Source organism: Telmatherina bonti (genome assembly GCF_933228915.1).
Source record: "Telmatherina bonti genome assembly, chromosome: 16".
NCBI classification, from domain to species: Eukaryota; Metazoa; Chordata; class Actinopteri; order Atheriniformes; family Telmatherinidae; genus Telmatherina; species Telmatherina bonti.
In genome coordinates, this window is record NC_136614.1 from 27,969,175 (window position 1) to 28,041,263 (window position 72,089).

At 39.2% G+C, this 72,089-nt stretch overlaps 4 protein-coding genes across 4 annotated transcripts in view; 2 read left to right on the plus strand and 2 right to left on the minus strand.

Annotated features, from left to right (window-relative positions):
- Positions 1 to 8,912: 8,912 nt before the first annotated feature.
- LOC306767222 (hormonally up-regulated neu tumor-associated kinase) lies at positions 8,913 to 25,294 on the plus strand (the record flags this gene model as incomplete). Its single annotated transcript, XM_079255146.1, has 11 exons — positions 8,913 to 9,173; positions 13,813 to 13,935; positions 14,396 to 14,565; positions 18,110 to 18,165; positions 18,274 to 18,412; positions 18,534 to 18,661; positions 22,136 to 22,271; positions 22,792 to 22,969; positions 23,098 to 23,181; positions 24,157 to 24,433; positions 24,528 to 25,294. The coding sequence occupies 11 exons, from the start codon at positions 8,913 to 8,915 to the stop codon at positions 25,292 to 25,294; spliced, it is 2,319 nt and encodes a 772-aa protein (XP_079111272.1).
- An 11,658-nt stretch (positions 25,295 to 36,952) lies between these two features.
- selenoi (selenoprotein I) lies at positions 36,953 to 50,319 on the minus strand. Its single transcript, XM_079255578.1, has 10 exons — positions 50,230 to 50,319; positions 46,693 to 46,761; positions 46,239 to 46,347; positions 44,863 to 44,937; positions 41,557 to 41,819; positions 41,225 to 41,333; positions 41,097 to 41,145; positions 40,831 to 41,011; positions 40,547 to 40,726; positions 36,953 to 38,421 (listed from the first exon to the last, which is right to left on the minus strand). Exons 1-10 carry the CDS (start codon positions 50,284 to 50,286, stop codon positions 38,314 to 38,316), a joined length of 1,200 nt encoding a protein of 399 aa, XP_079111704.1. The 5' UTR covers positions 50,287 to 50,319; the 3' UTR covers positions 36,953 to 38,313.
- A 1,425-nt stretch (positions 50,320 to 51,744) lies between these two features.
- On the plus strand, positions 51,745 to 53,894 carry ost4 (oligosaccharyltransferase complex subunit 4 (non-catalytic)). The gene is made up of 3 exons (XM_079255664.1): positions 51,745 to 51,811; positions 52,916 to 53,053; positions 53,768 to 53,894. The coding sequence occupies exon 2, from the start codon at positions 52,917 to 52,919 to the stop codon at positions 53,028 to 53,030; it is 114 nt and encodes a 37-aa protein (XP_079111790.1). The 5' UTR covers positions 51,745 to 51,811; position 52,916; the 3' UTR covers positions 53,031 to 53,053; positions 53,768 to 53,894.
- A 1,786-nt stretch (positions 53,895 to 55,680) lies between these two features.
- Positions 55,681 to 72,089, minus strand: part of agbl5 (AGBL carboxypeptidase 5) — a gene marked incomplete at its 3' end in the record, with an annotated part of 16,703 nt that continues 294 nt past the window's right edge. Inside the window, exons 2-17 of the mRNA XM_079255147.1 lie at positions 69,181 to 69,470; positions 68,908 to 69,079; positions 68,606 to 68,772; positions 67,054 to 67,231; positions 66,779 to 66,957; positions 64,187 to 64,715; positions 63,835 to 64,004; positions 63,387 to 63,522; positions 63,029 to 63,240; positions 62,596 to 62,798; positions 59,998 to 60,177; positions 57,155 to 57,294; positions 56,988 to 57,040; positions 56,647 to 56,819; positions 55,832 to 55,965; positions 55,681 to 55,758 (exon numbers count right to left, since the gene is read on the minus strand). Of these exons, the coding sequence (XP_079111273.1) occupies positions 55,681 to 55,758; positions 55,832 to 55,965; positions 56,647 to 56,819; positions 56,988 to 57,040; positions 57,155 to 57,294; positions 59,998 to 60,177; positions 62,596 to 62,798; positions 63,029 to 63,240; positions 63,387 to 63,522; positions 63,835 to 64,004; positions 64,187 to 64,715; positions 66,779 to 66,957; positions 67,054 to 67,231; positions 68,606 to 68,772; positions 68,908 to 69,079; positions 69,181 to 69,392 (2,916 nt within the window). The 5' untranslated portion in view covers positions 69,393 to 69,470. The remainder of the gene's footprint in view (positions 55,759 to 55,831; positions 55,966 to 56,646; positions 56,820 to 56,987; positions 57,041 to 57,154; positions 57,295 to 59,997; positions 60,178 to 62,595; positions 62,799 to 63,028; positions 63,241 to 63,386; positions 63,523 to 63,834; positions 64,005 to 64,186; positions 64,716 to 66,778; positions 66,958 to 67,053; positions 67,232 to 68,605; positions 68,773 to 68,907; positions 69,080 to 69,180; positions 69,471 to 72,089) is intronic.

Consider the following 72,089-nt stretch of genomic DNA (forward strand, 5'->3'; position numbering starts at 1 on the left):
CTGCGGATGAAGGAGTTATGTGTAAAGATGGTTTTTAATGGGCATTGCGACTTTTAGTCAGGAAGACCTGCTGACAGAGAAGAAATATAAGTATATGACGATATTACTGTCATAAATCAATAAGGAAAATAAAGAGTGCAGAACAGAAAAGGGAAAGGAAGTGCACAGTGTCATACTGTGTGGGATAATTATGTCTAAATTTAAAGTTGTTTAACCTGGTAGAATACCAACGCTACGGCATGTTATAGCCAAAAAGTCAGAGACTGACATCAATACATAAACATTATGTTCCACAAATACCATCTCCTGGCCATTGTTTAACACCATAACTCGGGACTGTGAGAATGTCATGGTCATAAATGCCCACATGTTGTGACTGTGTGGCCTATTTTCTAGGTTGTCGGGTGGTGTGGGTGTGTTTATAATACATCTTCTGTTTTAAGTGTTGCTTTTTACTGGCACATCAATATTTAACTTTATCTTCTGCCAAGGCTGCAACTTCTTAGCATTACTGGACAAACATAAATACACTTTACACCTTCTATTAAAGTCTTAACGTGCTAAATTTAACAGGTTTTTGAGATATTTAACCAGAGGTATAGCAGTGTTTAAACCTGACTAATGTCAGGACAGCTGTCTCCTCCCCCTCAGCTAATGTAATTGATTCCTGGCTCCAGAACTGTAATTTATACGCAGACATGACAGTGAATACAGCATTATTCTAATATAAATTGGGTCACTGTTTTTACTGTCTTTGCAGTTAAAGAAAATTGCATATTGGCTTAAAAAGATCTGTATCACCCTGTTTTATTTCCTCATCCAGTTCTTCCTGACAAAAACCTTATTGAATTGGCTGAGGGATCACTGAAAAAGGATTTGATTGTACTTCTCAGTTATTATCCATGAATCATGCCTATATGAGAACAGAGACGTTGGAAATATTAAGACATCAGACAGTATGAAGTCGAATATTTTCTTTGTTTTTCTAGGCGCCAGGGCTTGCTCCAAGAGGAAGTGGCAGCCACTGTGGTCAGTGGCCGAGTACAGTATGGAATAGACCCAGTGTGTTTGTGTGTGTGTCTGTGGTCATTGGAGGTGTGGCATCGGTCTGTCATGCTTCTCCCGATCTTCTTTCCCTTTCTGCCGCTCTGTGGTCTGAAAAAAAAAAAACTCCAATTAAACTAATAAACCTCACATTGCATCCATCCTAAAAACACACAAACGCTCACTCATTTCCCTGGCAAAAACAAATAACGCACGCATTTTTGTGTGCTCAGGTAAGCACACGTGCACAAAAACACCCCCTCGCTCAGTTCCTGCCCACCCCCACCTCTCCGCCTCCCTCCAGCCCTCCTGGTTAAATATCCTGGTTATTAAGCAGCAATGTGCCGCAGATTTCTGAGGCTCTGTGTGCGACACATCTGGCCTGAGCCTTCAGGAAATGACTGGTTCACTTCACTCTTGTCATCACCTTCCAACACGTTTCTTTCACATTTCAATTTGGGAGAGGCACAGCAGGCAACTACAGCACATAAACACTCATCTACACACACACACACACACATACACACATAAGGGTGCACATCTGGGCATGTGTACTCAGGCACAGACACACACGGTCCACATTAGCGACAGTGGGAGTGCACTTTTGGCTGTTACAGCCTCTCAGCTCAGAGGGGTTGACTTGTTCTCATCCATTTCTCTCTGTCTCCCTCTCTTCCCTGTTAGTGTTTTGTTGACAGTAGAAAACCTCCAAACCACCCGTGACACAAACTATAGTTTGGTTTGTATTGTGTGGGATTAGCAGAGTGATGGACGGGGTATCTGGGAGAGATATTTTTAATGGATGCATAATAAATGTATGTTTGATCCACAAAGTCTTAACGATCAGTGAACATGAGAACTAAAGTAAATTTTGTTGTAAAAGGATTGACACTGCTTTTATTCTACATTTAGATTCTTCTCAGTTTAATCTTCAGTCAATTCTTTTCATTTTATTCCAATACAGACAAAACAATAAATTAATAGTGTAATGATATAATTTTCTGTTCTTTTAAAGGGTAAATGACATTTGGAAAAACTGTCTTGAGATGTGTAAAATGGATAATTCATGGCTGGATGGGAGGGGGCATCAAACAAAAGACAGAAAATAGAAAATAGAAATGTTTGCCAACTAATGTTGCAAACAACGTTGTCTCATAATCCACTTGGCTTTTTGTCTTTGTCTTGATTATAGTCAAGTATTAGTCTACCAGCAGTCCTGTGGCAAACTATAATTAAACTTTAATTTGCCATTTTCTTTTCAGTTTTTTGGAATATGACGCTTTCATAAGACACACATCTCCAAACCATTTAGCACACCATTTCTGGTTGATTTCAGCACTGAAGCAACCCGATCTCCCTGAAAGGTTTCTGTGGGAAGCCTTGCTTTGGTCTGTCGTCTGCTAACTCAGTGTATGATGTGGGAGACAAACAGCTTAATCTCTCAGAGAGCAGCTCCCTGTTTGTCTGTTTAAAAACCCAAAAGAACTATTTCTAATCAGCAGGGCTGCGGCCAAGACCACAAAACATGAGAGATCTAAACCACAGCAGGGTGCAGGCACTGACTGATGACGCGCTCAGACAGCTACGCTGAACGCTCGTGTCAAAGTCATGACACACTATCACTGATGAAGTCATAGGGGAACGACAGCCAGCCACATCCACACTAAATGACAAAATGGGGTCTGTAGTAAGTTAGAAGAGGCTGATGTTATCGTTAAGCTTGGAAAGAAAAACATTTATCAGAAAGACTCTTCTGTCTTGCAGCTTTGACCCTTGTAAGTCCCATCCTTTTGCATATCAATCTTTGCATCCTCTTAACTCTAGAATACTAACATAACATGAGTTGCTGGTAAAAATCAGTGTAGCAGGGGTGAAAATCCCCCAACCTTCATGTTAGGGTTAATATTTAAAGCCAAAATCAGCCAATGATGTGAATTTTGGACCTGATTAATGAAATATGCATTGTTGATTTCAGTAACTTATTTCCAGCACTTCTCTAAATCCTTTACACTGTCAGTGTCAACATGTTGCACATTTGTTCCATTTGGCTGTGCGTGGTTTGTAAAAAAAAAAAAAAAAAAAAAAAAAAGAATAAAGGATGCTTGACAGCTATCTTCACGTTCATTTTATGAGGCTTGTCCTCAGTATTTTGCAAACTTATTTTCTTTTGTCTTTCTGGCCAAGAAATCTGTCAGAATGACAAAAAAGGGTGTGATAAGGAAAACAGACAAACAATCTTTTTTTTGTTTTAAGTCATCTGCTTGTTAATTCTTTCCCTCTGTTGAGTTTTTATGAGCACTGAAGCGGCATTAAAGCAGGATGCCCACTAGAGGGCAGGCAGGGACAGCAGTTCTGGAAAAAGTAAAGAGTTTGGACATTAGAAACTTGGCAACCTTTCCTGAAGAGTTATTTATGGAAACAAGACACCACATCTAAAGTACACTGATACTTAGACTTAGTTTTATCTCCTTTGTAATTGCCTGCAAAAAAATCCTAAACACACTCAATGAAAACACAGAAAAAACACAAGAAGATCAATGTCTGAACTCAAAGCATTTGTAGAATTACCAACAACTGTAATACCTGCAATGATTGCTGGATACTTTATGTTTTAACCAGAAGATTTAAACAATCTTAATGAGAGCAACAGTTACACCGACACAAAGGGTAGTTTATGTATTACTATTTGGTAGACATGTACAAATCCACTCTTTTTACACACAAACATGAACAATTCAGTGACCATTGATGAGTCCCAACAATAAAATCACTGTCAAGTAGCCTATTTGTTCAGTAACATCCTTAGGATCCTACATCAGCATCCTACAGAGGATGTTACCTGCAGCAGCAGCAGGGCAGCAATGAGCCACACAAAACTGCAGACAAAGCAGTTGAATGAGTTAACCAAGTCTTTAAAAAAACCTGATGACTTCTGTGTAGGATTGTAGACACTTCTAAACTTTCTCTGATGTGCTGCATTCACAGATCAGGTGGCATGAAGAAGACCTTCATACCAGTTTGCAGTACCAGTTTGACTTTTATGTCAAGATACACTGCAATCGTGCAGATTTACAGTTCTTAATATTAGAATATCAATCTATTTCTTGCTTTTCTTTCATCTTTCTTTTCATCTGCTGGTCTAACTGGTTTCTTAGAATCACTTAAATGGTTTTGGAACTCTGTGTTTTCTGTGTCTGCTCTACAACATTTGAAGAAGGCAACTTAAAAAAAGATTATTTTAAAAACAGCAATCAAGAAGTTTAAGTTTTCTAAAAACACTTTAGTGGTCTGACTGTGAAGTGCATCAAGCTGTGCCAGCAAAAGGATCTTATTTTAACTTGTAGCCCCTTTTCTTCTCTTTGCACTAAAGTGACAGGGTAGCAGAAGAAATGAGAGTGTGAGAGATGTGAGAGAGCGGGGGTCGACCATGTCTGTTCTAGTGTGGTTTTGGGGAGTTATTTGGTGTTAAAATATGCCTTAATGGTTGCTGGGGATCCATTTATTACAGGCAGGAAGCAGAAGGGGGTTTCTCTTCTCATTTAATGTGACCACCGAGAAGCTCGCCAAGTCCTACAGGCAAACCAGCATTCCTCTGCACCCATGCTGCACATACACTTGCACAGACGCAGCAATATGTGTGCACTCGTAATTATACTTTAAGGCATGTAAATGAAGTTTATGCATGCATGTGTGTCAATGGAAAAACATCATCTCAACAGCATACACACTTTGCAGAAGGTTTAGGAAACAGCTTGCAAATATGCGTGCGCTCAAAGCTCGCTCGCAAATAGACTGCGGTCTCTGGCAGTGAGGATGACCTTTTCTGAACCATGGAAACACACACAGTAACACACACACACATATGCATGGAATAGCCCCTACAAAACACTGAAGCGAGGCAGAGTTGAGGTTATATAAAAAAATCTCTTGAGGGCTTATTAATTCACATTTGTTTTGCAGTTGTGAAGCTTGGTTTCTCTCCTTCTCACTCATCGTGTCCGTCGTGCGACTAGAGCTGTTGCTTTTGACTTGCTTTCCTTCCTTCATCTTTCACTTTCTCAGGCATAGATGCAACAAAAAAAAACTTCTGCCCAGTCCCACTCCCCCCTTTCTCTCTTTATTTCTGTCCTCCTCTGTGTCTGGCCTGTTCAGAGCCAGATAAAGCTTGACACCCTTCCCCGGCATAAGGAAGGGCGTGTTAACACCTTCTCCTGTGTACACGCCAGGGCCTCAAGACCTGTTTATTAAGCCTAGAGCTCCTGGTGTGAGCATATGTACACACATGAAGAAAGAAAAAGCGATTGAAATGGAAGATTTGACTTGTGTTGCAGAATTAATGACTTTCTTGAGGAGGTTTTGGTTGGTCTTTTCACAGCATTTTGAACTCTACTTATGTGAAACCAAAAATGGCAGGATACTCCTGCGCTTTGCAGCTCATTGTAAAATGTTCTGGAAAAACTGTTGACATCTGTGCCCGCTGTATTTTTGTCTTTTCTCTTTTTCATTACAGCACTGACAGCTTGGACCTCAGTTGCATCCGAAAGAGTCTGAAATGTTTTGATTGTAACTTTTACTGAGGTTTACTTGGCTTTTGCAGTTGTGTGTTTGGTCTGAATGCCAAAGGAAATTATACAGAGTGATTGTGTTTAAGGCAAGTTAACAGGAGGTCTCACTTTGTTACTGCAGTCGCTTCAGCTAAAGGTTGTGTAAGGTTGAAAGTGTGTGTGTGTGTGTGTTTTTTTGAGGAAAGCGTTTGTGTATTGGGTTACATAGCGGATGTACGGCTCCATCCCTCATTTCATCAGCTGAGTGAGGAAAAATCAAGCAGCATTACAGTGCAATCTGAAACTGAGGAGCACAAACTGTGCTTCATACTAATTCAACTTATTCAACTTTATTTGTATAGCGCCACTTCACAATTGAATACTAATACAAGCAGAAGAAAAAACAAAAAAGATGTACTTGAATGCTGACCATTGCTCAGCTCGAAATCTCTCCTGCTACCGCCAGCAGTGCCAGTAGAGGGAACAGGAGTGCAACAAATATTGATTACTCATTTTGTATTTGTGGAACTTTCTGGTTTTCTTTTCCTCTTTCTCTTCTTTGTGCAGGTTTAGAAGGTCATCAGATATGAAATGATAACAATTAAACCTCTTTTTACCCTGAAGAATCAACAACCTCCATTGATCACATCATCCTAGCGAGCTTTGTCTCCCAAAACTTTCCTCCCTACTTCTTGTTTCAGTTTTTTTTATGCTGTATGTGTTTCCCCTTGAGAGGCAATGAGGTTATAGGAGGTAGAGTGCTGTTCTCTAATTGGTCCCTCTGGACTATTAATCTGAAGAGTGTCATTTGTTCGAAATATTAAATAACATTGGAAAAATGTATTTTTTTGGGGATTGTACTTAAAATAGTCCAAAATAGAAAAGAAAAAAAAGTGGTGTATTCATGTTTGCTCCTATACACAGAACACTTTGCATTCCTTATTTATCACAGTATGTCCTCATGTATTGCTGTCAATCCCCTAAACAATGTAAAGTGCCACTAATTATATTTATAAGATACAGTTTGCTCAATAAGGTCTGCCTGTGTGCAGTCTATGTGTTACACGATATCAGAATATACTGTATACACCTGTTTTGAAAGGTCCCATAGCATGCATGGCTAATCAAGAGGCACCAACAATTGAGTGACGCCATGAATATCAAAGAATTCTCCAAACAGGCTTGGGACAAAGTTGTGGAGAAGTACATTTTAGGGTTGGGTTAAAAAAAAAAAAAATCTAAACTTGGAAAATCTCATGGAGCACCATGACATCTATCACAAAATTTAAATAAAACAACAACAAACCAGCCACATTAGGCAAGGGGGGCATTAATAAGAAAGGCAACAAAATGGCACATTCCACACACTGATAAAACACTCCATAACAGAGGTTGTTTATGGGCTCTATACTGGAGGGGACCTTTATGTCAGAAAAAGAAAAGACAGATGGAAGACCCCGCAAAGAATCTCCTCTGGTCAGATGAGACTAAACTTACTGGCCATCAGGTAAAATGCTATGTCCAAACACCATACAATACTCCAAGAAATCCATCCCACACTGCAACAAAGTGCTGACAGCATCATATATCTAAGGAAACTGGTCAAAGTGGTCAGAAATAATAGATAGAGCTAAAAACAGGGAAACTTTTGACAGAAAATCTGCTGTAGTCTTCATCAGATTTGAGACTGCGATGACGGTTGCAGCAGGACAATGACCCTCAGCATAAAGCTAAAGCTACATTTTAAAGGTTTAAGAGGAAACATCTGAATTTGTCAGGAAAATTCTGGCTGAAACTGTCCGAGTGGAATCAGTATATAACGCATTTTGTCATGGAAGTAAAATACAACTGAGAATTTGTTTGGAAATCAGACGTAGCAGCATTCATCCAACCTGAAGGAGCTGCAGCAGTTTCGCTCTGAAGAATGGCTAAAAATCCCAATCACTCGATGTGTTAAGCTCATATAGAGATATGGTCTTGTTTGTTTTTGTTTTGTTTTTTTTTAGCTCGTTTATTTTTTATGTTGCGCTTTTTCCTTATTTTCACTTCATTCAGTGTTTTTGTGCCATTTAATCGCCTCACATCTGCATTTGCCCCTGAAAAAAAACAAGATACTACAAATCAGAAAGAACAAGCTCTTTACTGTCCCACTAAGGCAGAAAATGTGTCTTTGGTCATTTGGGGCCAGAAAACACGGTACAGGTTTGCCGTCACTCAGTCAGGTTTGACCCATCAAACATCTCCTTTTATTAAAAGATACTTGTATTAAAAAAATTCAAATGAAAGATGTTAAATCTCTCAGGAGATTTTTGTTGAAAACTCTGACAACCTGAAAACAATTAAGACTTATAATGATGAGGATAGTTGGAACCCCTCATAGTCCTTTAAAATCCTTTAAAATTATTATACTGTCACATAAAAACTGTGAGAAAGCAGGTTAATGGCCAATCTATTAAAATACATCATTTAAAGAATCAGTCTGATGATTCATGAGCTGAAGAGCTTGTACACTGCATGCAAAGAGTTTATAGAGAATATCGAAATCTTCATTGCATCTGCTCATTTAAGAAACCAACCTTCACTGAGTCTGAAGCCTGATGACTGAAACCAGGAATAAATATTTGGCTCCAGGCTCTGACTGACCTCAGAAGTCCAGTAAATAGTACGTTATTTGCTAAATGCATGTGTATGTCTTAGAAATAAGTCCTCGTTCTTTAGGTAAGAATGATAAACGACATATAAAGAAAGGCGTCAAGCAAACAAAAAATACATCTTTGCATCAAATATCAGACCAAACAGAACAAACACACAATGTGATATTCTAAATGTAGCTCAAGGAAGTCAAGTAAGACCATTACAAATGGTTACTGTGTAACTGTGAGTGTCTTTGTACACCGTAGTGGAGAGGAGGGGGGTGATCTTGGTGTAGAGTGTCCTCCTCACTGCTGGAGCTGACCTAAGAACACAACGGTTAATCATCCACTAACCGGCAGAGAGACACAGTGAGGAAAAAAAAGAGCTGAGTATCTGAAAGACACCTGACTGGAATGCTGTTTGTTTGAAGGTAAAACTAACAAAGAGGAAAAGACGAGAGGTTGGACATGCCTACCTGAGAGGATAAAGACTGCACCTCCTCCTAAAAAGGATTTGGGTTCTGACTCAGTTAATCTCACCTATCAGAATCTGCAACATAAAGTAAACCTCTATATGTCTGTAAATGAGCAACTGGAAGTGTTAGAATGAGTCTTCTGCGAGCATTTTCCTGTTTTTGGATTCAGTCGTGAGTGTGAGAGGCAGCCTCATGGGGCCCAGGCCTCATCCGGGATGCCAGCTGCAGAAGTGAAGCCCTCCCTGGAGGACATGGTTGCAGAGGGAGAGGGCGTCGGAGAGCGTGGGGTGTCCCAGTGGGAAGCCTCGGGGCTTGGCCAGGAGCGGCTGCCTCTGCCCTCCCTGAAAGTCCCACGGGAACTGCTGCGGAGCTTCCCCCACTCCAAGCGGGTAGGATCCTACCTGGTGGGGAAGATGATCAACAAGGGCTCCTTTGCCAGAGTGATGGAGGGGCTCCACATCAGCACGGGGGAGAAGGTGGGTGCTTTCTGTCTGGTTTTAAAATCAGAAAGAGCAGACAGGAGAGTAAGCAAAGATGCAGAGGAAAAAACACACATTCCAGTGTAATGACTAATACCTTGAACGATATCACACACCTGAAATTAGAGAAGGTGATTCACTGGTTAGGCTCCAGCTTCCCTGCAACCAGTGGTATAGAAAATTAATGAATAAAATATATATTGTTTTTATTGTTCTATGTACAGAAACAGTCATTTCCTTATTTCATATCTACAAATAGGCTCTTATTGGTCTGTTATATAAGAAAACATTTGTTGAGCAGACCAGGAACAGTATGAGGTGAACAAATCAAATCAAATCAAACTTTATTTATAAAGCACTTTTTCTACAATAAAATGCAACACAAAGTGCTTTACATGAAATAAAAACACAACAAAGAAAATTCATCAGCCCCTCCCTTCTCACATTCAGGCGCATACACACTCATACACACACCCAAACAACATCAATTTCAACAGTACTCTTAAACATTACGCATACACCTACCTAGTTATATATTTATGAACAAAGCTGCTGTTTATTCAAAGAAACGCGCTACAATCTGTTAACCTTTCTAATTTATACTACAGAGAATATTATTATTATATTATTATACAAACAAATATGTTGCTAAAAAATGAGGCACACTTCAGCTTGAAATCATTGTGTTTACTGTGCAGCAGAGCGGTGGACGTACATACACGTGTGCATAAATGCTTACAAGTGTCACCGAGTCACTGACCCTTGCTATGTGCCTAACCTGGTTGCCATTAGCAACGGCCAAACTCATCTGAGGGGTGTTTGTTCCTATTAACTCTTGTTACCCTCCTCTGGCACAGGATATGTGTATGCCCTCGGCAAACACTCCCTGCTTTGAGGACTTGGGGTTCATTACATTTTGGTAATGATATTGAAAGTGACACAACTAGTATTAAATATGTTTAGAAACTGAACCTTTATCATTTGACCATTGATTTACATGTTATTTACAAGAAACTTTTTACTTTATTAGCATTCTTAGTGATTGGAAGCTGCAAACTAAAATAATGAGTGAATTAGAAATGGGGTCTTTTTTAATGATGAGGGTCAGATGACCAGTCACTCTTTCCTAGTTGCTTTTATGATTGTTTTTCCACCAATAAATAAATGAATAAATAAGAGATTTGCAAAATCCAGTATTTTCATGCCTTATAAGATGTTTCCTTTTCATTTATTTAAATGACAGTAATGGTCAAACATGTTTAACTAATGAGCAAGAAAAATAAAACAATTACGAAACAACTTTAACATAATCACAAAAAAGAAAAAACAGAACAAAATCTTAATTGATAAAGTTATTTCTATTATATGTACACCGCAAACACAATGATATGCAAAGTGCAACCTCCAGATGTCTTTTTAAGCATACAAATCTCATTAAAGTAAAAGAACAAATCTATGTGCATATTCAAACAGTATGCTGTTAAAGTATGCACTTCTCAACTGAAGGACAATCAGCGATCAAAGAATGAAATGAGGCTGGATTTAACTGATCATTCATTTTTAATGCAGAGTTTTAATGGTCCAAACACACTTCCTGTCTTAAAGACTAATGCTTTGACAAATGTTTGTTTGTAGCACTAAAAACTTCAAAATCTTCATCTCTTTAATTTTTGGCAGCCCATTTAACTTTTAAAAACAGTAAATTATTAGACTTCTAATTATTAGGGCTGAATAGGTAACCTGTTGTTCAATTTGGTCTACATCTTTAACACTATTGTTTGTTCAGATCTGGATATTCTGCTACTACATATCTGTATTTTGGTTACAGTGGCAATAATTTCCCAAAATGGATGCCATGAATGACTGAAATAGCACATTTTAGCCACCTGTTGCTGCCATTACATGATTTATGGATCAGACAATGACATTAGCATAAAGAACAGAAGAAAATATTCATTATTGCAACAAACGATAATAAACGATAATAAGAAGAAAATGTAGATGATGTGGCATAGTTATGGTTGAATTATATCCTAACAACTGCTGTTGATTCCAGTTTGCTTTGATCGGAGTATCGTAGGATATGCATGTGAGGGCTTTGAAGATGCAGATGTTGAGCCTGTTGGATAATCCGGGCCTTGCAGCAGAAATATTTTAGACATTGTCAGTAAGTCACCAGCACCACAATTAAACATTTTAGAATAAACTAAAATACCACCTTGAGTGTTCTGTGTTCTGGAACAAAACAAACATCCCTCCTTTCCCTGTACATGAGGCAGCATGAGGTCTGTGCAGTACAAAAGATGTTTGCACACACCAGGAAGCTACGATCCTAACATTCAGAATACCAAAATGACGGGTAGAAACTCAGCTGAAAGACTCTACAAACTATTGGCATCCAAACCAAACACAGTTCAAACCAAAAATAATTAGATGGGAATGTAACAAAAATATGAGAAGACCACTGTCCACTTCAGAGCGTCTGCTAATTTCTCCACTTCAAGCAAACACACAATGTGTCGTAAGAAAGCAGAGACTCTGCTGATTACAAAGATGTCTGTCTCATCATTGTGGGGCAAAGTATGTGAGCTAGCAGCCAAAATCCTGAATCTGGTTTTTTATTGTTTTGTGGTGAGAAGTTTTATTCCAGCTCTAAAATCTCTGCTAATGTGCTCTTCTCAGACAATGTCAGTGTCTGAAATGAGTCATGAAGGTTCTGGCAGCTATCAGTACGAGGAAGATAGTTTTGTATTAACTATTCACTCTTTATATCATATCATATCTTGGGGTTTACTTCCTTTTTGAAACCTCACATTATCTCTAAAGGCAGTGTTTGTTGATCCTCCTTACTCTGACCACTGACAGAGGTGTCCATTGTCAACATCTACTGATGGGTTCCTCAGATATTTACCTGCACAACAGTTCTATTAAATCATCTGTAAAAATGCTCAGGTTCACATTTTGTCAGTGTCTCTGATGCACAGCTACTCATCAGATATTACTAATATCTGGATAATTTGGACTACTGTCGTCTGGTTTTTGCTGACAGTGATGCGGTTTTCCTCTGGGAGGAAATGACCATTTACAATTCCAGGTGAATTTACAGGTGACAGTAATACATCTTGATTCTGACATTTCTGTTGTAATCTAACATGTCTGAGACCAAGATCATACATACAACCCTTGTAGTGAAGATGCCATTTCTTTGGGTACGTCATCTTATATAAGAAGCTATGGAAAAACAAGCCTTAAGTTCAACAGGTACAAGTAGGAAATCAAACAATGAGACATGTAAGGCCATAAATGTCACAGCTGGTGGAGGTGAGGTGTGGACCCAAATGCAGACGCAGACAGCAATACAGAGTCAAGGCTGGTTTATTTCTTGAGCTGCAGAAACAAAGGACACTTGGCATACAGGGGAGTGACTAATACAATGAATCCACAACATAGAACTGAAACCGAGGGTATAAATACACTGAACACAACAAGACACAGGTGAAACAAATCTACTAAATGAACCCAGGTGAACTAAATAACAGGAACAAAAGCTAAACAAGACATAAGGGAGCTAAACAGGAAAAACTACAAAAAGTCCAAACCACGACAATATAACCATGTTTGGGTAACTTCCTTGTCTACAAACTGTGTCTAATAATTAAACTAAAGATTATATATATATATATATATATATATATATATATATATATATATATATATATATATATATATATATATATATAGTACATTTGTAACTTATACAGTAGATCACTGTTATCAGTGTCTAGATCATGAGTCTCCAACTTCGGTCCTGAAGAGCTACAACCCTGCAGGGTTTAGTGTTTTCCTGGTACAACACTTGATTCACATGAAAAGGCTGTCCAACAACTTTTTGTCCTCTCTTGCACCTGTCTGGTAATGAGCCAATGATTAGGTGTGTTGCAGCAGGGAAACAATAAAACCCGCAGGTTGGTAGCTCTGGAGTTGGAGACCCCTGGTATAGATCATCTTTTAATTGAATGTAAATATGACACAATATGGTAATTACACAACTTCTTTCTATTCAAAGTTTAGGAGGAAAATTAAGCTTGACAGTCACTGATACAGAGTAGATTCTGGAGAAAGAATGCACAAAAACATTTTTGCTGTTTAAGAAGCACTTTCTCAGCCCATTCATGTCACTTTTCAATATGCAAAGGACATGAGTAGATTTGCTCCCATCATAAACCCGGTTTTATAATCAACATTTTTTTTTTTTTTTACTGCATTCATTTATTTCTAACCACTTCAAAGCGACGGCCTTTTGAATTCTTGACATAAAAATGTAACATTTTCTTTAAAAAAAAAAAAAAAAGACCCCAAAAAACAGAAAACCTGATGCCTCAAGAGTTAATCCCTCAAACGTTAAAACAGGAAAAAATACCGCCTTGGTTTCATTACTGTCAATTTTCCTCAAATGTTTTATGATGGTGTGCTAAAACTTGCACCTTGGAGGTGGCTGAGGAGGACTCACAAGTCCAAACCTCTGAGACGAGGAACTGAATCCTGGTGAAAAGTGGTTGCAGAAAATGTTAGAAGACTTGATTTCCACCCATGAAAGATGTTTGTCATAAGTGTATATGTGTTTGTGTGTGTTTAGGTAGCCATTAAGGTGATAGACAAGAAGAAAGCACGCCAGGACTCCTATGTGCTGAAAAATATGAAGCGGGAACCTCGAATTCATCAGATGGTCCGACATCCTCATATTGTAGTTCTCCTAGAGGTAAACATTAAATTAATTTTTTTTTTTAAGTTTTACTGGCATGTAGCTCTGTCAGAATGAAAGTTAGTAATTTTCTAATTTAGACAATAATAATAATAATAATAATAATAATAATAATAATAATAATAATAATCTCTGCAATCATTGCTGATGTCTTTCCTCCTTAGCATTGCTTATACACATACCTGGATTACCGCTGTAATATACCATGTGCTGTTGTTCAAGTGAAGTTGTAATTACCTGATTTTATGATTTCTTAAACAATCTTGACATTTTAAACCTTAGAACTGACAGTGAGTGAGATTCTTTATCTTATTGCACTCAGTATGCTGAAGTAATGGTGGAGTAGTACGACACTACACAAATTAAATTCCAATAACAGAGGTCTGTGATATTGCAGATCTGCTGCTGTAAAATAATGATTTTCCATCAGCCCCATTTGAATGATGTTGCTTGTCAGACTCTGGAAACGGAGAACAGCTACTACATGGCCATGGAGCTCTGTGCAGGAGGAGACCTGATGGACCGGATCTGTGAGAGGAAGAGGCTGGAGGAGAGGGAGGTGCGACGCTACACCCGACAGATCCTCTCTGCAGTGGAACACCTGCACAAACAAGGCGTTGTACACAGGTTACTATATACACACAACACGCACGTTAAAAGTCATTCATCGAGTTAAAATTAATGAGCTGCAATTTTTAAAACTTGACTAAAGGTAGAGATTCAGTTATTACCACAATGCATTTATTTAAAATATTTGCACTTTGTCCTGTGGTCCTGGGAAAATGACCTGTTTTAATGTTTCATAATCATGTTGAACAGCAGGTGTCATTTGCAACCGGTGTTGTGACAAACGAACTGTGAAAATATTGATATATTATTGATATATTATTTTTTTTTGTATGTTTAATGTTATGTTAATGGGGAAAAAACTCTAGTTAAATAGTGTCATTTATTCCTTTAGTTCTGTTTTGTCATGTTAAAGCAACAAAACTTGGATAAGCTTAGTCACAAAAGATAACCAGTTATTTAGGAGAGGTTTGAGGTTTGTGTTAAATACTGCCTTTAATGATTTTTCATGCAGTGGAAAAGAAAAAGTATTACAGTCTGGGGGGGTCTGCCCTGGGGTCTCCACCTATATGTGTTTGGAAAACCTCTAACAGGAGGCCTCTTAATCAGACGTCTAAACCACCTCAGTTTGCTCCTTTCAATACAGAGGAGATCGATTCAAATCCCCATCCAAGCTTGTTTCAGTCTCTTGAGTGTTCAGCCTTATCCTCTCAGTCACTACCCAACTCTTGTAACCATAAACCGTATACATTAGTAAACTAAAAGCTTTCCCTTCCAGCTCAGCTCTCCACCAAAGAAATCTGGTGCAGTGCCCTTACTTCTGCTGCAATCCACCAATCCATCTGTCTATCACTCTTGAACAAGATCCCAAGATATTTAAACTCCTCCGCTTAAGACAATGACTCATTCACAGTCCAAAGGAACCATTACACCATTTTCCAGTTGAGAACCATGGCTTCAGAGGGACTGACTTTCGTCCTGATCACTTTATACTCAGCTACAAATCACAGCAACATATACTGAAGATCTTGGCCAAACCAGACACCTTTCTCACCCTGACTGGCACCACAAACCGGACTGGAGACTGCACTTGGAATATATTTGGAAATGCAAACACAATTCTTGCTTTGGGTATATTAGACACAATTGCCCAAAACAGTAACTCAATAGGTTATACAAGTGTTGTCTGCTGCTGAGTATTAATCAATTTCTTAAAAAAAAAAAAAAAGATTCCATTTTATTCATTCATTCGCCAAACCACTTAATCCAATGAGGGTCAGGAGCTGGAGCCTAACCCACCAGTTTTTGGGCGAAAGGCAGGGTACACCCTGGACAGCTCTCCAGTCCATTGTAAGGCCACTCACACTCACTCCTATGGGCAAGTTAGAGTAATCAATTAACCTAACATGCATGTCTTTGGACAGTGGGAGGAAGCCGGAGTCCCGGAGAGAACCCACACACACACAGGAAGAACATGCAAACTCCACACAGAAAGGCCTAACCTCGCCCCAGGCAAGGATCAAACCAGCAACCTTCTTGCTGTGTAGCCACAGTGCTAACCACTATGCCACCATGCAGCCCAAGATCCCATTTTATAGAGTAAAATTTCACCCATTACCACTTTGTGACGAATATTTGGCCAAAAAAAAGAAAAAGAGATAAATGAAGGGATGAGATATTCAGACATTCTGTTACTCCTGGCATGACAAACTACCAAAATCCACTGACAATTTATATTCTCACACACACACACACTCTCAAAAATAGAGGTACAAGATAAGGACATTTCTGTACCTATAGGTACATTTTAAAGAAATGTTCTCTCAAAAGTACAATACTGGTCTTTAAGAGACCAGAAGCACACCTTCAGAGTACGAAAAAGGGTTCAAAGTGACATAAAGTACAAATTTGTACCATTTTGACCGTAAGGGTACCTGCAGCATTGAAAAATGTAATGTTAATGGCTGTAATGTTACAAACTGAAGCAGAGTTGAGTGATGACAGTAGCACTACTTAACAGTCATTTACTACACCAGACAATGAAGGTCAGATGCTGCAAACTAAGTGTATGACTGGTCAGTACTTTGGTTTTTGATTAGATTAAAGATAAGATAATATTGCTAAGTGGAATGGACCAGGCCTAATGCTGTGGTAAACATAAAAAACATAACTTGAAAAGGTGAGGTTGAACTTGATAAGGTACAAAAATAGACCAGAACTGAAGGGTACAGAAACGTCTCTCAAAAGAGTACACCCCCAGCGACAAGCATTTGTACCTTTTTAGGTACAAGCTGCTACCTCTATTTTTGAGTGTGCAGTATTCACACAGCATTAACATTGTACAAATGAGGCCATCCTGTAGAAAAAAAAGTAATTTCTGGCACACTGTCAAAGAAGATGAGAGTAATTTTAGTACGTGTAGGTGTCATATAACATAAACACACATGCATGCACACACACACAAATATCCACACTTACATACGCTGCAGCCATACACAACATTCACAGTGCTTGGCTTTGGTTTAAGACCTTGGCTTCTCTGAAGGTGGGAATGTGATTACCAGGCAATGACCTCATCATCCTGCGCCGGCGCCATGATTCGCACATCATCACAACATCATGGACTTCCTCTCTAATGAAGTCCCTTAACGACGCCGCTCTCAACTCTTCAGCGGCACCTCTCTCTGTCAAACACACCCACGCACTCACACACATGCATGCACACACTCTCCACCACAGTCCCACACAGAGATCATTTAACTGGAAATAAATGGAAAATTTGCACTTAAACGCACCTCCTGCCACCCACATTCAATAGGTTTACCGCATACATTTTCTCCTTTATGACAAATTCTGCTCTTGCTCTTTCTTGCTGCTTTTCCCGTCTTTCTTCCTCTGTCTCTCTTTGAACTTCCCTCGGGTTGTGTGAGAGGGGTCCTCTGGATTTTTGAGTGTCTGTTGGTTAGATGAAGGCAGATGAAAGCAACATGGCAGATTCCCAGGCTCCACTTTATGGGGGCTCGCTCTCTCCTAACCACAGATTTTCATTTAGTTTGTAGTTTTAGAGTGGAAGTACGATGGTGTTGAGGCAGGGTTCCTTCTAGAAAGCAGAAGCAGCTTTTTCAGGTGAAGGCAGAGGTTTTGCTTTAGTAGAGGGAGGCTAAAGGATAAATCAAGAATAGCAGGTTGACTTGACTTGAAAATCCCCATGAATGTGGATGTTTAAATGGTTGGTTGGTTTTGGACAAACTAATCCCCCAAATTACCAAATGTTCAGTCAGCAGTGTTTTTAAAGACTTGAGCTCTGCCCAAACCAAAATTTAGCTTTGGTTTTTCTTTTGCTGCTGTGGGTCCAGTCTAGTTCCATCTCATCTGGTTATCTATAAATACACAGAAAAGGTTTTTTAAGGCCAAACACACATTACAAGAGTTCCTTAACTAAACAACCACCGACTTGTCTGTCAAGTTAATTGCACCAAAACTTTTGTATGGAAAAAGTAAATGTGGAGTTTCCAGTAGGATTAAGGCTGTCAAAAAATTTGCAACTACAAACCACATTTTATCTTTTGAGAGTTGATTGCGTTGCTTCTTGTTTTCTTTGCAGAGATTTAAAGATTGAAAACTTCCTTCTGGATGAACATAACAACATAAAGATTGTGGGTATGGGGACATTCATGCTTTCTCTTGTGATATCTTATGTGTACTTAGTGCTGAAAACTGATGGTGAATCTTGTGAAGATCTTTTAAAAATTATGATGCTCCCCACAGACTTTGGTCTGAGTAACACTCTGAAGCCTGACTCTATATCTCTGGAGCTCCTCAGCACCCAGTGTGGAAGTCCTGCCTACGCCGCCCCCGAGCTGCTGGCTCACCGAAAGTATGGACCCAAAGTGGACGTCTGGTCTGTGTACGTGATAAAATTTCAACCTGTGTGTTGAAGAAGCCATATTTCTTTTTATCTATGATGTTTGCTATATGAAACTAATTAGAAAATAAAATATTTCTTGATGCATCATCTGTATCTGCAGAGGGGTGAGCATGTTTGCCATGCTGACAGGGACCCTACCCTTCACTGTTGAACCATTCAACATTAAACAGTTGCACCAGAAGATGGTCAATGGAGAGATCAGCAGCATGCCCAGTGACATCAGCAAAGGTAACCACAAGCATTTTATTTTGCATGTGCAAAATGGTAATGGCTGAAAGAAATATACTTATTTTAAAAATGATGTCTGATCTGGTAAAAGGAAGGATGGGCATGATTTACCAGCTCTTTCCGCTTGGAGCTGGAGAGCGCTCATGAAACTTACTGGTATCTTCTCAGATGATATCATATCCCAGATATTCCCATAAATAAAGCATAAGTGACTGGAGCAAAAGTATCTTCGTATTTTCTCAAGGGTTGTGGCTTTTTTTTTTTTTTTTCTTTACCACCCCAGCTACTTCTTCTATTTAATTTCCTCTGTTAGTGACATAGGCTGTACCAACACCCTCTGGTGACAATATTAGCTTTAAACTAAATATGTCTAAATTCTGTGTGTCTCTATGAATAAATGGGAATCAATTTCTTTTATCTATCTTTGGGGTTCTTGTATGGCGCTTTAAAAAAAAAAGTTATTACCTCTGCCAAGGAAGTTATATTTTCCCACATTTATGTGTCTGTTAGCAACTAATGCAAAACTAATGGGTGGATTTTTGAAAAATTTTTCCTGTTCTAAACCCAATTTCATTATATTTTGGGGTGATCTGGAAGGAATTATAGAGACATATGTTTTTTTAAAGTTTCCTTCACTATATGGGTGGCAATGAGCTGCTTGGCAAAGATATTGGCTTTCCCAGTGCCTTTCTAGTTATTATTATTTTTTGGGTTTATTTTTCTACTTACATTCACTGTGAAAGTTCTATACAAAAACTTTAATCAGGCTAGCTAATTAGTTTTGATTTCTAATTTAAAACAAACAAAAAAAACCTTTTTATCCAGCCAGATTGGGTGCACAACTGAATGTATTTAATCATTAATGTTTCAGTTTGGATTTACATTTTTTGGTCATAAAATCTCTGAACAATTATTTCTCAGCATTATTTTATAATCAAGGAAGTCATTGTAGCTCGTAACATAGACTAGACTTCACCTTATGCGATTTTCACAATGCAACTTAAACAGGAACAATTTTGGCTTTCCAACATTTTGGAATTGTAGAATAGGACTCAAAGACATCTAAGTAAAAACAAACAAACAAAACAATAATTATCTTAACTAAACTGTAATTCTAACTTCTCATTTCTTTGACGTGTTATCGGATGTATTCAAATTCTGACAATCTGTACCACTCTAGATATTCTTAGTTCTGTGGCCAGCATAAGTATTAATGATTATCATCTTTGTTTTTCATTGTTCACATCTTTTCTTTGTTTATTTGTGCTCCTCAGCCAGCTGCACTTATTTAAGGCAGTAATATATGAACAACAACATGCACACTAAGCCAATGGAGCGAATGGATGCATTATGCGTCATGGATTAATGTTCACCAATAACCTAAATTATTTGTTTCATTCTTCAGCTGCCAAATTTTCCATCAAGTTTTTATTTACAGCCACCAAAATGTCCTCGAATTCCACTTTTGTGGGTGTTAATTTAAAGGTAATAACTAGAAATGACACTGGGTTGGTTAAAAACATAAAAATAATATTAGTGAATATTTTTTTTTTTTTTTGCATCTGTACAGCACAGGAGGGTTTTTTTTTCTTTTTAGTCTTGCTTTGAATCTAGATAAGAATCCAGATCAATTCTAGCTGTAGTCGAGAGAAGAACAAAGCTGAATTTCAAACGACAAAACCTCTCGGATTATGTAATTGACTAGACACATTAAACCGAAGGAATAAATGCTTTATCAAGCCCACAGCAACCTGTCCAAATTGTCTCAATTTCTCTGCACTTTATTTTTGTGGCTTGTTCACACATTGTCACTCGATTACACACAAACAAACAAAGCTCTTGTTACTGTGGAGAAAGCCAGTACGGATCTGAGACTCTGTTACTGTGACAAGATCAGATTAGCGACTGTATCGATGCCTCCAGCAGGCAGCCGAAACATTCACACAAACTTTCAGACGTTGATCCGCCTTTGAAAAGGGTGACTTGATTCATTGTCTTCATTTATTTATTTATGCTCGCTACAGTCACCATTCCGTTTTTGTCAGACGAGCCTAGTTGTTTGTTTGCTCTGTGTTTTTCTTTAGCTTTGTTTTTATAGTGTATTTGTTCTGCATGTTTATGGCTCACAGTAAGTGTCTTTTGATTCTGTCAAATAGAAAAGTAAAATAAGGAGCAGATTTTTCCTTCAAGTTGTGAAGGGAGTTTTATTCATTTCCACTGTCAACTGCTTCTCCGTACATGTTCGGGATGGGGATTGAATCAAAGTAAAATTTGATGCAATCACTTAGTGTCTTTAGGTAGGCTATCATTTTTTATGAAATGACTTGTGTGATACAGATTGAACAAAACTGAAATTATAAACATGGCATTCTGAACATTTAGCTGATCTGGTTGGTCTCCATAACCCGCACCTAGCCCCTGACATAACCAATTGTTTGCTCTGTCATGTGACAAACATTGTGCCATTATAGCCCTGGTTTTGGGTTTTGGAGCCAAATTATAAACAGTCAAAACAGAAAGAACTGGCTCTAAGTTAGCCTCTGGTTCTTTACCAGTTTGGTGAAAAACCCCTTAAGGCCACGTCAGGCCCATTTATGCTCCTATACATTGGGACACCATTTCAAATCCTGTCAGACATAATCACACATCCCTCGTACTTCCATGCATCTTTTACAATGTTATGATTGTTAAAATAGTGCATCCAGCAGTAGGCAGTGCTGAGTTCAGAGTTAGCGTGTCTCCCCCACACTCAGGTCCTTTTTCATACTCCAACTTTATCCCACAATGTAAAGACATTCATGTTGGGTTATCAAGTGATTCTAAAGTGTAGAAGTAAAAGTGAGCCTGCATGTTTCATCCTTCCTTATTGTAAAACAAGTAAATGTCTGGAAACTAATGTGACTAATAATTTTAGTTATAATCCCTCTACTTGTAGGCTCAGAGGACAAGACCACCATGACTTCGAAAAAGGGGGAAAAAAAGTAATACTTTTACTAGTCAGATCAGATGTCTGCTTTTCTCTTCACCCCAGTACATCTAATGTAGTTCAGCAAGGGGCCAAAGGAAGGAAGCAACAATTCTGGATCAGTTTTTATATATTTTATTTCTAATTTTTTTTAATTACTTTTCTTCTTTGAAGTAAACTCAATGACAAACTTTATTCAGAATCAACTGTTTTTAGTTGTGCTCAATTTGCTCATGCATGATTAAGATTTATATAAATATTCTGAAAGAATGTTTTAATAATGTAAATTATACATAACTAAGTTTTGAGAAGGAGAATTTCTTTTGTTCTGATGAAGGATTCAGATTTATAGGAATGATAAAAAGGTTTTCTCACCTCTTAAATGTATGAAAAAAGCTGGAATATTGAATATTTCCTTCTAACTACATAAATAAAACAGTGATTTTACACAACAACCAAAATGATTCTGAATGAAAGAAAGTTCTGATCTGTCTGTGCTCACGCTGCAGGCGCTGTGTCATTTGTCATGTCTCTCTTGGAGCCGGATCCAGCCAAGAGACCCAGTGTCAGAACAGTCATGGAGGAGAGATGGCTCAATGAAGGATACGCCAAGAAACCCTGGCAAACACACTCTCATAAAAACAGGTAGATATTTTGCGTAACAGCACCCTGTCAGACAGAAATAGACCTAAATACATACTTACCGACTCAAGCAGACTTAAATACTTAAATCTAGTTGTAATATGTCTGTAGAAAAACCTAATAAACAAAGAAAAACATTTACAATGTTATTAATATTCCATATTCTACAAGACAATTGTGATAACAGGTTGCGTTTGTCCAATGAAGGTAAGTTCTACAACAAAGATGATATTGTTGCATGTTTTCAAACAAATTCTATATTTTTGTGGTCTTCACTGTGGAAACTTTTGTTTTTTTAAACATGATAAAACCCTTTTATGACTTCACACATTGTGGAAATGTGATCTTGAACGGCTCCGTCTGGCAATTGTGTTTTATCAAATCCACCTGACTGACAGATACAGCTCCAGCTCTCATCTGCACTCAGCCAACTTCCTTTAGTTGAATTCATTCCAAACCACCCCAGTAAAAGCCTCTCTGCTTTCCTAACACTGTTTTTCATCCCATTCTCTTTATTGTCCAGGTTATGTCCAGAGGATCTCAATTCATCGGTGCTTGTGTACATGACAGAGACGCTTGGCTACTCTCTCCCTGAAGTGATTCACACTCTGACCACCAATAGACCATCCTCCATCATGGCCACCTACCACTTAATGCTCAGCAAGCTCAACAGAAGCCAGAAAGGAGCCAAAGCTGGCAAGGTTTACACTTCAAGTCTCTCTCACTTATGCACAAATTTAAAAACAGACCTGCACATTTTAAAATATTAAAACACATTAACCTTGGAAATGCTTTTACTTTTTCGCAATAATTGTGATTCTTTTTGCAGAAACTGGAGAATAATGACTGGAGTCTTCCAAGCAAGAATACATGGAAAGACAGGAACAACACAGAGTCAAAGACTCAGCAGCAGGTTGGTGTCTGAACTGAGATCTCTGGCTTGTTAGAACAACACAATGCAATTCATTTGGTAAAACTGAATAGGACAGGTTTGGGATTTAAAGGGCATTTTTAGATTAAATGCAGATAGAACAATGTTGTGCTATGAAAACTTTTTTAAATTATAGGTCCATAGTTACTGAGAAGAAAAAGGAAAAACTTTGATATAGATAAGATGTCAAATGTAGACTGGATACAAATGTTGGCACACCTTCCAATGGCCAAATTAAGTTCATGATATTTGTACTGGTTAAAAATACTAAGCAATTGTCTTTGAATTCATTTTCACAACAGTCAGGTTTACTTTATAAGTGAAGCAAATCTGAAGAAACCTCTTGGAAGGGTAATACAAAATAATTGAAAACACAGGAATTTTCTATGAACTTGAAAGCAGATGTGCTAACTCACAGGCATCAAACTGTGCTCCTCAGAGGCTGGTATCCTGCAGGTTGTTGTTGTTTTCCTGCTCCAACACAAAACATGCTACAAAGTTATCATCAGCCAGGTTTCCTACACATACAAGATCAGCGAGTTGTCTTTAAGTTGTTTTAAAGATGCCAAGTTGTCATTTTTGACCCAGTGGTGGGAAATAAGATTTAAAAAGATCTTAGGTCTTTCAAAAAGAAGTAAAACACACAACCAACAAACAAAAAGAATGGTTGAAAAGGAAAGGATAAGGCTTGAAAGATTTTTACTTGCAGTGGACCAAAGGAAGACTGGAAGACACCACAACTTAGTCAGGATTAGAAGCTCCTAGATTATTACAAATGCATTTAGAAGATGTACAAGTTCTGCAACCACAGAATAATGAAAGTTTTTTTTTCCATTTTCTACGTCAAACTTTGATGTTTCAAACATTATTCAAAATCCGAGCTTCCTCGTTTATGCTGGATGTGAATAAAAAAATCCCTGTTGGATGCACTGACAACCAACTACTGCCTCTCCTCAGAGTGAATCAACCAATGAGAAAAGTTCAAAGCAGTTCAACAGGCCCCCAAGGGTCCAACAATCAGGTGACTGTCAGAGCAATAGGAAAAGGACTGAGAACCACAGAGAGGATGATGCAAACCGGCCTCCATCTCCTTCCTTGCCCCAGCTTCCACACTCTGCCTCCCCCTCTTTACCCCCACGTCTTTCCTCTCCGTTCCCAACCCCACTATCTGCAGAGGCTACTGATGAGGATATTGCCATCACCTTGGATACGAGGGAGACTCTATTTCCTGAAGGTGAGGATTTGTAAGATTTCTAGAAAGAACTAATTACACTTCGGCAGTACCGTGTTCCCTTTTCTTTATGTTTGTGTATGTTTGTATATTCCAGTGTCTGTGTTTGGAGAAAGGGAACTGGTCCATCTTTCTCCACCAAAGAGCTCTGCGTCTAAACTCTGTGACTCCGCTCCTTGCCAAGTCCCCTTACCAACTGAGCCAATCAGAGACAGTAGCACATCCAGACCAGTCCGGTACACACATCTCCTCAGGACAACTCAGTCGGATGGGGCAGCAGACCCTGGTTCGGACTGCTTCCATGACAACCGCCACCATGATGACACTATTCACCTGAGCATCAACGAACGACTGGAAAAGCTGCAGACATTTTACTCCACAGAGAAGAACGGCATCTCTCCCCGAATGCTTCTGGATGCTGGCGCACACACGACGCACTCCTCGGACAGAGGGCACTTGGCTACTATAGAGAAAACTCAGGCATCACCCTCTGCTCCCCTTCCTAACCTGCGCAATGTGGGGTTAAAGGATGGACGGGGGAGGAAGATCACATGGGTTGGACTCAACCGACCTGGGCCACCAAGACTTCTCGTCAATGGATCTAAACCTCCAGTTTTCCCCTCACAGAGACAACATACTTTGGCCATCAAGAGCCTCAGGCAGGAGAGGGGGAAGAGAAAAGATCTTTCTGCAGCAGGAGGAGGAGAGAGGGCAGGAGAAGGGATTAATGGAGCCAAGAGGAACACAGTTCAGTTACGTTCATCTGTCCAACGGCGGGTTGGAGATCTGAATCTGCCGCTACTTCCTGCTGCTTTGCAGGGAAAAAGTGACAGGAAGAATCAGCTACACAGTATGGACTACTAACAAAAAGATGGGAGGATGAAAGGAGGTGCAATGGTGCTCTTGTACATTTTGATTAAATAACTCTAAATGGCAGCTACAAAACTACACAGCAGTAAAGCTATTATTCTCTACTGTAACAGGTCTGTTCATACTGTTCACACTGTTCACACCAGCACAAACAAATTGCATGAAGGTTGAACTTATGCTGCAGTGCCAAAATGTCCAACTCTGAACATTAGCTCATGGGTAAAATTCCATCGTCAGCACCAATGGTTTGGCAGATCTCATAACAACCATTAAAACTTGAGCATATTGCAACCTGACTTTTAGTCCTCAGTGTATTCATTAATCTTCATTAAATGTTCAGACTGACACTAAAAGACTAAGTAAATTCAAATCTAACTTCCACTGTGTCATTTTTAGCGATTTTCTGTTAGTTTTTTCAGCTATTGCTTAATAAAGGTTTAAAGAAAACCAACATAACACAAAATATTAGGCTTTTTTTAGGTTAAAGTAGGACTCTAAGCTTTAACTTTTTTTATGCATTTGATTCATGTGCCAACAGCAAACACTAATCTTTGTTGAAAAAAACTATATTGTCAGAACCCCTTTGCACTTTTTCTGCAATATTAGATGCCAACAGAAAATGTTTCAATCATTCTTAACAAAATAAAAAGCCCTCACTCAGAGGATGGATGGTGATGGAAATCATAAGACTATAAGCTGAATATTATTTGGGGAAAAAAAAAAAAAATTCTCCTTCTTTCTTTCATTTTTGCATTTTCTGTCCTAAGTGGTTTTGTGGTTAGATTTTAGACATTAAAATTTATTGATTATGCTTACTGCTCATTGAATATATTAGACCCTTCATCAAGTGATGGTCTCCGAATGTTATTCATGCTGTGAAATCAGCTAGTTGTTTGTTTAGTCATTATGGTCGAGTGCTCTGGAAATCTGCTGCAAGAGCTCAAATCAGGCTATAAATATATGTTTTTAGTCAGGTTTAAAGGTGTAATTGTAAATATTTTTTTTTTATTTTCTACCTGGGTTTTATTTAGGTATTTCTTGTTGTGCTTCGTGTTATTTTGATTTGATTAGACTGAGGCTACGCAAAACGGACCACTAAGGATTGTGTTTGAAATGGATTTCATTGTGACGAATTGGAAAAAGATCCAGAAGAACAGTGTTTAACTCTTTACTCTGCTGGGAATTTAAACTAAAAACTATGGTGTTTACAAAACAGCATTAGACTTTATGATACAGTGTGAAATGCTTGTATCCTGCTTATTTAATCTTATTTACAATGAGAGCCGTGGAAGCTTTAAATGCAAATGTCTGTGGGCATCAGGCTAGCTGTTTGTCTACATGGGGCAGCTAGCTAAGTAGTAATAGCCTCTCCATTACAGAAGAAAGTATCAGAAATTAACAAAAAAGAAGAAGAGAAACTAGCGTACATTAGAAATGTTTTTAAAACAAGAAATATTCCAATGATTAGCTACTCTGTTTCATCATAGTTGTGTTAGTGGTCTAAAGTTTTGTAGCCACCCTAATGAGTTTCAGCTGATGGTGTTTTTTAGTTTGGATAAAATCTAAATTTATGTCACATTTATAGCCTTACCTAGTTGGGAGATTTGACATTTTTGTTTACAAACCAACATTTGATAAGAAAGGCTTGACACTTTGTTTCTTATTTGAGCATGTTCTCATGTATGATCATTTTTCAGCTTTTCTGGTGACCAGTATGCTAAACCTAGCAACAAGCGCATCGTTGCATTCAGTCTGAAAGGGTCTCTAGGTTTTATGATACTATCAGTGTGGAAACAAGTCACTAATAAAAATGCAAAGTTCACCTATGTTCAACTATAAGTTCATGTGTTCGTGTACAACCATTTTTTATTCCTTTTTTTAGAGTTTACATTTATCAGCACATGTTTGGGAACATTAGCTGCTTTAACATGTGGCAGCTAGCAACCAACTAACTGCCTCTCAATCACAGGGGTGAGCACCATAAGCAAGAGATCAATAAAACAAATTTGAAATCACCATGTAAATTCAAAGGATATGGGGAAGGGGCGGGGGGGACTAGTTATGTTAGTGGAGCTAGTTGTGCCAACACGTAGGCTTATGTGTTAAGTACAGTGATGGGCTGACTTCAAAAGTTTTATCTGAATGTTTGTTCTTTGGACAAAAACCAGAATGTATATCACTTTTCATCACTGTAGGAGTTGTTCATTTCTTTAGATCTAATTCTAATAACCACAGGCTTGATGATTCTTTTACCTGAGCATTTTGTTATGTATCAGCTTTGCTTTGCAAAAAGCCATCCCATTGCCCACTTGGATGTGAAGTATGTGCTAAAAAAAAATCTCACATTTTAAAAACTAAACAAATGTTAGCAATATCTTTTTCCCCAAATCTTTTGCAATTCTACTTCTACATCACTCTTACTTCCCCAATTCTAGGCCTGTGGATCATCAATATTCAGATGCAAAGCTGTGGAGGAATCTGGTAACTGCTTCATGGTACTCATCGCTGCTGCTAAATAATTTACACCCAGTCACCTAATACTTTGTTTTCAACTGTGTGTGTGTGTGTGTGTGTGTGTGTGTGTGTGTGTGTGTGTGTGTGTGTGTGTGTGTGTGTGTGTGAGGTGCTTGTTCCAAGTGTACCCAAAGAGGACAGATTGAGCCTACTGAGGTGGACATATCTTCCACTCCAGTTACATCTCATGCTACTTAACAGCGATATGAACCAGTAAGCTCTGATACTGTACTAGAGATAAACACACATTCAAAGTTCACAATGACAATACTCTGAGCAAGAATAGTGGGGTAACAGGAAGCTTGTTGATATAAATAGGCTTACAAGACTACTCAAGTTCTACTTCTTAAAATAAAAACAAAACCCAGAAAACTAATCAGTCTTTTCGGAGTAACCTTGACACTGTTCTTTATTCTTAAAAAAACATATGAACCTTCTTACATCTAAAAATTGACACATACATATTACATTTGCTTTGCATGTTGGAGTTATTGCCTGGCCTAAACAAGCATCCTGTATGTCAACGGAACCGAATCTGAGTAGACCATGTATAAAAGAAATTAGACAAAAAAGGTATGGAAAATCAATTAATAATGCATGGTTGCACATAAAGATGGATCCATGGCTCCAAGACTGTTGTGTGCATGCTACACTGAGTGTTGTTCTCTCTGAAAAGGATGTGCCTTTAACAAGGGCTTTGTCAAGTGACTTAAATAATGAACACTGGTACAATTTGATCTGTTGTCCTGAACCTAATTATCCATTAAGTCTTAAGACTTGCTTTAATCAGCCTTGACGGACTTGATTTGACCTTCATATTAACATTAACAGGCTAATGTAGGGATTTTAGCAGACAGTTGGAGCCTTATTTGTTTTTTTAATTTATGCTGACGCACAGTTCTTATGTGTGATGAAGATGAGGATTATGAAACATGGGAAATGTTAAAGTGGGTAAAACCATTAACTCTTTTGACTGAGCACACTTTTCCAGGTGATCTTAATAAATGAGCATTAAAAGGAGGATGATGGTGGACTTGACTGAAAGTTAGAAGTGTTATGAAATTAAATGAAATGAAAAATACTTTATTAATCCCCAAAGGGAAATTCAACATTGTAGTATATAATTAATTTGAGGAGGTCTTGTTCCGGAGGCTGATGGCTGCTGGCAGGAATGATCTTCTGTATCTTTCAGTCTTACATCGGACCTGAAGAAGCCTCTCACTGAACACACTTTGTTGTTTCTTCACTGTGTTGTGGAGAGGGTGTGAAGAATCCTCCATCATCTTCATCAGCTTGTGCATTATGTAATAGACCATGGAAATGGCCTCCGATCATCCATGGCACAGTTTGTCCTGTTGACTTTACAAAGACACCAAACACGCCAGGACTTGTCTGTTAGCAACCGTTTCTGTTTATGCTAGTTTCTAGCCTGTTAAGCTAGTTACTTATTGGGGAAATCTTGAAAATTAGTCTCTTAATTTTAATGGGAAGATATAAATATGTCATTAAAATTTTTTTGTATTACTTTATTCAACTAGGCTGCGATCTGTAAAGTTGGTTATTTACACAGGCTTGTTGTCCAGTCAGCTAATAAACTTGTCAGTACCACTTAAAAAATAAAAGAGCAGTCAGACATATATTAAAGATCATTTTTACTTTTGGTCTCTTAAATGACAAACTAAGTGACAAACCAGTGTTGGCACGACATTTTCTAATGAGCTGCTTTGTATTGCCTACATCTGAACAAACAAAGTAGCACTTCAATACAAAGATGACTTTTGAGTATTGGACAGTATGTACAATCTACAGCAGCACAAGAAGACTTATGCTCTGTGTCTGTTATGTCATAGATTGGTCTCTCATGTCCCTTTGTCATTATTATCACTTAGTCATTCATTACACATGACCACATTCTTGTAAAAGAAGAAATAAGTAAAACTGTATCTATTACCCAAGGATAGTGTAATGGGTACATGTTCTGGTCTATTTGCATTCACATGCAGTTGCATTTTAGGTAACCAATTTTATGTAACAACCCCCATAGGATAAAAGTAGAATCATAGGGTGGTAACAAAGAGGCTCCCTGCAATCCGGTTGTCTGGACTCCATTACGTAAGATGAAACCTTCATTTGTTTGTGTGTGTGTCATCATTTAATGTGCTGCAGCTAAATCCCTGTGTTAATAGCTGATGAGAGATGTGCCCTGCCTGCTCCAACCTGAAACCTGTGGAGGATTAAGAGGTAACATAAAAGGGTACATCCTCATTAACCCTGACCATCAACTTCCAGATACAATGGATGAGAATATCGTGTTGTCTGGGTGAGATAACCACAAATTTAACTATTAGGAAAAAATGTAATGACTTTAGCCAGAAAAAAAAAACATGACTGTCTTTGTGAAAGAGACAAAAGTGCTTAAAAAGGAGACGCTTTGAGGTGGTTATGAAAAGGGCGCAGAGGTTAAAGGTGTAGTCGTTATAAAATGAAACTGATGCTATTACGCCATTAGCACTTCAATAGTCTTGGGTGTCTCTGAGGATAATCGCCGTGCCAATCTGATAGTTTGTGTGTGCATTTGTCAATGTGGGCAAGCCTATGTTCCAGCGTGTCTAGTTTCTAATGATGCTCATCCATAATTAAGCATGGCCTCACCAGCGAGGGGTGTACAGGTCCAGGGTGGCGTGGCACTTAACTAGGCTCCAACTGCTCGCCATGACAGTGTGTATGAGTCACAGGGGTCAGCGGCGCACAAAACGTCCAGTGCCACAGGACAGTAATGGGATCCTAATGCTGTTTAATTGATGCCACGTCTGATTAACTGTCAGTTGGGGATCAACACCAGCTAATTTACTAAAAGACGTCCTAACCAGAGGGGACGTCGCCACTTTAACCTCAACACAACCTACACTCAATTAACATGCAAATAAAAAAAGAGTAAATTTCAAAGTTTTTCAGAAAAAACTGTATTTTTCTTCATCTAATTTTTAATCTGAGCATATAGGATTGAAAATATGTCACCAGCTTCAGCAGATAATCGTTAATGAGGAGTAATTAGTCTTAATACCCTCATTTAAATCCACTATGTTTAAATTATTAATGGGATTAATTATCTTCTGTAGAAAAGTGAGTTAGCTATCTTCAGCTATTCCATACATTCATGTATCCTTTCATCACTGCAGGGTGCTAGAGAAGTTGGTTTTTTGGTACCATTCAGTGCTGACAGGGACAACTTTAGGGTCAACTATGTTGCGATAAAATTATGTTGGTGTTGATTCATCGTGACAAGGAATGTGTAGGCTATACATGCACACACACATGCACACATATGCTCGCTCACTGGTCATTGTTTGGATAAATGATAATTCATGATAAGAATTTCTGGATGAAAAGGATCTTTTTGTCAGACGTTAGTACCTACACACACTAAATTTTTGGACTAGTTAGAGAGATGCAGGACCCACATTCAAACATACCATCACTTCTTAGCAGCAAGCTCGCCAGTCTAAACTAATCTCTGTTAGCATCACCTCGGGATTTTTCTGTTTGGAAGTTTGGTTTCATTTTGAGTTTAAACTTTATTTCTTAGATTTATGACACCCATGGCACTGTTTAAAGGGTTTCTGTGTGTGTGAAGATGACAAAAACAAAAACACACAAGCTATTGCTGGCAGACAAACTAGCTGACATGAATCCATATCAGTTACTAATGAAGTCTGTAAAAGAGAACAGAGCCACATGAGTCAGAGGTGTTAAGTTCAGCACATGTTGTTCATACTGAAACGAAGACTATAAAAATGCCAACTGTTACTTTACCTCTGAAGCCCATTTTAGTCTGATATAAACAGGCTTTCCACTCCAAAGTCTTCTGCAGAAAGCAGGGCATGATGCAGAAATATAATGATGTATGGCTCCATCTGCTGGACATTTACACAGATTTGGGCAAATACTGGAAATATTCTCTCATAATCTAAATGTACCTTCTGTGGATGTTTAAAAGAAATATCAATCCTTTTAGATAAGAAGAGGAAGAATAATCAAATAATAACTTGTAACAGTTCATCCATCAAAGCCAAAGTTTTGAATGTTTGATGCTCTGGAGCATCCATGTGGATGTAAACACAACGTCAAGGTGGCAACATACCAGCAGTTATCTTGGAGAAGTAATTTCTGCTGCTTATCAATCTGAGAAGGATCATAAGGCATAAAATGCCCCAAGGCAGAGTAAATATCATTTAAAGGGAACAAAAGTCTTCAATAAAAGCAGATTTAGAATGGGACAGTGCATCTCTTGAAAAGAAAATTATCTTATGGAATAATACGGACAAAGATATTAAAAAGGTCAAATGAAATTAACTTTCAAAAGAGATAGTTAACTCAATTGTCAGGTGTGTCTAGCTCCAGTCCTCGAGGGCCACAATCTGGCAGGTTTTGCATGTATCCCTGCTTCAAAACACCTGACTTAAATTAATTAGTCATTGTGCAGAACTGCAGTAGACTGTTGGATGCATTTAAAGGAAACCAGATGTGTTGGAACAGGGAAACATAAAAAAACCTGCAGGATAACAGATCTTTGGACACTCCTGGTTTAAATAAATATGTTTTTTATCGATAGATTAAAGTGAAGAATGCCTAAGCAGTTTGAGGTGAGAGGCTTTATTAAACACATTTTATTTGAACTTGTTTGTGTTTTGTTTGGTTATTTTTTCTGGATATGTTTTGGATTAACTGTTATGCTTATAAAAAAAAAAAAAAGTGACTGAAAAGTCAATGTGTTTCAATGATCCAGACTTAAATCTGACCAAAATGCTGTTGTGTGACTTTGAAAGAACTGCACATAAATGAAGGCCTGCAAAGCATAATTGGGAAGGCAAAAATCTTAGCTGCAAAAATTTATGAGATGGGCAACTATTCATTTCTATGTCTGAAAAAGACACTTTATGATCTAATAACCCACAACTACTTCAAGTTTCATTAATATGTCACTGGGAAACCTTTTGCCTGGTCCTGACTATTTTTCTTAATGCTTGTATTCCCTTCTTGTTGGTGTGACACAACACAATCAGCTGGAACACTCCTCTTCATACTGTTAACCTTACAGCGATCATATTCAGACCATTTTGGGAGAATGATTTTAGTGTGTCATCTTTAAGGTAACTTTTTAGTGTCATTTGAGAGAAATCAGTTGGTTGTTGTTTGAGCTGCATCTTTACAAGCCAAATGTGTGTTTTATGTAACTTGGCTTATATACTCTGAGATCATTACATCAATTTAATGGAAGATTTGACAGAAATCACTGTATCAGAAGAAAAGAGGTGAAAGATTACCAGCTTGAAGTTGTTAATTTTATCCAGGACATAAAAGAATTTGGTTTTAGAAAGCTTAAATACAGCACATTCACTAGCCTTTTTCAGATACACCTTGCTCAATAATGACAATCAGCTAATCACATAACTCACTGCATTTAGTCATGCAGGCGTGGTCAAGATGACTCGAAGTTCAATCTTAACATCAGAAAGAGGAAGGAAGGGGATGCAGTTGTTGTGTCAGACAGGCTGGGCTGAGTTTTTTCAGATTTTCACACACAGCCAACTGGGTTTACAGAAAATGATGTGAAAGTATCCAGTTTGCAACACTTGTCTGGGCCACAAAACACACCTCAGCCAATCCAATACTGACACGCTAAATCAGTAAAACACCATTGTGGTGTTTTAACCATGTAAACAATGAAAACTATTACCTGGCGAGATTTGGGCCCTGCCCTTGTCTAAGATACTAATTACACGGCAAGTAAAACAAACATACACACACAAAAACCCCCAAAACAGTCACCAAGGTGACAGTTTGTAATTAACAGAGTATCCTGTCATATCGTAACTCTTCACTAGAAGTGTTTTTCTTTTTTCCAAATATTACAAGCAAAATATTGAATTATGACAACTGTTATTTCATTATTATGTTATTTAATTAATAACTGTTGTGTAATTATTATGCCATCTGTATATACACAGGGCATATGCCTACCTGGAAGTGCCTGGTTCTTATGTCAGGATCATGTTCTTCGACTTCTCCAATGCTTTTAACACTATCAGGCCTCCCCTACTGAAAGATAAACTTGTAGATAAGGGGGTGGCCCCCTCCCTGACATCCTGGATTATGAACTATCTAACATCAAGACCACAATATGTCAGGATGGGGAGAAGTGTTTCTGGAACTCTGGAGAGCAGCACTGGGGCCCCACAGGGAACTGTTTTAGCTCCCTTTCTTTTCACACACAAGACTTAAGACTTCAGATACAACTCAGAGTCCTGCCACATACAGAAGTATTCAGATGATACAGCTGTTGTGGCATGTGTGGGAGGTGGAGAGGAAGGGGAGTACAGGGACCTGGTAAATGCCTTTATACAGACTGGACTAACAAGAACTGTCTACTCCTGAACAATTCCAAGACCAAAGAGCTTGTGGTGGATTTCAGGAGATCTACATCACACAGAGAGCCAGTCTGTATTGATGGAGAGGAAACAGAGAATGTGAAGACCTACAGGTACCTGGGGGTGGTTCTGGACCAGAGGTTGGAATGGTCAGCCAATACAGATACAGCGTACAGGAAGAGACAGAGTCGCCTTTTCTTCCTCAGACGGCTTAGGTTCTTTGATGTCAGCAGTGACCTGCTGCAGATGTTTATCACACAGTCATCACACTGTGATGTTTTATACTGGTGTCTGCTGGGGGAGCAGCATTACAAACAAGGACTGCAAACGTCTGGACAAACTGGTCAGGAAGGCTATTCTGTTCTGGGCAGAAGTCTGGACCCTGTCAGAGCTGTGGTGGAGCAGAGGATGAGGAGAAAACTTTGCGGTATTTTGGATAATAAAAAACATACCCTCTTCAATACCCTGGCAGGACAGAGGAGCAGCTGCCGTGAGAGACTGATCTCTCTTGGATGCAGGACTGAGAGGTTCAGAAGGTCCTTCATTCCAGCTGCAATTAGACTGTTTAATGTTAATCTATCTTTTTTATTTTTTAAAGGAACTGTTGGAAAACCCTGAATTTCCCCCCTGGGGATGAATAAAGTATTCATCAATCTTTCTATCTATTAATCTATAACTGGATCTCTTATAATTACAAACATCACTGGATAAATGGGGCTCGCCCAGCCCAATCAACTGCGTGAACTGGTACTGTGTCCTGGTGCTGGGATTGCATTAAACACAGCGAAACTCATTGAAAAGTTCTTTTTTTTTTAATTTGTTTCTGGACAGTCCTTTCTTTCACTGGTTAAATACAACGCCACAAATGACCACAACCAAAGCACTGGAGTGTTTTCCAGAGCAGCTTCATACAACAGATTAATTCATTGATCCAGGGGTAATTAAGAATGTGAAACTGAGAATTGCACAAAAAAAAGTGAAAAAGAAGATAATTAGGAACCAAATAAGTAAAATGAAAACAGTTTTAAATAAAATAAGGAACATCTACCAGCTGTATGACAAACTCTTTGTTTCACTGAATGGCACTTTTTGTTTCTCCCAGGTAACAGCTGGTATGAAATCCTTTACTGCATTCAGTATTTGTAGCGTTTACAGTCGGGTGCAGATCTTCACACCCACAGACTCCTACCCAAATGATACCATATTTAAAAAAAAAAAAAAAAAAAAAAAAGACTCACAATTGATCCAGTCAGACAGTAAATCCCCAAAACTAAAACTTTTCAACATAAAGAAAAAAAAAAAAAAAACTACGCCAACAAATGTAAAAACGCTGCAACGTAGACAGCTTTGTAAATTGCAGTGCTGAGTGGCATCGCATCAGTCATGTGCCTCGTGTTAGGAGAAATCTGCCTCCCAGACCAGGGATCCCCAGTCCTGGTCCTCGAAGGACCGGTGTCCTGCAGGTTTTCCAAGTGTCCCAGCTGCACCACAAGTCGATGTGTATTTAGCAGACATGTGCAGAGCTTGTCTGAGCCTGAGTCAGGTGTGATACAGCAGGAACACTTAGAAAACCTGCAGAACACCGGTCCTTGAGGAAAAGGTTGGGGATCCCTGTACCAGACTAAAATCCCATCCGTTATTTTAAAATAAAATTAAATAAAAATGAATACATGTTTATGCATACACTCACACATGCAGCCAAAACACTCATACTTGAAAAGACATGTACATGTGGAGCTGTACAGACTTGGCCAGTGCATACACCCACCACAGACACTGTTCTGGTGGTGAAATCACAGCTGTTGTCTCATTGCAAGTCCCAAAGAAAGAAAGAAAGAAAGAAAGAAAGAAAGAAAGCCGTCATTTCAACCATTGTAATGTAATCAGGACTTTAAATTTTCCCATCTGCAAACCACACAGGGTTACATAGCTGGAAAGAAAGACAGTTACACATCTTTGTGTTCATCCTGGCAATACAGGGATGCTGCAAAGTTGTGTGTGGTCTAAATGTTCAGTGCTGCTCAGTAACTGTTTATGTACAAAATGTCTGAATTTGCAAAGTTGTAAAACCAAATGTTTCCAATATAACTTTTAATTAAACACCACGATCATTTTTATGTAAAATGTTTGCTACTGTGACATTTTTCCAGACGACTGACAGAAATAAACTTCCAGCTGGATGTACCATTTCCTAGATGAGTCAAAAGTTTTCCCAGCAGATGATCTCATACCTTGTTGGCCATCCAGGGATCCCAAACCCTGGTCCTCAAAGACCGCTGCCCTGCAGGTTTTCCCAAGTATTCCTGCTGAAACACACCTGACTCAGACTCAAGCTCTGCACATGTCTGCTAAATATACACTGATTTGAATCAGGTGTGTTGCAGCTGGGACACTTGGAAAACCTGCAGGACACCGGTCCTCGAGGACCAGGATTGGGGATCCCTTGGCCAACCAAGTCCATCAAACAAAATCTCCCTGATAGGACAATCTTCAGACCTCAACTTAGAAAAATGTGCTCACAGATATAAAGACAAGTACACACACAAAAAAAAGCTTATTTCTTCCAAATGACAACCTGATGTAGCATAGTTTGAGCTGTCAGACTAAACAAGGCTTGTCTTGACTTTCTAAGCAAACAGCTACAACTGTTCTCTTCCATCTTGGAGACAAAAGCCTGAAACATCCAAACGAACAGTGTTTCAGACACTGAAAAACTGCAACCAGATGAGTTCTAAGACAGTAAATGTAAGAAGGTGGAATAATATCTGAGTGACGGCAGTTGGTTTTCCAGCTTCTGCGCTGTCCTGTGCGAAGGCTTGTTCCCTCAGAGCGAGTCCGCTCCGTTCAACGGCTTTTGGACACGCTCATCATTCAAGCGCTGCGCAACTTTAAAACCGCATGCACCACTGTTGCCGTGGAGGCAGACAAAATCACACCAAAGACGTGTATAAAAATGTATATAAAAACAAAAGAACGAATCGGCGTGAAAACACGACACCTCAGAGGGAAGGAAGAGCAGGTTGGTGCTCAGACAGAGGAGGAAGAAAAGAAGGGTTAGTAGAGATTACCCTGATCAATTCTTGCTTGTTAGTGGATTATCAACTCTGCTTATGACAGCTGCCGCCACAGAGCACACCGCGGGGAGGGGAGTGTCAAAAACATTTCACTGCAGCAAGTTATCTTTTTAAGTTTTTGTCTCAGTTGGAAAATTAAAGTACCCACTCCCCAACACCTTTGTTACATATATGAGCCGTTATAAACAGAAGCACAGACTTCCAAATGCAAACCATTTGATGATTTACAAACAAATAAACAGGTTTCAACAAACACTTCTTGAAGCATTCCTGTTCATATAATTAAACTGAAAGAACATTTCCTCGAGGCATATTATACATTCATAATACTATGTGAGTACAACTGTGTGTTCATGTCCGCGGCTGTGTTTGTACTGAAATATCTGCCATGAAATTCATTTCGTCTGCGTAAAAGCAGCGTAAATGTATCCGTTCGTGTGTGTGATCCATCTCTGTGAGGACTTACAGGTTTTGGATCTTGGGGCGGGTGGTTGTAGTTTGGACAATCCTGTCAAATAAGACAGGCTGCTTGAGGGCTAAGACTTGGTTTCAGGGGTGAGGGTACATCAGGTTTAGTTGCTGTCATTGTGATTAGGGATAAGGACATCTTGAATCCATGGAAAATAAGGGCCTCTCCCCCCTCACAAAAATGCACAATTTATGCATGTGTGTGTGTGTGTTTCTTCTTTTTTTCATGGCTTGCCTAGGCTGCTGTCCTAACGACGGAAGCACATTTCCGTAGGAAACAATTGCACCTCATTGGCTCAATCAAGTTAGCCAATCACCGGTGACGGAAGCCAGAGCCCCTGGGCCCGCCCCATCGCTGAGGCCAGAGTTTGGTCAGTTGGTATGGGAATGTGTGTCCAATGTGTGTGTCTGCATGTGTGAAAAGAAGCCCACAGTCCATTCCACTTTAAGTGTCCTTATGGATGGAGGGGAGGGGATGCGGTTCCCGTGGTGATGAGTGAAGTGTCGGTAAGTCGAAGAGAGGATCAGCCTAAACCTCTGCTTCTGTCAAGCCGATTCGTTCCTCCTCCTGTCAGTCACTGCTGGGCTTCTTGAGGGAGAAGGCAAAGATGTTGAAGTGGCCACTGAGTTGTTGCACCTGTAATGAAAAAATATCAAATTATTGCACTGATTTGCATGGTGGCGTAGTGGTTAGCACTATGGCCTCACAGCACTGTGGCTGGGGGGGTGGGAGGTTTGAACAGTGAGCTTTCTGTGTGGAGTTTGCATGTTCTTCCTGTGTATGTGTGGGTTCTCTCCTGGTACTCCCACTTCCATCCACCATCCAAAAAGAAATTAATGAAGAATTATTATTATTAATATTATAATTACTAATTTTTTCTTCCTTAGTATGTATATGTATGTATACGTGGGTGTATGTACATATGTATGTATAGGTATGTACATATAATTTCTCTTCTTATCTTCTTTCATTTGTACGTTCGAAAATAATAATAAAACTTACATAATGTTAAACTCAATGTCTGCTGCACAACCACTTTCAAGACTTCTTCCTATTTTTTTTTCCCAACTGGTCCGTTTCAGATCTCTAAAAGTGAATGTGCTCCGTTCTACGTATGCTTAGTGGTGCAGCAGTGAAAAAGTTTCCCATCAGACAGTTTTCTGCTCCAAACTAATGTTTGTGGACTCAAAAGTGAAGGAAAAGCTGGGTGGAGATGGAGCACTTTCATATCCAGTCTCAACATCGTACATCTGCTTGACTAATATTTTACTTTGAATCATTTTATTTACTCTGCTTTCTGTAAAAGACTTGAATGGAAAGAGATCAAAATATAAATGTATTATTATTACTGCATGTTTGGGGCCAAAAGGAACACTTAAAAGCCGCTCATTTTCGCAAAAATCTGCAGTGCACCTTTTAACCTGGTGCCCCCCATATGTGTGTGCTGAATCTCAAAATCAGTAAAAATGTTGTGCGATTTTAGTAAGCACTCTGCTTAGACCATTTACTGCCATCACAGGTGCGTAATATAAGGAGAAAATGAAAGAGTGGCTGAGAGAGGTGTATGTAAAGAGACCGGATGTTTTATTTCACGCATCACCATCTCTGTGATCCGCGACTCCATGCGCGCCCATATCACCGCATATCACCATATAAGTAAGCGTATTTTTTGTAAATGAATAGTTTACATGATAGGATGTAATATGAATGGACATTACGTACATGCATTTACTTATGTAAAAATGGATGTAAAGAGATGATTTTGAATATGTAAATACCTTGTATTTCAGGTTTGAACTGAAATGTTGATGTGCTGTGTTACTTTTTACAAGTTTTTGTTTTTGATATTATAATTGTGCCGGACCCCAGGAAGAATAGCTGTAACTTGCTATAGCTAATGGGGATCTTTAATAAACTAAACTAAACTAAACCGCTACGGTGAAAAATCAAGTTAAGCAATGAATTCTGAACTTGCCATCATCCCGAGAGGAATAACAAAAAAACTCCAACAGCTGGAGTGCTTTAAGCTAAGTTACAAGTGTCATGGCAGTGATGGCAAACACACCTTCACAAAGACCAGGAGGGAGCATCAGGCAGTTGCGCCACCATATGTGTTTGGATTGTGGATGCCTGGACTAAAGTATTTTCATCGATTGTTATCCGAGCTTTTGCAAAAGCCGGTATCGTTGAACATCCACCCAGCAATGACACTGACTGACAACAAAGAGAGAGAAACTGCTGTGCTTGATGGCGAAATTGCCCAGCTGTTCAATTCCGACTCAGAAGGTGAGGACTTTGACGAATTGTTACAACAGCTGATAAGAAAAATGTGTGTATTTTAAAATAAATAGACTACCGGCACTGTTTTGAATAAAGTTCAGCCAAACTCATTGTTTTACTTTTGTTACTTTGTTTTACTTTTTTTTTTTTTTGCAAGCGCCCAATAACGTGGTGCGCCTTGTGTGTGACGCAAGACAAAAATAGACTACATAATTGAGGCTGCGCCTTATAATGTAGTGCACTTTGTGGCCCAAAAAAATAAGTTTTTTTTTTTACAAAAAAAAGAACAACAAAAGAGAAATTCCTGCTTTAGAAATCTATTAGTTATTTTATCAGTTTGGTGCTGACCAAGCTGGTGCTTATCAGCACCCACTTTCTTTCCCAGTCCAAACATCCCTACAGAAACTTTTCCCCATGACACCATCATTAGTCCTGCTATCACATAAATTAGCATTTCCAAATGCTGTGTGCGTGGTCTTACCACTGATATGCCGTAGTGTATGTGTGCTAGTACAACAGCAGCTGTCCACAGATAAAGCAGCAGTGTCTCATTGGTGAAGACCCCCGTCACAGCTAGCAACACCACCGCAGACATGGGCAGCAACAGCCAGGTTAGAGGCTGGCACCGTGTGTTACTCATCTGACACACAATGAGCTTACACTGGGAGGGTACGCACACACACACACACACACAGAAAAAACATGATTAGATGCATAGCTACAGACATTTCTGATATGTGAGGCTGAAATGTTGCAGACACTCACGGTGACGTTGGCGAAAGCTGTCCCCACCATGAGGTAGTAGATCCTGGGCTGCAGCTTGAGGACGTTGGATGGAGAGTAAACCACCCAAACGGTGGACAAGACAAAGAGGAGGACGGGAGAGAGGAAAGGCAGGAGAGCTTCATACAGGCTGCTGTGCTTCAGAGTGTTACTCCGATGAGCCCTGAAGAATCCACAAAGGAGGGAAACGTCACAGCAAGGCAACGCAAACACCAAATGAAACAGAAGCTCATCTAAACTGGGCCTACTTTAGGACGTTGTAGAGGCTCATGGGTAAGGTCACGGTGAAGGAGCAGGCTGAAAATTAGGACACTTTAATGTTAATGGCTGTCCGGGCAAAGCGAATGAACACGTTCAGACACAAACGGCAACTCACCGATGATCATAAAGGTGAAAAGGTCTCTGTAAAGAAAGCTCCAGATAACTGGCTGGTACCAGTTTTCCACACCAACGACAGCAGTGATCAGGTAAACCAGAGAGATTGTCTGGAAGGACATGAAACATGACGCAAAGTCATTAAAAAGTCAGTTTGGTGAAGCTGACATCAAACCATAATACACATTCCTTCGTCAATCAGCTTGCCACAGAAATCACGAGATTCTCCATGTTCTGAACAGGTATGATGGAGGATTCTCCACAGGAAATTAGTCAGCTGTTGCGTTTAACATGTCTGAGATTTTTTTTGTGTGCAGCTGAGTGGGTCTTTACCACTTGGCTGATGTCGTATCCCCAAGGCAGAAACAAGATGCCAGTGTTGTATTTCTCCCAGTGGGACAGGATGAAGGAGAACAGCACCACCCACAGTATGTAATAGAGCGTGACCACACCCACACCGCTCTCGCCACGCCCAAATATGGAGTATACAGTGGCCACGAAGAAGATACACGCCCAGCTGTCCAGACCGTGATCAAAAAGCTCCCCTAGTGGCGTGGAAGAGTTGGTGCGACGCGCCTGTTTGCCATCAACACCATCTACAAAAAGGCAACAAAGACATGAACTGTTACATACAGAATGCTATGTTTATGGGCTGTTTCTATAAAGTCACATAAATACAAAAAAAGCAACATATTTTCTGTCTCTTAACTCGTTTCAGGTCTCCAATCAGTAAAACCTGCCTGGATGGAAGGCAGCTCACAGCTTGTCAATGCCAGAAACATTCCTACTTCCCACCACGGCTGCAGCAACTGCTCCAGACCATGCTCACTTCACGGACGGGCTTACTTATGTGAAACTACGCAGAACTTCTGGCCTGTTTATCTGCCTCCTTTCCAAAATGACATACCCAAAACAAGCGAGTACATCTCCACAACTGCAAGGGATGAATAACCTTGAGCTTATAAAAAGGGAGATTACTGGCGAAGTGTCAGAATCGAGGTGTGTGTTACTGTGTCAGAGAAAATGATCTCCCCCTGAACAAGAACCACACTAGTTTTTGTCAAGTCCAAAGGAAATCCGCTCAATTCATCTAGAAATTTGTGAGGTAATATCTGATGAGCAACTGGACGAAAGTAGACACTAAAATAGAGTCTGAGCATTTTTAACAGAAGTGAAGAAGAAGAACCTTTAATAATTGTCAGTGTGATGAGAAAATATGAAGATCCAGACAAAATGGTACCAAACATAGTATACCGTTGGTAGTTGAGGTGGGAAATCAAATCAAAATAATCAAATATTGGTATTTTTTGCTTCACAATTTTAAAATCTTTTTTTTTTTAAATAAAAAAATAAATTAAAAAAAAAAAGAAATACAAATAATACATTATAAAAAATTTTTTTTGTCATTTTTATCGTTTTTATTGATCTTTTTACTTGTCTTTTTGGGAGTTATAGCAGCAGAATGATGGTCTAGCTACTATGTGTGTTTTTTCCAAATTGAAATGAAAAAAAAATTACTAGCAAAAAAACGTTTTGTACATTTCTTTTTAGTCTACAAAAATCAGCAATATCAAAGAATCGTGAGAATTGCAATTTAAATTGAATTGCCATAAAAAAAAACTGGAATCAAATAGGGACAAAAGCACATCGTCACTGCCCTAGTTGGAAGAGTGAATACTTCACCATAATACCTTCTTCTTCATAGAAACTACCAGAAACCTTCATGATTCTTTTCAAATAAAAGCAGAGTTTTTTTAATGGTGAAATGCAACTTTTCACCACAAAACAGTAAAAGACATAATTCGTGAATCATTTTGTTTTGATACTTTCAGGCAGCTTTTAACCACACATTGATGAGACATGCTTCTTTGTAATATGACGCCTCACTTGTATGATCTGCATGAAGTGGAGAAATCAGCAGAAAGTGGACGTACTGTTCTCATGCTTTTCTTACGTGTCCATAGAATTGCTTTAGGTCTGGATGGTAATGCTTGTTGGAGCCTTGAGCTGAGTTTCTCCCTGTGATTTGGCATGCTACACCATAGAATTGGTGCGTCCTAGAATCCAATCCAATCCAATCCAATCCAGTTTATTTATAAAGCACCGTTAAAAACAACAAAGTTGACCAAAGTGCTGTACAGAGGAAACAATAAAACATACATATTTACATCATAATGGCGCATCAGCACATTGTTAATAGTAAAACAACCCTTTAAATTAGTCAAACGCCAAAGAGAAAAAATGAGTCTTCAGACAAGACTTAAAAACAAGAAGCGATTCAGCCTGTCTAATGTACAGGGGCAGCTTATTCCACAACTTGGGACCAATAACAGAAAAAGCTCGGTCACCTCTCAGTTTACGCTTCGTCTTAGGAACCACAAGCAGAAGTTGATCTGTGGACCTCAGAGAGCGTGTAGGGGAATACCTCACCAGCAGGTCTGACAGGTAGCGAGGGGCCAGACCGTTCAGGCATTTAAAAACAAATAAAAGAATCTTAAAATCAATTCTGTAACGGACAGGGAGCCAGTGAAGGGAAGACAAAATTGGTAAAACATGGTCAGACTTTTGAGATCCAGTTAAAAGACGCGCTGCAGCGTTCTGCACCAGCTGCAGCCGTGCGAGAGAGGACTGACTGATCCCACAGTACAGGGCGTTACAATAGTCAAGCCGTGTGGTTACAAAAGCATGGATCAAAATTTCAAAATCATGTCTTGAGAGTGAGGACCTTATTTTTGCAAGCTGTCTCAGGTGGAAAAAACTTGCTTTCACCACAGCACTAAGTTGTTTGTCCAATTTAAGTTCCTGATCCATTTTCACACCAAGATTGCAGACAGTAGGCTTAACAAACTGTGACAAGGATCCAAGGTTAACTGAGACAGCATCACCAACACTGCTAGGTCCAAGAAGAAGAACCTCTGTTTTTTTTATCATTAAAATGCAAAAAATTTATTGACATCCAAATTTTAATTTCATCAGTGCACTTTAAGAGTTCAGTGGCACTGAAGCTTTCTTGACGTTTGAGGGGAATGTAAATTTGGCTATCATCAGCATAAAGATGAAAAGACACACCAAGCCTTCGGAGAATAGACCCCAGCGGCAACAGATACAATGAAAAAAGGAGCGGACCAAGGATTGATCCTTGCGGCACGCCACAATTCAAGGGGGCCGAGGATGAAGCAAAGTCACCCAATCTCACACAAAAACTCCTATCTGCTAAGTAGGAACGGAACCACTCCAAGGCAGCCCCGTGAATGCCCACTGTGTTCTCAAGTCGGCACAGTAGGATTTCATGATCCACTGTGTCGAACGCAGCGGTCAGATCTAACAAAACCAGTGCAACAGTATGACCAGAGTCAGTATACATCAAAATGTCATTAAAGACTTTAAGTAGAGCAGACTCTGTGCTGTGCAAATTTTTAAAACCAGACTGAAAAACTTCAGGGATCTCATGTGCATCCAGAAATGCCAAGAATGAGCAAATAAGCTACTGTACTGCATAGATAGAGGTTCATACGGTGCTTATCTAAATGAACACAAAGAAACATTTACAGAGAAGAGAGTGAATGAGGCCTGTGTGTATCCAACGATGTGTTTTCCCAAAAGGCTCTGATAAACCCAGAAACTGAGATTATAACTCACCAAGCGTATAGGCTAAGAAGTTGAAGATCCCTGCAGCAACCCAGACCCAGCTAGGCACATGTTCATGTCCTACAGCTGAGACACAAAAAGAATAAATGCTCAACACATCACAGGCAGAAACAGGAAGACAGTAAATACTTTACCAAACTGAAACGTTAAAGTTTTACATAAAACACAAGAGAAGAATCTGGTTCAAGTCTCCTTTTGAGGAATGTTTTTTAAGTCAAAATGATGGAAAGTAGTGAGGGTTTAAATGAAAAACTATTCATGACCAAACACTGAATTACAAAATGTGAAACAGTTTTCAGCTTCGTTAATAATATGACTCAACATGATAACACTGGCAGCTTCCTGTGTGTGAAGGAAGTTATGGATTTGGGATTTCCCTGCATAAGAAGAGGGACTCCGCCTTAAGCCTGTTACATACTCCACGAGAAGCAAGAACTGAGTTCTTGTTGTCGAGGCTGCAAGAACAAGAAAAAACGTCTTGTTCGGCTGGTCCATACGTACTACACGAGAAGCACGTCTGCAGCGGGGAGGGAACACTGCTGGGGGCGATGTCTGCTTTATGTGCAATGAACCCGGTTGTTACATTCGCCGAGGAGGTTGTTTTCCCCGGCGTCTTTTTGCTTAAGATAACTTAAAAGGTTACGGAGGGATTTTTATAAATATTCAAGAGTTGTTGCAAATGTAAAAATGAAGAACTGATTAAATTCTGGTGGTGATCAGGATCACCGTTTGGATCCAGGAATGTTTTAAAAGGATTCTTAAACATTGTGCTTGGCGGAGGTTTCCGCTCTCCGAGTTTCTAGTTTCATATTTAACGATCAGCTTCGTCCGCGGCAGGGCAGGTTGTGCACGCGGCTGGGTCCGAGTGTTTTATTGCCACATGTAAAAATGTTCATACTTTCTCACCACCTCAATAAGCTGTTTTATCAAAACAATCCGTTTTGCCGGCAACAGCAAACACACGGAAGCAGCAATTCCGCTTCATGCTTTCTCTGTGTTAACGACGCCCACCTCCAATGTCCGACCAATCACACGATACTTCTCGCAGCCCCGCAAGAAAAAAGTTCTGCCAGCCCGGTGTGTCAAGAACTGTCCTCAAACACGTCCGCGAGAACAAAATGACGCCATTTTCTTCTCGGAGCCTCGAGAACAAGAAAAAAGTTCTCGCTTCTTGTGGAGTATGTGACAGGCTTTACACGAGTGCTGGACTTTGCCCTTCATAAACAAATAAATGTCCAATGTTCTCTCACCCACTTTTTTTTTTTTAAGTGCTGTGAGTGACTCAGCTGCCTTACACTATGTTTTAGGGCCAAATATTTTCAACAACACTCCCTCATTCACAAGACAAACAAAGCAAAAGGACCTACAAGAAGCAGTGAAGTCAAAGTCGTAGAAGGCCAACATGAGGAAGTTCAAGACGAGGAACATAAAACCTGTGAATGTGATAAGGTTCGGGGCAAGCCATGTTGGTAAAAACTGTGCAGAAAGAAAAAAAAAATCATGATGAACATTTACATTTGTACTTACATAGTTATAACTTCCTTATTACAGTAATAGATTAAATAAGTGCACATTTATTTCTGTCGTCACAAGTTTACAGACAGTAAAAGAATTTAATGTTAGCTTGCCATCAGACAGGAACAAAAGGAACACAAAGTCTTAAACAGATATGTCAGTCATTATGTGGGTGATCAACAGTCTGTACATTTTGGTTAGATACATGACAGCTCACAGGACAGCATTTGTTTGTCTCTGGATGACTGGAAATCTCACAACATGATGAAAAGTGCACACCGAATTTTCAAAAAAAGTTTTTCTCACCTTCACAACAAAGTTCCAGAAAGGATGCATAACATAGATGGACAGGGGATTCGAATCCACAGCACTATACTGCAAACACAGAATTTCACCGGTGAGGATCAACCATGTTCAAACACTTTGAGAGTTTTGCCTTAAACGTAACAAATTACAGAAGAAAATCATTCTTTTGATGTTTGCTAGTGTAAAATATATTGTGTTTGATGTTACAAACTATCACTAAATCACAGAACTCCAGAAAAAAACAGGCAAAAGGGGAAACAATACATTTGATGCCTTGTTTGGGCCATGAGAACCGATAAGATCTCGTATGACGAGACGTTCAGGTTTGCAGGTTTCTTTTAGGTCACAGGAACAGCTCAAAATTGAATTGGTAAAATATATTCAGCCTCTCGAGTATCACAGCACCTCACTGAGAAATGAATCTCTTGTTGTCATGAGTTTTGCTTTGCTATTAATAAGAAGCTTTAATCAGCTGCTATTAAGGTTTTCTGTAAATTAAATAAGCCACTAATACTCCTTGATTTTTTTCCAGTTGAAAACAGATCTGAATGCACCCCTCTCTGGTATTTTAAAATGAAAAACTTTGGCGATGAGCGGCCCATTTCTGCAGAAAATCTCAACATAAACTGCTCCAAGCTAAAATGCATCGGTGAAGTCCGGCGTTTAAGTAGCCAATACATGACAGGAAAATTCATTCATTCATTCATTTTCCTAACCGACTAATCCAATTCAGGGTCGCGGGGAAGCTGGAGCCTATCCCAGCAGTCTTTGAGCGAAAGGCAGGGTACACCCTGGACAGCTCGCCAGTTCATCGCAGGGCGACAGGAAAATTATAAAGTAAAATCTGGATAGTATATACACCTGCAAGCCAGCCCAAATGTGTTTTACTAAAATCAATCAATCAAAGATACTTTATTCATCCCCGAGGGGAAATTCAAGTATCTAACTTGGCCAGTTCAACACATGACTCATGGTGAGATTATATCTAAAAAAGTGATTAGGACCAACCGTCTGTAGATGATGAACTGTATAAAAACAGTGTCTCTGTGTGGTAGTGTGAGTTCAGTGTACTGTGTATGGTAGTGGGAGGTCTCAGACTAGGCACTGTCTGCACTTTGTTGTGTAATAACATGCTACAAGGATTATTTAGCATGACTTGTGTCCAGAATAATAATTGCATAGTAGCTGAAAGCTTTAGGACAACTCGTGAAAGAGAATGGAGATAAAGTATTTGCTTCGTGGACTAAAATCAGCTGCTTTTAAAAGGGTTGTAGCTTCACTGACTATAATTTCAGTCCATCTATGTGGTATTTTGACCAAAGCCTGTTTCATATATTTGATGAAGACTTCGAGAAATCATCTCAGTTTGTGCAAAATCGAGCATGTCACCTTTCATTTCTGGATATTTCGTTCATTTTTACACCTTGCAAACCAATCCAAAGGCTGTGTGGCTTCACATGTCACACGTTTACTGGATCATTTATGTGGCTTGTCATTGCACAGACTCACACAAACATGACTCCAGTCTCTGGAACTTTATCTAAGCATGACAAATGTGTAAGAGATCCAGCATAGCATACTAACTCTGATGCATGTACTGTTAAACAGTGCAAGGCTGCTGCCAAGAGTACATGCTGTACTGATTGTCTCAGTCTTTTTGTAGGGTTGTTTCCAGCATTCCTATTTTAACAAGAATATAAAACATCTTTATTACTATCTTATTAAGAGATAACATATACATAATATTATTATGACCATTATTAGTGCACTTCACTCATAAATAAAGAAAAATAGTTTAAATGAATCCATTTTCTGTTGGTAATTTAGTAGTTAATGCTACATTAGTGAACCTCAAATACCGATCAATACAACAGGCATCCCTTACATGTTGTAAATAAGCACTACTAATTATGTAGACTATTAGGACATTTTTACATGAAATTTAAATATAATGGGAAAGGTGGAACATGATTAATTTAGAAAGTCTACTACAGATGCAATGTGATCATGCTGTGTGATGCTTAAATGAAAACAAATAAATAGTGGGATTAATCATCACCAAAATAAGCAAAAAAAAAAAAAAAAAAACCCCACCATATTCACCCTTATCTTACTCAGGCACTCATTCGCATTCATTTTCACACTATCAAATGCAGAACTGCAGCGTGTTAATCAAGAGAGGATGTGAGAAGCAAACCAATGAATGACAGCATGACAAAATACAGCTAGACGGTCTTTGGCAATCTTCATGTTCTGAGGCTTCTTGCTTCTGTATTTGCAAAGTTGAGCATGTTTACAGAGAAATCCTCAGGGTTTAAGAAGCAACAGTCCTTTCCATCACTGTCAATCATCTTCCTTGCTTGTCCTGCAGCAACCACTGCCCAGAGACCAGTGAAACCCACTTAAAAGCCAATTATTGGAAACAGATCCAATAATAAACAGCTCAGGGTATTGAAGCTGTAATAAAAGCCAAGAGAAAGCTGGACAGAGCAACAAAAATGTAAACAAAGAATAGAGATGTACAGACAGAATTACAATGGATGTTGCCAATGGTTTTTAAAAAGCTAAGAAACTAAACTTCCCTTAATGGTGAAAAAAAAAAAAACTTATACCAATCATATAAGGTTGCTGTTTTTGCAAGTGTTATGATAATGATGATGATGACTGATGTGTGTACAGCTTTAAGTCAAACTATTTTCTCATCAAACTGAACCATTAAGATTGAGTCCAGTGCCTCTCACTTCCAGTGCCAGAGTGCTTGGAGCTGTATGGCACCATGACCCCCTCCATCATGGTTGCAACAAGATATAGTTACTTTTATGACACCTTAATAACATGACTTCGCCTTTAATCTACCGCTTATAACCCAAGTTAATCCCCGTTTTATTGACGTTATGTCCTTTTCCATCATTACTCCTGTTCAAGTTCAGTGTTTCTCTTTCTGTGGTGTTTACTATAATGCCTATAGCTGTTTCCCCTCTTTGTTTAAATAATAACAAGTGTTAAACCGAATCTTATGTAGAAAAATAGCATGAATAATAAAATCCCTTTACTGATTAAAAGCAATCTGTTAAAAAGCCTTCATTTAACATATTTATTGGCAGAAATAAGAGTCGCTAGCGATTAGCTTGTTTGCGCCAGTGTAAAATAAAAACACAATGCACTAACACTTCCGATTAGGCCTATCAAAATAAAATAATAAATAAAACATGAACATTGCATTTAGACTGAAGTGTAGGTTTCGATTTAAGGTTAAGCATATTTGGAGGTGATGCACGACTTCACGATGACAACATTAATGATGTGGCGGTCAGAGTGCAGTCAACATTGTCACGTGTCGCGATAAAAATCCTGTAACCAAATTACCCTACAGCTCTTATTTACAGAAAAAGTAACAAACATCATGTAGCATTACAGCCAACTTAACATTTTGTCTCAGGAGCACTGCTGATCGTGACAGCTAGCCGCTCAACACGCATATGATTGTAGGATGAATGGCTAGCTGCTAGCATGCTTTCACTGCTTTTTTAGTCATACCTTATATTTGTCGAAGCCCGCAAGCTGCTCCTGAGTGACATATTCGTAAAGAGCCATAGTGATACAGTCTGGCTCAGTGATTAGATTAATAAAAATATCTTCTTTTGGAAATGATAAATCCTAACGCTAGCTACGGAGTAGAAGAAACATCTAGCTTAGCCGCTGAACTATGTCTTTCACGCCGGGTGAGGTGATGTCGAACCACAGGAGCCACTCCTACTGGACGCCGCAACCCTCCAGCTGACGTTAACAGAAACTCAATATCGCCACTCAGGCCTGGATGACAGATTAAAAAAATGAAAAGTAAATATATTTTAAATCGTGTTAACATGACCATAATTACAAACTGTTAATAATGTATGCTACGATTGTTAAAATACATGTATAGAGAGCAGAGACGTCATATGGGGGTGGAAAGTTAGGGAGATATTAAGGGCCCCATGACTTGATAGGGGCCCTAAAAGATGTACAAACTATATAAGAAAATCATTAAACCTTCATGAAAAATAATAAATACTTTTTTCAAAGGTTGTAATAACATAGCAGTAATATAAATTGATAAACCATTTATATTAAAATAACTTAGGGGTGGGAAAATCAAATCGAAAATCTGGAGTTTTTTTTTTTTTTTTTTGCGTCACAATTTAAAATTGATTGTTTTGTTTTTTTTGTTTTTTTTTGGTTTTTTTTTTAGTTAAAAAATCTATTTTTTTCCCCAAAGAAATAAAATTAATTTATGATGAAATTTTTGTCATTTTTATTGGGTTCATTGATCTTTTTACTTGTTGTCTTGGGCATTATAGCAGCAGAATGATGGTCTGGCTACTGTGTTATTTTCTCCTGACTGAAATCAAGAAAAATTACTTACAAAAAAAAAAAAAAAAAAAAGTTTAATAAATATTTTTTTCTTTTTTTTCAATATACGAAAATCAGCAATATTGGAAGAATTTTGAGAATCGCAATTTAAATCGAATCGGCACCCAAAAAAATTGGATTGGAATCGAATCGGGACGAAAGCATATTGTCACAGCTCTATAACCTAGTTAAATGTATGCACTCTGATTTAACCCTTTATAGAGCACACAATAAAATACTTTAAAATTACAAAATTTATCCTAAAGTTGTCCTTCTGCTATGAACCAAGACCTCCATTCTGTTGTTACATTAACAAAAAAAAAAGTGTCACGCTGAATATGAAAGGAAACAAAGTGATCAAAAATAGTCACTTGCCCCATAAAGGGTTAAACACAGCCCTAGATCTTTTTTATTCCCATGAAAAGCTATTCTTTTTATCAGCTTGAAGCAAAAACAAAAATCTAGAATTTGCGATCAAGTGGTGGGATCTATGCCACTGTCTTTCATAGGGCCCAAAATTCCTGGTGGCGCCCCTGATATAGATTTCTTTATTGATCTTTCTAGATTTTATTGGCGACTGAGGTCTGATCTATTAAAACTATTTCTATGGCGCTCCTAAGCGTGACGTGGCTCTCGGCCGCAAACCGGAAGTGAGATTCTTTAGCTTGTGCTTTGCAGAGCAGCTGGAGTATTGGTCCAACCGGGAAATAAAAACTACAAATTTAAGGTGAAAAGACTTTAATTAACTTTAGTTTGAGTACAATGCGATTCCATTGATTTTCTTAATTTGTTTAAGCTTTTTACGTAGCTCTCTAATTTTAACTTTCCATACTAATTACCCAGTGCTAGTTTTGCGCGTTAGCCACATCGCTAGTTTATCATCATTAATTGACATACCTATATTTTAACATTATGTACATTATCTGGCTGGTTATTAAGACTACTAATACTTTAATCATTCTGTTATACAAGGAGATTTCCTGTTGGATTAGTGATACTGACAAAGATAATGATGTATCTTTGCTGATGACTAGGGTTTTAAACGCAACTTAGGTAACATGAAGGTATTAAACTAAATTAACAAATCTCAGATATAAGTGCTTTAAACACATGCTTGTTCTACTTATTTTTAAAAACTATTCTATTTATAACTTGCAGCAAACACTTGAATGTGTTTGTCATTTTTAAATTGATGTTCACAAATTACATATTGTAGTTTTGAGATAAGCATTGTGACCCTGTGAAATTATCCAGTCAGTTTTTTGCATGCATAGAAAAGTAAGATTAAAAGAAGGTACTCTGAGTAAAGCTCGGTGCAGAAATTTCCCAGGCTTCTCTTTATCTTCTCTTTAGTACTTCTCTTTACCCCTCAACGGTGGATGGCGACCACTTGACCACGTATCAAGCTGTCCAATCAGATGCTTAATTAGCTTTTTTAAATATGACTGTTTGATATGCATGAATACCTATTGCTGTCATGGTCATTTTGTGATTTTCAACTTAATTAGATCCACTTTGACACTATTTTTTTCCGAAAGAATACTAAGTCTTCACACTAAATGACTAACTATATTCCATACAGCAGAACTCTCACACTACACAGAAAAAAAAAAAAGAAAAAAAAACTTGCGTCATTGTCCAACTTTGAAACTTAATATACTTTCAGGACCTGCAGCGATGTGAAACTACCCCTCTGAAATAATTTATTTTAAAAAGCTCAAAATGTATTATAACAGGTCGAACAGGACTCATACAAGTCCTGCTATGATGCTTCTACTCCCAACATCCCTTGACCAGATGTGCTCTGTTTCCTTGGCTCTGTTCTTTCCAGGATGGTGACTGACGTGCAGCTGGCCATCTTTGCCAACATGCTTGGCGTGTCATTGTTCCTGCTGGTTGTCTTGTACCATTATGTTGCTGTCAATAACCCCAAGAAGCAGGAGTAAAGTCCTCCAAAATGATTGGGAAGGTAATTACATTTAAATAGTTTAATTGTGCATATGTACACTTCACTATAATCGACTCAATTTGCTTTACCTCTGCTGTGATTTTATATCTGTTTTGCATTGCTCCTTGACCAATGCCTTTGGAAAAACCATGCTGAAGTTGCTCAGACATTTTTTTTTTTTATCTGGGTAAAGTGGTTCCTCATCCTGATAGTAGTCTGTACATTTGGTAATCATGAACAATAAGAAATATAGTTTGCTGTAAATTAGTAAAAACTGACCAATCAAAACATTCGTGCCGAATTGAAGTTGTTCATTTCTTATATTTCGGAAGTTTCCTCTCCCAGCTCTCCCCCTCCCGCAGCACATACCTGATAGCTGCATTCTGCAAAAAGAGTGTTAGGATGAAAATACAAAGTAGTGAAGAAGAAACTCTGAAGGCAAACATGGCTGAGAAAATGCAGGAAGGATTTCCCCAAACCGACTCGGTTTTTTTGTCTCCTCCCGCTAAACAGCCCAGAAAGAGAAAATCATTGGTAGAAAAAGCTGCGAATAAAAAAGCCTTGGATCATGCAAGGAGCAAAACCAGAGGGGGGAGGAGCCAAGACAGGGCGCCACTTTCACATCTAGCTAGCTCTCCAACATTACCTACCTCAGCTTTAATCACAAGTCCTGGTACAACTTTCACTAAACAGCTGTGAACCAACTTTGTATTTTTTGTTTTGTTCTCTCTACAGGTGAGCTGGAAATCAGATCCACCTCCTGAGAAACACCATTCCTCTCATCCTGGTTCCTTCCCAGAAGATAATTTTGTTTTGTTTGCACAGTAGTGTTTCTTTTTCTAATAAAAATGTTTGATTTCCATTTGCACTGTTCACTTAATGTTATAATCATGTCTACATTAATAGACTCCATCGGAAACTTTAACATAAACAGTTTATTTAAGGTTTTTGCTTTGCATTTCAAGTTTAAACTTCCAACACAGGACAATTTCAATCGCCATATCAATGATTGGCATAAAAGGAGGGAAAAAAATACTGAATTGAAATGTTAAACCTCAAAAAGTATGTAGTCTTTACTTATTTCAGCATAACAAAAATATAGGCTGGATTTAATCAAGTGATAAACATTTCATCAAATCAGAATCACTGGGATGTTGTTTTGTTTTAGTTTCCAGTAACTTTAGAGTTAAAGTTTCACTCAAAACACTAGAACAAAAAATGCTCCTGTAGGTTGCAAAATCGAAGGTAGTTACTGTAATTTCTGAATTAATTTGACCTTAATTTCAATTGCCTCCATTGGGCCAGCTGCAGAGAAGCTTTCCCACAGTACTTCCACAGGGTTTAAAGGATTTGGTGTCATCTTTTACAAGAACAGGACCTCATAAAACCGAAACTTTCTGAACACACTCACTGGCCAGTTTAAGCACTTTTGTTAACAAGCTTAACATCAGCTAATCACACGGTAGCAACTAAATGCATTTAGCATGTTGTTGAAGTTCAAACCAAGCACCTGAGTGAGGAAAAATGGGTTTAAATGACTTAAGATGGACTGGCCTGAGTATTTCAGAAACTGCTGATCTGCCCAGATTTTCACACAACATCCTGATACTCAATTAAATTGCAATTTTCACAATTCTTTGATATTGCAGATTTTTGTAAATTAAAAAAAAAAAAAAAATACAAAACTTTTTGTTTTTGCTTGTCATTTTTCTTGATTTCTATTAGGAAAAAACAACAAAGTAACCAAACCATCTTCCGCTGCTATAATGCCTAAGAAGACAAGTAAGAAGATCAATAAAAACAATAAAAATGACATTTTATAATCGATTATTTGTATTTATTTGAAAAAAAAAATTTTTTTTAAACAAAAAAATCTGTTTTAAAATTGTGAAGCAAAAACTCCAGATATTCGATTTTTCCACCCCTGATAAACTATATATACATATAAAACTTCACAATTCTTCCATTTTTATTTTTTGTGTGATCAGTGCCACAAAACAGATGTTTAAATCCATAATAGCAATTGTTTTTCTTTTAAATAAACACTACATGATAAGCACAAAATACTTTGTAATAATTATACAATCAAAAGAAATGAGGTTAAAAAAAAAAAACAGAAAAAGAAGAGAAGGTGTTGTGCTCAGTGGTTTAAAAACAAACAACCCTCTGAATGAAATGCTTGGCCATAGTGTAACAGGAATAGTGTTTCACATCACATTGTTGGAGGGAACAGCAGGAGATATGTATGGTACAGAGCTAGAGCTGAAATGTTAAAGGGATTATTTCAAGTTCGCAGATCCTTGATAAAATACAGATTTTGGAAATGTTGTGCCACCCCTCCAACAACTCCAACCAGTGTGATAATATAGTTAAAAAGGCACTTAACCTTCATCTAACTGATCCTGGAAAAAGTAAAGCTGCTCGGCTCTCATGTAATGCTGCATAGGATGGCTGAAAGAAACATGGTTGCTCTGCGTAAGTAAGTATAAAAAAAACAATTGTTTTGCACATCAATGAGTCGGCCTTTAACACCAATAACCACCTTGTTATTTTGAAGTAAAATAAAAAATGTTCAGAGATTAGAATAGGAATGTAGGCTCACAGTCACTCAAACAGTAAAATCAAGCTCCTCTTCCTCTGTGCAGTTCCTAAGCTTCTCCACACAGCGTCAGCGTGTCACATATGTTCACAGCGTCGGGCATCGGTAGCACTGCAGGCTCCTCGACCTTCAAAGATGTAACACAGACTCGTCAAGCTTCAGTCAAACGATTCTTCTGGCATTTGTTTCACCGTGTTTACCTGTTGCAGTGCAGCATCCACCTCTGCCGTGGTCTCTGTGATGGTATTCGCTCTGTAGATGAGACTTCTGTCTGTGCTCTTCACCAGCAGCGCTTTGGAAGCTAGCTGGATGGCACTTTCCTTCTCTGACACACCTGTAGAAGGAAAGAGAGGAGTGATATTAGCTTTGAAAAAATAAAACAGTTTTTCCCCTTCATTTTATCATGCTGACAGGCTGGAATCAACATGGAAGCTGCTCTCAGGTTTGAGGCATGGTACATCCCCGACAGGTCCGGTACAGGGCCAACACAGAGACAAATGAAAGAACCAGAAGGTGTCTTCACTCCTAAAGGAAATTTAGAATCACCAATTATACAAACATGCATTTTTATTATTTAATTTCAACCCAATTTGTGCATAAGAGGAAAGCTGCGTTGGCTGCAGCAGCTGTTCGGCTTTCCAGCCCATCAGGAATGAACAATTGTGATTAATCCTCTGCTGTCAACTCCACCTTTTAACCACGATCCTTTTATCAGAAAACCTGGGCTGACTGACCGAGTTGAAAACCAGTATTGTTATACACAGGTCCTCTTTTGTCCAGTTTAGGGTTATGCTGATCCTACTTGGTAGTTTAGGCCTCTGGTAAGATTATGTTTTAATATAATAATTAGTACAGCTAAATACAGAAAATGACAAAGCTAAAATCAACTTCTCAAGATACCTGCATGTTATAAATCTCTCACTGACTCAGGTAATCATGGTTTAGATTTTATCCAGTTAGCTAAAAAACAAAAAAATGACACGTGGACACCGAAGTGAGGAGCGTGCGTACGTGCCTGACAGCGCCAGGTGTCTGTGGAGGCCAGGGTTCAGCTTGCAGACCTTCACGGTGGTCGACACCTCCTTGTCTCCATGTGAAGTGGGCGATGTTTTTATATTGTGTGTTGGAACATCAACTGACCCCACCTTTCGGATGGGGATGCGACTTATGTGGGGCTGCAGCTCACACCTGGCAGGCAACAGAAAGGGTAATGTCCATAATCACAGCACATTAAGGTTTAACACCATATAATATCCTGCTGGGACAAATTCACAAAAAGCATTTCCTGGTTTTCTTTATGATGATGCATTATTCTCAACTTTCAAGCTTAAAAATGATCCAAAAGACTGGGCTTACTTGCTAAATGTGATGGATGACAGGATATGTTCAGGCCCCGTGTCTTTAGACGTCTGTGACAGATGGACACATGAAGATGTCATGAATCAAAACCAGAATGCTACAGGGCGTCTCATTAGAAACATCACATCAGGGAACTGAGGAAGGCTTGCTTTAGGGAAGCTGACCTCTCGGCTTCTTTCTGCAGGATGACTTATTGTAAGAGCTCGGAAACCTCGACCTGCACGCCCGGGCCGCACGGGAAAAGGCATTCTGGACCTGCCCGTGGAACCGGATCCACCAGCCTTAAAATCTGGGCAGCTGATGCCTGTCGACAACATGAAGGCGTGTGAACACAGGAAAAGAAACTAAAAATATGAGGAAAGTTCAAAGTCCCGAGAGATCGTCTAGTCTACATTAGTTGCTTGAATCAATTTAAAAGGTAAAATTTAGATTTTTATGCATTGCGTACACAATTTTTATGCACACTTTGAGCTGAAAAATGACGATTAACACAAACACATGGAATAAAAAGAGAGCAGAGGACCCACACACAGGACTTGCTTCACAAAAGGATATCTTTTATTCCAGAGGTTAAATAAACAGAAAGGCAGTAAAAGACAGTAGCACATTCAAGAAAGGTGATATTTATAGATCTTTACAAGGACAAACGCACATTTGTAGTCTGGTGGAGGAGGTTAGCACCACATTCAAGGAAATGGCACAATTCTCACAAAGTGTATATAACATAAAGCATGTGTGACTACGCGTACAATGTTTCCACCTAAAGCTGTTTTTTTTTTGTTTTTTTTTAAATTTTATTTCCCACCTTGATTGAAGACGGACACTTTAACGTTGAAACAAATGGCACAGAAGACGTCGGCGTTCACAGTGAGAGGAGAATAAAACTACAGGATGCTCAACGAGAGCGAGACATCTTTTCCGCTCGGCTGAACGCAGTGGGAACGGCTACATTAAAATCTGCATCGCTGACTTAAAGGAGCATTTAGACTCATTTTTTTTCCTCTTATCATCTATTAATGACAACAAAAGTGCTAAACATGCCTCTTTTCATTTGTATGCCAACACGGCTTATGCAGATATGTTTATCAATTGTTGTATTTTTTGTGGTAAGCAACAGTAAGTTAGGCTGTTTAGTTTCAAACAATCTGCTTTCGCTACAGCTATCAAGGGCAAGTTTCTCTGCATAAGACGAGGTGATGCTGGATGAACACCCTACAGAAGACATCTGAGATGGGAGCAGAGCCGACAACAAAGGCACACCAAGACTACGATGCGTCACAGCACTTGATCAGACGGCAGCTAACAGCAGGGCAAGGCCAGATGTTCAGGGAGCTATTTCGGATCGAAGCACTGACTCCTGCTGCGTCCTCAGTACACCTGACACGATTGGTCCTAAAACACAGATCATCATCAATTGTATGCTGGATTTACAGACAAACCATTAGGTTTCCACAATTTATGCACCAAAACAATGTCATTATTTTATGTCTATAAAACAACTATCAGCACCCTTCTACAAATCTGCCAGCTGCAGTTTACGCATGAAAACACTTGTATGCTTTAATAAATACGTTTTTTTTTTTTCCTCATCTGTTTGATAAAACACACAAAAAAACACTTTATTTACATGGACACCAATGCAGGAGTCCTATTATAAAAAAAAAAGATAAATACTCAACAACTCTGACTCATCACAAAGCCAAATGAAATGGTTTTTATGGTATTGCTGGTTAGCAAACAGCTCCATAAAGCAACCCTTGTTGCGTACAAGCAACTCTATGATTCTATCAGCCATTAAGGATTTAAGCCAGCGACAGTCCCCATAAAGGGATCCTGGCAGTAGGCTACACAGTGAAAACTATTAATGCCGTGACCGAAGTTGGTCTGACACTGGAATGACACAGATTTCAGAGTAATGACAGAACAAGTTACTGACTCGCAGATGGAAACAGACTTCTCCAGTTGCTGGCGATTTAATGTAACCGATGTAAAGCAAAGAGCTATTTTAACCCAACCCCAAATTATTATATCATGACAGTTCAATAGGTCTACAACTTGCACTTTGTTTAAAAAAAAAAAAACAAGAGCATATAAATTAGAAAGTAAAAGACCAGAAGGTGCTTAAATGATTTGACATAAAGCAAACTCGTACAGCTTCATCTAATTCTGCAGTCTCCTATTTTTCTTACTAGAAAATTAAAGCAATAAAAAGTTCAAACATCAAAAAGTGCAACAAAATATGTTCTTTGTTCTGTAGCTGATTCTCAACAACTCCATTTAACACTTACAAGTGAGTGTGTGAAAAGAGGGGAGATCTAAAAACTGATGACACTTTTGCAGAGATCAACAGAATAACATGGGAATAGACCTCAGCTTATTACCAGTACGCTTTCTGAAAAGCTCTTTTTTAATGATCCACATTCTCATCCTGACATCTGTGTGTTAAAATCTGACATTTCTGCTTAGAATAAGGGACAAAAGGCAAACTCACACATTCACACACACCATCCAGTTTGCTGTGGCAAGTAAAAACACACCAGGAGACTGCATGGTTACTGGTTTTTGACTCAATGTTTGTCGTAAAACCAAAAACATTTTAACTTTGAAAAGCTAGCACCATATATTTTTCACACACACACACACACACACACACACACACACACACACACACACGCACACACACACACACACACACACACACACACACGCACGCACACAGGTAGTGGTTACTGCCTTTTGAAATGTTTACCACACCTGCTTCCACACTTACGTTCACTTAGTTCATTCATACAGACACACACACAGACACACACACACGCACACACACACACACGTTCTCACAGGAAAAGCCAGAATCAGTCCGGGGTGGGCCCAGAGGGAGAACTGGTGGCAGGTGGAAGGCTCTGGAGGAGCAGGGGACTCAGTTTGGAGAGCAACCCGGGTCGGGGCAGAGCCTGAAGGGAGGGTAGCAAGGTGGAGAGGCTGGGGGGCTGCAGGGAGTACAGACCTGTCATACTGACGGAGGCCGGGAGGGGACAGGAGCCTGCTGCACAAACTGAGGAAGACGAGGAGGAGGAGGAAGAGGAAGGGGGTGACAGTGGGGGGCGGGAGGGGGTGTGGCTGTTGCTGGGAGACCGTAGGATGGAGCGGTGGTGGTGGGGCCGTCTCTTCTCCTGAGGCTTAGTGTCTACAGAGAAGGAGACACACACACACACACACGCCTGCTCAGACACATGCAGGGACTGTGCAAACACACACACACACATAAATGAAGAAAACAATCCAGATGGGAAGTTGTCAGCCTCTTTCAAGTCTTTCACGTTTTATGTTTCAGACTCCCAAAATAGATTCTGTTCAGTTCTCTGCAACGACCAAGCAAACGCAGCTTTCTCAAGATTTTTCCTCTTTTTTTCCCGTAAAATGAAAAGGCGAGTCTTCCCGCCCTTCATCATGACATTCACAGCAGCGCTTTGATGCATCCCGCCACCACTTGGGTTCTTGTAAAGCTTCTGCAACATACTGGTGCCAGTTACTGACTCAATGTGTAAAGGTCGCTGAATAAACCCTTAAAAACACAACTTCTTTATGAGACAATTTTATGGTAACCATTTCCTGAAGCTTTTATTTTGACGTTACTCTTTGCACTAAAAAGGCTTTTATTTTGGCACAGTTTTTTTTTACTTTCGGTTTCATCATCTTGTTAGCAGAAATTTGACAGTAAAAATGGAGGAAATTTGCATTGTTTAAGTCACAGGTGTCAAACTCCAGTCCTGGAGGGCCGTTATCCTGCAGGTTTTTGTTGTCTCCAGCTCCAGCCCACCTGACCGAAATTCAAAACTTGGCTGACAAGAAGCTGCTGGATTCATTTGATTTGAATCAGCTGTGCTGGTAGAGGAAAACAACAAAAACCTGCAGGATACCGGCCGTCCAGGACTGGAGTTTGACACCCCTGGTTTAAGTAACGGCTGTTGTACTGCAAGGCTTCGGATCTCTGATAATTAAGCGCCTAGCTGGAATGGGAACAAGCTGCTGTTCGGTTCTAACAATTTATGATTGTGTTCTCTTACATGTTTGTTAACAAGTGCAGTACTCTTGTAACAGCTATGCTGAGATCAGAACTTCAAGCTGTTTCCAATAAGTTAGCCTCCAATATAATTTAGACTTTATATTATCTCGTGTCAACATATTATGCTGATGGATAGCTGTTTGTGTGTTTAATGATTAAAACAATAAGACTTCACTTGTGAAGAAAAGAGCTAATATTGTGTTTCTGTCCTGTAGCTCTTACGGTGTTTCCTGAAGGCTAAGGAAGATCACAAAATGGATCAACTTAAATAAAATAATCCTGGAAACATCAGAAAGCTTCACCACTGTCTGGCGGGGTTCGCTACACAATGGATTCCCTGGACATAAAGTCTCACAGTGGACGGTGTTTGTTGTGAATAAACCAAACCAAGAGTAAAAGTGAATATCTGCAGACTTCAGTATTATAAATTTTAAAAAAAACAAAAAAACATATCAGCTGCTAAAACAGATAGCTGAACATCCTGAGCTCTATTCACAATTAGGTCATTTGGTCAGATTTACTACAAAAGAAGAAATAAAGAAGTTGTGGACATGACAGCACCTTACAGAAGGACCTGTAAGACTGTGAAAATAAATGCCTGCTCTGACAGAGCAGAAACTGAAGCTTTACAATGAGGCACAGAGCATCAGCTCATTTCCAGCATACCTACAGTAACATACTGTATGACGGTGGCAGCATCATTCTGCGGGCTCCTTTGACTGGAAGATCAGTCTCGACAGAGAAAGACGTTGGTGGAGAAAAATACAACGCTGAAAACCTCTTTTTTTTTTTTCCCCCCAAGTGCTCAGGAGGACCTCCGGCTGGGATAAAAGTTTATATTTCATTTCAACAAGACAACAAGTCCTGAAACACTAAAAATGAAAAAATAAAGAAGTGAAAGGAGAAGTGTGCCAAGTTAGCACGAATACTCCATAAATACTTCATGCCATAATTGTATCATGTCTTAGAACTGATGTAATATTGGATGTTTACCTCTTAATTATTTAACAAAGAAACAGAACACCATGAACTTGTGACTGCTGCTGTATTAAAGATACAGAATCTATTTTAGGAGGAGTCTGGTTTAAAAGTCATGAGTTAAATGTTTCTTTCATTCATTCATACAGACATACGCTGATAGAAACAAACAAGACATCGAATGAATGTGATTTGCTTGATGGCAAATATAAATAGATATTTTTAATGGGTTATAAAAAAAAGCCTTTTGGAATTGTTGCATTAGAAGAAAGCTCATTAAAAGGGAATAATCACGTGGAGATGACAAAAGGCACACAGACCGGAGTAGACGGTGGGGTCATGCTGTAGGAACGCAGGGAGCATGCTGGTATTACAGCTCATGCATGAATCACCTGCCTGGGAGAGGTTTTGTATCACTTTCACAGCAAAACTGAAGCCAACCAACACACACATATCAACAAGCCAAAAGCAAAAACGTCGCTGAGAATCTCCCAAAGACTAGTAAGCAAACCCCCCCGCCCCCCTCAGCAACACAAGCAGAAGCTCGAGAGATCAACTTACCCCTGACCGGCCCGAGTGTCTTGTTGCCTCCACGACTGCTGGTGTGTGTGCCGTTGTGCTGTGTGTGAGTTCGGGGTGGAGGGCAGCCGAAGGTAAAACTCGGCGAGCTGTGCATTTTCGGGGAGGGTGTCTGGCTGCTGCTACTCTGGCTGTTGCAGCGAACACGGCTGAGGGTGTTCTCTGAAGCCGAACCAGACAAAAAGCTGCTGAAAGTCGAGACAAAGACAGAAACCCAGCAGTTAACAGTGTGGCGGGAAAGTGACGCCATTATCATGTACAGTGTGTAAAGACTTGCAGCTCCATCCCCTTTACTGTTGACTTGTCTACAGATATATGTAGTGATATCAATGAGTTATATACATAAATGAATAAAAGCGTGTTGTAATTAACGGCCAAACCAACATCTAGTCTCAGAAGACTCATGTAAACTCACTTGTTGAAGCTTTTTGGCGGGGACGCCTTGCTGCCATTGTTGTGCACTCTCGAGGGGGCATTGCAGTGTGCGTTCAGGCCTTTGGTGGTGCGGACGTGCTTGAGAATCCAGGCTCGGAGATTTGTGAGGCAAGTGTGCTCAGACAGCACGAGGCGCGGCCAAGGGTTGCACTCCGCCATGTCAAGGGCCGAGACGGCCACGGCACGCCCCACCTGGGACACAGCATCCGTTTACTTAAAAACCTGCCTGATCCGAGTACGTTCATTCTTCAGGCAAAAAGGTTTTGCAGTGAATCTGACAAACAGCAGACTAGAAAATAAAGATGTGACAAATAACATAAACATTTGTTTCTTCCCACCTGCTCAAATATTTCTGGAGTGTATTTCGGAGGGAATGATGAAGGTGGAGGTGGGCTTGCGCGGCCATTGTCATGGCAGGCTGGTGGTATCGTGTTCATGGTTTTTCCTGTGTTATAATTGCACTCCAAAGTATAACTAGAGTGGAACCAAAACAGAGACATGGTAAGAACATAAAATAATCAATTCAGTTCAATTCAGCTTTATTTGTATCGCGCCCCTTCACAACAATGTTGTCTCAAGGCATGAGGCGACAGTGGGAAGGAAAAAAACCCCTTTTAACAGGAAGGAAACCTCTGGCAGAACCTGGCTAAAGGAAGGCAGCCACTCATTTTTTATACAGATTATGAACAAAATGATATTAGTCAGAGATGCAGATACACTCTACTTGGCTCTTTGGACAGAATTAAAACTCTTAATAATAGCAGCGAACGTGAACTGTTGCGATACCTGTGAAGAAGCCCGATCGCCTTGTGAATAGCGACTCGGCCACTGCCTTCTTTAGACTGACCATCCCTTTTATCTCGGGCATACATGTTTTTCTCTGAGAAGTTACAGCCCAGGAAATCAAAATGGGCTGAATTGACAGCAATCAACCTTGGATACAGCACGTTCTCCACCTACAAGGAGAAGAAATAGCATAAATCAATATGCATCCAAGGATTCATTAGCTGTACTACTTTAAATCTAGAAAGCATCACCAAATTTTAGAAAATTGATGCAACAAGCAAAACCTTGATGGTATTTTATGAGTCAATTCCAACAATACTGTATAGATAAGGCAGGAAATGAGCATCTTTACCTGCTGGCTCTCATCAGAGAGGCTGTTTCCATACATGAAGCATCCACGTTTAGAGGCATGACCATGTAAGTCCACATAATAAGCAACACCCCCCTCCTGGGGGGGCACTGATTCAGGTTCCTCCACTTGTGTTACAGTTACATCTACAGTGACGGGAGCTAGAGTCTCCGAAGAACTCGGGGAACTGTTCTGGTTTCCTTTCCCCATTTCCATGGTAGTCCAGCTGTTCTCTTCCATCACCATGGGAACATCTGGCTGTGAAGGGTGTGCATCTTTCTCTGCATTTTGCTGGTTTAAGCTGACTTCCAGGGCCGTGAGGGGGGGCAGATGTTGATTCGTGGGCTTGGTGTTGAGGGGCATGGGCTGTGTGTGTGTGATGCTGTTACACTGTGTGGTGGACTGTGTGTTGTGTAAACGGTTGTGTGTGTGGTGGTACAGTAAAAGGGTTTTGGCTGCATAGATAGAAGGGTGCAGCTCAGGGCTGGGGTTCAAGTACTGTCTGTTTAAGTTCACACCTCTGGAATCAGTCCTGAGAACAAAAGAGAGAAAGAAAAAATGATTTTACGACAAATCTCCCAACTGTAACGTAACACTGTATGTGATTCTTTGCAGCACACACACTAGAAGAAAAGAGCTATAGCTTAACACAGAGAACTAGTGCTTCCTGACATTGGGTCACTGATACCTCTAAAACATCACTGTGTGACACAGGGACGCTGGATTAACCTGAACCTCCTGAAGGGGTCACATTTACCAATAGGAACTCAAGTAAACAGGCACTAGTCATCTCTCTTAGTGACCATTTCATCAACAGGAAAAACAACACTGATAACCTCTTATTTAATTTTAACCGACTGGTTTTGCATGCATACACATAAAAAAAAAAGCACACTTATTCCCACTAATCCCTGCTGCATCATATGATACATTTCCCTGTAGTTGTATCATTGCTGTGTTTCCATAAAAGGCAACAGTAGACATTAGGGCTGTGATGATATGCTTTTGTCCCGATTCGATTCTGATTTTTTGGGTGCTGCTTCGATTTAAATTGTGATTCTCACAATTCTTCGATAATGCTATTTTTTGTGAAATAAAAACCAAAAAAATGTATAAAACTTTTTTTTTTTTTTTTTGTTTTATTTCATTTTTTTGATTTCAGTTGGGAAATACAACCCAGTAGCCAGATTATTGTTCTGCTGCTGTAATGCCTAAGACAAGTTAAAAGATCAATAAATATGACAAAAATTTTGTAATGGATTATTTTTATTTATTTAAAAAAAGATAGATTTTTTTAAACAAAAAAATCAATTTTAAAATTGTGAAGAAAAAAAAAATCCCATTTTTCGATTTTTTGATTCGATTTTCCCACCTCTAGTAAACATGGCTTGTGTTCCAGTGTCTGTTTATATATCAACCGCAAGAAACACAAAGCTGGAGCAGCAGTAGCTGGAAAGGAGCAGGCAAATAGAAATACAGCACAGAAAGCTAAAACTGAGTTTGTATAGATCTGAGGAGTCTGAAAGTCAGTATTTGATCCTCTCAGAGGACATTTACAGTAATTTCTTCAAGAAGTCTTTAGAAATATTTCTCCTTTAAAGCTCTTCTTTGGATATTGGCTGCACTTTGAAATGTTTCCCTTTTTTATTGGCTTCTTGACAGGTCAGTAAAATGAATGAAATAAAAAGGTAAAAAAAAAAAAGAAAAAAAAAAAGAAACAAATCAAATATCCAAAGGGATAAAAAAAAAAAAAAAAACTGAAGGCCTTTAGAAAGCCTTGAGACCTGTTGCTAAAAACTATTTTAAGTTATTCTGGCTCCTTTGGAAAAATATAAAGAGGTACGAGGTAGCTCAGGACTTTTACATAGTAGTTTTAACTTGTCATATATAACAAACTTAAGGCAAAGCAGTTAAAGAAAACAAGTGTCAAAGTACATTTGACTCTTGTTTAATTCATTTCAGACCAGCCTTGTGTTCAGACTAAAACCACAAGTACAAAAACCTGAACATTTCCATCTGGCTTCTAGGTAATGTTTGAAAAGTTTTCTTTTTTTTTCTGTCAAATGAAAAATCTTTACTGTTGACATCTTTTGTACGTTTTGCTTCCCCAAACAAAAAGGGAGAAAGATGAGAAAATGTTTGCATGTCTCCCATAGCCAGCAAGACAGCAGAAAGGACAGTGTTTACTTCATTAAATTCTCGCTTTGTTTTGACTTATTAGGTGAAAAAGACAAAGACAATGTCAGGGTTGAATGCATATTTTAACAGGGTGGTAATAAGATGCTTCCAATATGCGCTGCAGAGTTGTTTTCTGTAAGATCATTACTACAAATCACAAGACAAACTGTTAAGCTGCAAGAAACAAGCCCATCAACCTTGCTTTGCTGTTATTTGAAAACATAACCAGCAATAAAATGTCCCAAAATGGGATGTTTATTCCAGTTACAGGATTCAGATTTTTAGATCATAAACCGTATAACAGGTCATTCAGTGAAGGCAGTACGCTCTTTAGATTAATGCAAACCGTGTATCAATAAAGCAACAGTGGAAGGAAACTCATATGGCTCTGATGGTACGTGATCTTTTTATTTTTACCTGTAGTGTCCGCGGACAACCCCGTCTGGGTTGAGCATAGGAATGAGCTTGAACACAAACATGTTGCGCAGCATGTGCGCACGTGGATCATCTCTTCTGAGGATGAAGTTGAGAAAACCGTTAAAGACGAAGGATGAGGGAGTTTCCCCTGGATGCACACGGCTACTCAGAAAAAACACCTGCAGACACAGAAGGTAGCATCAGTAAGTGACTGCACAACAGACTGGTCTTTTATACGAATAAATAATATGGGTTTATGTTTAATAGAGCCGTACCCTCTTTCCAGAGAAGCGGTGTGGTCTTGGAGTATCGGAGTCAGGGAACAGCTTGGGCAGACGAGCCTCTCTCTCATCCTGCATCCCACCGCAGTTGGTCACAGTGAGGAGGTCCACCCGATTACCATCTAGAGAGTGGCACAGCAACTCCCGATGGTAATACACAGTGCTTGGTGCACTAAAAGTAAACACACAGAGATTAATTAGAAAGATTGATGGAAAATTGTGCAGAGAAGAATTTAAACAAAAGAAATTCAGCTACTTTCAATAAAAAAAGGTTCCAGCAATAATCTACAGTCACATAAGAACAAAAAGAATATCTTGAGCTGTGTGTTAGCACAATGTCAAGCAGGAAAGACATCATCAAACATGATGTTTTAGGCACATGATTGCAGGCAGGTAAGTAGGAACATAAGTCCATTTCTAACAACCGTTCTGCAGTAATAATAATTATTTACAAGTGGAAAAATGTCAAGACAGTCGATAATTTGTCCAGTGGACATTTCAGTGAGTACCTTCTAAAATCAAACTGTAACGTCTTCATTCTTGGAGAAATTTAGAAATAAAATAAAAACTCCAATCAGCATGTTAAATGTTATGTAAAATTAAAGGCTATTATCTCTAAAAAAAAAAAAAAAAAAAAAATATGGCAACAAAGCTTTGCAAACAAAGCCTTTGTTTGCAAAGTAGAGTCTGGACAAACTACCTGACAAGACGAGACAAAGTGGAGACATGTGGTCCTCATGTACCGTGTCACAACTGGTGAAAACCCAAAGAGGCGTAATAGCAACCTTACACCCAATGCCAACCATGGTAGTCAATAACAGATAACTTGAGGCTTTGCAGCAAAAGGGTCATCAAGGCAACCTCTACTGAATTATTCTATTGTCCAATGTAAGGCCATTTATTTGCCAACTAAAGCTTGGTGGAAACTGGCTCATGCAGTGTGACAAGGACCTCAAACACAGCAGCAGATAAACACCAGAATGGCTGAGGAATCAAGGTGTTGTAATAACTCAAAGTCCAGAGCTTCACAACTGAAGTCTTGCAAGTGAACTTTGAGATGTGTGTAAAGCCACACAGGAGAGCGAGTCAAAAATCCTTCAATGTAATGCAAAAAACTAGTTCTATGGAAAAGGAGTGAAGTTACAGCTGCTGAGTTACTGAATTATGGCATGTGCTTTGTTTTCACACATCATGTCTGCATTTTGGCTGAAATAACGACAGTGTGTGTATTGAAGTTAATTTTGTTCAAGACTTAGAACGGCATGAAAGCTTTCAACTAAAACAGGATGTACTTCCTTTTTCTCATGATTGTGCCGTGTAAGGCTAGCAAATAAGTGTTTTATGGAGGATTCTTCACACCCTCTCCACAACACAGTGAAGAAACAACAGTGTGTTCAGTGAGAGGCTTCTTCAGGTCTGCTGTAAGACTGAAAGATACAGAAGATCCTTCCTGCCAGCAGCCATCAGCCTCCAGAACAAGACCTCCTCCTACGACAATATTGAATTTCCCTTTGGGGATTAATAAAGTATTTTTCATTTCATTTACCTGCTCGGACTGAGCTGAGCAACACTCGGGTAGCTCTCATCCAACTGCTGCAGCATCTCCTGACATTCAGTGTAAGAGAATGGAAAGCAGAAGGAGAAATAGGTTGTAGCCCCTCGCACCACCAACAGCCGGTGAGTGAATGAAAGGATGAACTGGTTATCCACAATCTAGAAAGCAGCAGCGGAAAGAAGGAAGAGACGTATTAATAGCGAGATAATAATAGCATGGCGGGCAGTTCTCCTCCTCACTGCCTCCTGATGCTCACATCTTCACACTGACGAGTTCAGAGAGTGTGCATTTACCTCTGATGTGGGTCTGTCCCGAACTCTCTCCCACCGGTTTTTGCCTGGTAATGTGCGGACTAGAGGAGCCATGCCCTGGCTGTAGAGCTTCCTCTGGTTGTTCATGTTCATCACATTAATTTTTAACAGCTTTCCAGGTGCGGCCCCCCGCACACTGAAGTAAAACCACGATCTGAAAGACAAAAACATCAAATCCAGCAGAAACAAATGATTAAAAAGACTTTTTTCCCCCTCTCATGGAGATTAAAAAATACAAAAAGCTACTTTTGTTACCTGTTTCCATTCTCGTGCTCTGTGCCAGCGCAGTCGGGCTGCGTCCACACGTTGAACTCATAGTCAGGGGTTTGATGTGACCCAGAGGAACTCAAACTCGGGGATGTGTCAGAAGAAGGGCTTAATAAGGGCTTCTCTACCTTTTCCACTCGTGCCAAGTTCCCTGAGTCAAACTTGGAGCTGAAGACAATGTTACCAAAGCGAGCCTCCATCGCTCTGAACTCTGGCTTCTCTCACTTTCCTCCTTTTCTCTTGTTGAAGTGCCAGTCGGAGCTCTGACACAAGATTGCCTGTAATCAGACAAACAACATTTACTTAGATGAATAAAATAAATAAATAACAAGGAGAGGGTGCACCAATTTACTGATCAAACAAATAAGTCAATCGCTATTATTTCATAGTCGCCAGGAGTAAATTCTTTTTCAGCTGACCACAATCACTTTGCTTCATCGTGTTCTCCCAGTCACATGCATAATTTAATATGGATGCTGGATGTAAATGATCCATTTTCCCTGCAAGGTTTATCAGCACCGCCAACTCTTTATCTCTTTTTTTTTTTTTTCTTTCTTTAACTTTAGTTGTTTTTACATCAGCAATACACGTGTTTGTGTGTGTGTGTGTGTGTGTGTGTGATGCCAAACACTATGGTATCACTGTGAGCACAAGCTGTTGGAACCCTTGGCCAGAAAGAAAAGGAAACTTATTTGAAAAATAATGGTTTAAAATAAGATATATTTAAAGTGGAACTATTATGTGCATTTCAGGCTAATCTATTTTTATTTATGAGACCAGAAGGGCTGGGATTGATCGAGTTATTGTCACAAATCGCTTTATTTACTTCAGACCGACCCTCTCCGTAGGCTGTCAGATCAGCCTGTGGGCAAAACGAGTGGATTGAGACTCTTCCGCATTAAGCCCCGCCTCCCGCCACTGCACTACATCGGGAGCGCGCACCGCACCTGCTTTCGCCGTCATTGTAACATCTCATAAACAGAAGGATTAGGCTAATATGAACTCAATAAAAAAAAACAAAATACAATGTCAACACATAGCATACAGCCCTACATGTTGGAACCTGAATCAGACCCTGAAAACGAAGTGGAAAACAGCAACCCACAGCAACGAATGCAGCAGGATGTCTCTCTTTGGTAAACTCACCAGCCATCGTTGGAAATAACTTTATCCCACATTTTCCACCCGCCTGATGTCTTTGTACATGCCCTTGTTAACCAGTAGAAGGTAACCAATCACCGAACCTTATCCCCCGGGACGTCACAAGGATTTCCAAGTAGAAAAACCTCTCTAAAACGACGCGTTTTTCGTCGTCATGGAAACCATACGGCGAGAGTGCTGGAACTCAAACTCAAACTCAAACATGCGTTTAGGTGATAAAAAAAAAAAAACAGTGTCGTTCACAAGTCTGATGAGGATTCAACACTGTAACACTGTAGAAAGCTCAAAAAACTCCAAATACCATAATAGCACCCCTTTAAGATATAAATATATTTATATATGAGATATATTTACCAGATAACTAAATTTAATTTGTTAAGCAGCTCCAGATTCCTTGCAAGTGTAATCTCTCTAAACATGGATGAAGGATCAGAGTACAAATGTTAGAAGTGTAGGAGACAAAAACAAACCCAGCCAGTTATAAGAGTTTCTCTGTTACAGATTTCTAAACTGCAGGTACTGATCCTGGATGGCTCATCTCTTTGGATATAATCAATCAACTGAACTTTATTTATAAAGCTCTTTTCATGCAGTAAAATTGAAAGTGAAAGTGTATTTTTGCACAAAGTGCTTTACATTAAAAGTAGAAAAGGATAAAAAAAAAAAAAAATAAAAAAAAAAAATAAATTACTTATAAAATCCCCCTAAATTAAGAGTCTGTGAAACCAACATATACACAACATAGCAAACACATAAAACTATGTCTCAAGAGGCCCTGTCTGTAACTGTGTCAGGAGGCTACAACACTGAAAAAGACTAAATAAAAAAAATTCAGAGAATTAAACAAAAACATTAAACATAAAAGATAAAGATTTAGTAAGAAGCAAGCAGCATAAATAAGCAGATATAAAACACCCAGGAAATCTGCATTAATTAAATCTGCACTTTCTATTCTATTCTATTCTATTCTATTCTATTCTATTCTATTCTATTCTACAGTCATTTAGCAGATACTTTTATCCAAAGCGACTTACATCTGACTGACAACAACACAAGCATGAAATCAAACAGTAGAGGACATTGTAGGAAGGTGCTAGTGGACTGTCCAGTTGGACGCATGTCCTTCAGTTAAGGGCTACAGGCTTTTCTTTGTTGTTGTTGTTGATGTTTTTTTTGTTGTTGTTGTTTACTCCCTACCCACCCCATAATATCACCATGTTATACAAAGAATTAATACCATAAAGTTTGTTGCAAAGAACTTGGCTAAGTTCTACAAGTTCTCCAACTTCCAGCAAGGTAGCTGATTTGCTAACTTAAATGGGCACCGTTTTAATGGGAAACACTGGTAAAACTAATGACAACAGTTCTGCTCCCAGTCAGCTGGTTTACTGAGACATGACCAAGATAACAGTCAACGAAACAGCGCCACCCCGAGGCCATTTAGGAAACTGCAACCCTCCCCCCCCCCCCGATTGCAAACCAACAACACAACACATTCTACTACACCATAATAAGAGCTTTATCGTCATCATCATCACGGTCATTTGCTTTGCTTTCCAACAACACAACAACAGATCAGCTCAGTCCAGTAAAACAAAAAGCTACGTTTTACACAAACAGCACAGCAAGAAGAACAACAACAACAGCTGATGGAAAATGGAGCGGAGTGGAAAAAACTGTGGCTTCTGGTGCCAAAAAATATTTGCACTCCTCCCTGGTTCAGCTGAACGTGCAAA

Coding starts and splice junctions, on each gene's coding strand:
- ost4 (XM_079255664.1), top strand. CDS start 52,917: ATGGTGACTGACGTGCAGCTGGCCATCTTTGCCAACATGCTTGGCGTG.